Below are 62,120 nucleotides of genomic sequence, written 5' to 3' on the forward strand. Positions count from 1 at the left end.
TTCGCCCAAATATACAGTCAATTCACTTTACAGTGTGTTCTGTGAAGCGCTTTGGGACGTCCTCTTGACATGAAAAGCGCTATATCAAATGCAAGGATTATTATTATTAAGGACAGAATTTCAGGAAGGAGGAACAAAGTGGCTAAAAGCTAGCCCAACTAACGTGGGGCAGAGAGGGACATGTATCAGGCCAGAGTTAGCACGGCAGCAGCAATATCACAATTATTTTGTTTAGCGTTTCGCCTACAAAATAGTCACTCCACTTTACAGTACATCCTGTGAAGCGCTTGTAGACGACATTACAACATGCTAAGGTGCCTTACAAATGCAAGATGATTATTATTATCATCACAACGCTAGCGGCAATACAAGTTGGGCTTTGTCGGACGGAACAGAACAGGGATTCTAACGGATTCCTTGTGAACCAATCACCTCTGCATTCTCAGTCAGCAAGGGTCGTGTTGCTGAAAAGCTTCCCAAATGAGATTAATTAATGTTTAAATATTGAGGAGCCCCATTATGAAACAGCAAATTAGACCAAATCTTATTGGAGCTGTGCAGATGAAGATTTACTTTGCGTTGTGTCGACTGGAGCACTGGCCTGGGAATACTGGATGCCAAGAGTGAGAAGCTGTTTTGTTCTCCATCGCTAACGTCCCCTTGGCTCAATGAGTGTAGAAACTCGCCATAAACATGATTAAAAGTATTATCTTTCCTAATGGAAATCTGGATGAATAGTAGCTCTTGAGCTATGAGAGCGGTTCACCCAACCATTCGCACTGCTTCCTTCATACCTCCTCCACATTCCCTCCTCATGGCCTGTAGATAGTCAGGAAATGTATCCCAACTTTACTCTATAATAAATAATAGTCCTTGATTTGATATAATAATAATTTTGCATTTAATATAGTGCCTTATCGCTCCGTTGAGACGCCTCAAAGCACTTCACAGAATGCATTGTAAAGTGCAGTGACTGTGTATTTTGTGGGCGAAACACAGCAGAAAAGGGGCTGAATTGAAGAATTTTCCTTAATAGTGTGCCACCTTAAATTTCGAAACACAACAATCTCACGGGCTAAGACTGGAGAGAATTTCGTGGCTCTGTGGTTCCTTCCTCTCGTCTAGAACAAAGGCTTTTATTGAGCACTTCACCAACCCACCCCCGCTAACCGCCTCTCTCTTTCTCTCTCTCCTTTCCAGTTTAAATAATGACTTGTTATTGAAGGCAAGGTTTGCTGTAGCTGAACATTAGAACATTAGAATGACTGCCCAATCCCACCTCAGAGATAAGGAAAGTTCTCAATTTCAAAATCCATTTGGAATCACCTCCACTCTCTCACTTGGGGGAAATCATCTGAATGTACACAGATGCTTCCTAATCAGGTTTCAGGAAATTCTCTCGCAGTCCAATTTATTTTTAATTGAAAAGTGGGCTTGCTATCTGTCTATAATATATATATATATATAGGGTGTAATATACACACAGATTGAATCTGACACGCTGGCTCTACCGTTGTTTATCTGAATATGAAAAGTCAGGGAAAAGACACAAAGTGAATGGCTCGCACGACTGCTGATCACTTATCAACCGTGCAGGAACCTTCACAAATGATAATGATCAACTCAGTCTCACTGCAGCAAGCCAGGTTGACACAGAAAAGGAGCCTAGCTGCCCTACTGCTCTCTGAGATGTACAATTGCGTTCTGAAGGGCACTGAAAGTTAACAGCGTTTTTCTGACACACAGACCCCAACTCCTTCCACGTCACTGGCTCCCAATCCTGTGTGTGTGTGTGCTTTTTTATTTCATTACCTATCCCCCTTCTTTTCAGATGGGAATCTCACAGGTTATAGAGAGAGAGAGAGAGAAATGCACACAATTCCATCTCCAGCTTACTGCTTGTTGCTGACAGATTTATCTGGTATCTGTGAGTGTTTCAAGTGCTCCCCAGGTGAAGGGTGATATATATATGTTCTTGTGTGTTTGTAGGGGGAAAAAGAGGGAGTTTTTACACATTACCCCCAAAGTTTTCAATCCAATGTCAGAGGGTACTTCAATCATTAACTTGGTCACCATTCCCCTTAAAACTACTCATTAAATAGCGAGTTACAAATTATTGACGATGAAAAGCTCATTGTCTGCTCAGTGTTGGGTTTATTGTCAAAATTTATTGATAAACCCACAACACTGCAGGCAACTCAAATCGATTTGCTTTCCTCAAGAATCTTCGCAACTTGGCCCAGACTTCACGAAAATCCCCCACTGCTGGGGATAACCAGTAAATATTTAGAAAACATGCACCCACCTCAATCACGTCAGGTTCATCGCTCCACCACCAGCCCTCTGTGCCAAGGTGTCACCCCCCGCCCATGCTCTCGCTCAGTCTTAGCTCAAGTAGTAGCATGTGAAAAATCTCACGGCAACCATTTTCCGTGCTCTCAAGTGACAAGGGAAGTCTTGCTGAAATCTCCGCACCTGATCAGGATGTGTTTGGGGATACCGCAGTTTTGACCCCGTTCTGTAGCTCAGGCTAACGGCGTGGCACCTTCTCATTCAATGAGAACACCTGCAAGTGTTTATCTTACATTGAAAATAACAAGCAGGACAGATCATTGCTGGAGCCTGGAGAGAACAGGCCAATCAATGCAAGGACTGCCCTATCAGTCAGGCTGATCATTCGCAATGAGTGTGATCTTTTCCCTTTGGGTCAGCCAGGAGCCTGGGACAATGTAAAGCCCATCACTGTACTCAAGAGTTTCCAAACCAGACTGAGAATTCCACATATCTATGTCACATACACATGGAAATTTCCCTAAATGTGGAGTGGGATGTGCACTCTCTCCCTGGAGGGTCACCCCCTATTGCAGCTCATTAGGCAAAGTTTGCCAAGAGCCAAGGTTTGGGTGGCCTATATAATTTTTGGGGGGATACCTGCTGTAGTTGAGCCTAACAAAATATCTCTGGGATTTCCATATTTAGGTGGGATGCATGGAAATCTCATCTTGGTTTGGATACTGTTAAGCATGGTGATGGGTTTCTACATATCTGTCAAGACACCCGGTTGACCAAGATAAAAACAACCAATGAAACCACATTGTTCGGCATTGCAAGCCCTTTCTGGCAAGCTTCCCCCTGCTTGTTCAATGAGGATCATCCTACCCATTAGGGCTTTGACTTGCAGGGTTAACAGTTGCTGAGTGGGCCAAGTTCCTTTACCATGAATCTACCTCACTGCTTGGGTGTAATTGACAAAACTTCACTGAGAGCAAACACGAAGGCGAAGGAGATAAAGGGAGGTTGAAACTTTTAGAAACTCGCTTCATCCTGAAAATTAATATAAATTTCATAAAAGAACCCACTATGCATAATAAGGCTCTCTAATCCCAAACCTATCAGCAATAACTCAAGCAAATAATGGGGAAGATAAAAATGCCTTTTAAGGAGCTTTGAGTCTTCTCGTCTGAAGCTTCTTTTTATGACCTCTGAGCTGCAATAACGGTGTTCAGATAGCTCGCAGAGCATCAGCTTTCAGGAACAAACTCAATGAACAAAGTCCTAGTTAAGCTTCAAAGCACCAATCCTGAATCCAAGCGGCAGTCTGTTTTCCCAAGTATTTCTGTTTCAGTGGGTTAATAGAACATTCCTGCTCAGTTACTTCCAAAACAATGAAGCATCCCCAAGCCTTGGCTCTTACCAACCTTTGCCTGATCAGGTGAGCAGGATATTGACTCTTCAGGCAGAGAGTGTGGATTCCATTCCAGAGGTAGAGAAATGCAGAAGCCAATTGTGCACAGCAGTGTCTCACAAACAAACAAACAAACAAATTGAGTGATCAAAATTATTTTTTTGGGGGGGAAGGATTATTCCCCTGGAAAACGATGCGCTAACAACCGGGTTCCTACTTATTGCTGAATAAACAGAGGCGTGTGGAGTAAGGAAATTTGCCCAACAACAACAAGATTACATTTGTATATCGACTTTCATGTCGGGAGGACGTCCAAGGTTTCGCCCTGCCTGGGAATCCATCCCAGGTCCTCTCGCTTGATATGGCGTGGAAACAGGCTAACTGTACCTCCTCCAGTAGAAAGAGACCACGTTAAAAAAGCGGCTCCATCTCAAGGGAATAAAAGAATTGACTTGATCATCTACTATCGGCTGATCCCAAAGTAGCATTGATGGTTTCGGTGAGCATCTGGTACAGCACAACCCATCACGGCTCTTGGCTGTAAGAAGCTGCAAGATTTCCAGCGTTCTCGACAGGAGATAAAAACGATGAGAAAGCAGGAAGGAAAACATATCGGCTCTGTCATTAATTCAATGGGAATTCCTTCACCTCTGGCAAGGCTGGAAGTTTAGCTCATCTAATGAGACAGCCCCAGAGCCCATGATTGTACACTTCGCTTTACACTAGACATTACGTTGGCTGTGATTTTCTTTTCACACCGCAGGTTGCTCGCTCCTTATTTTTTTCCTCATCGAGTGTCCAGGCTGGAAAACCGGTACAGATACTGTAGCTTTATTGACCGTCCTTATCACTGGACCATTAATCAACTGAATATAATAGCAATGTTATCGATCGATCGCAGAAACAGTGGAAGCACCATTTATCTTTAAGATGAGCAGAAGCTGACACCTATAATTATCTTCTGTAAATCACAAGGCACGGCGGGGCCAGCCGGTGATGCGAGGCAGACTTCTGAGGCAGGAATCAGAGCCTAAAAGCAGGTGGAAGAACAGTGAGGCAGATAGCCTGCGCCTGACAGTTTCCCAGCACATAGTTTTCTGTCCCTGAGCAATTAATCTCTGCCAGGGAGGAGACAGAAATTAGAAGGGAAACAGTGCTATTTTCTCTATTTAATGAGATCCAGTTGAATTTTTCTTTCTGGCTTCTCTTTATAGAGGAGACGAATGAGGCTGCTGGACCATTGAAACAGGGTGAAATTTTCTATTAACCTCCTCTTAGGTCACGGACTACACTTGTGTGGTTCCATTTCATTGCCCCAGCAACGGAGGCTTGTGTCTGACTCCCTATTCCACAGCGAATTGATTCAGGATCCTTGTTCTTGTTCTAACTGTCAAAACACCTCCACGGCCTTGCCCCATTCCCTCTGTGATGTCTTGTGGTTCATCTCTCCCGCCTCCGCTCTGCCAACTCAGAGCTGTTCTACATGCCCCTCCACCCCATCATTGGCAGGCGAGCTTTCAGCCACTTTGCCTCCACCCTCTGGAACTCTCTCCCTAAACCCTCTGCCTCGCTTCCTCCTTCAGTGCTTTTAAACCCATATAAAAAAACCTGTGCTGTACCCATCTCATCCCCCTCCTCGCCCTTTAATAATAATAATGAAAATAATCCCACTCAGTCTCTGTGAAGCCCTTTGAGATGTCTTCCCACATGAAAGGCGTTCAGTGCAAGTTGTTCTTTTAGAACAGTACATTTCAATCCTCCTGTAGGGAGTACAAAACATCATGTTCTCAACAGACAGTGTAAATAGCAACTGCTGATGGTAACTAAAAGCCCATCACACCAACACATGGGAACTCCACATAGACACTATGTACATCCACAGCAGAGTTATAGGAACATAGGCACATTGGATCAAGAGTAGGCCATTCAGCCCCTTGAGCCCGTTCCTCTATTCTATTAGATCATGGAGTTCCTGCAGGTCAGCGGGACGTATTTCAGGTTAACCAGCAGGAGTTGCTGTTTGTGACTCAGTGCCCTGGAATTTCCTATGGTCTTAGCTTTAAGATCTCCGTGTTAGAATCTTGTACTGTAGCGCAATCTTAAACATTTCTTCAAACTTATCTTTTCAAGATTGGTAGCACTCCTGCCTCTGAATCACAAGATTGTGGGTTCAAGCCCCATGTCAGGCCTTTGAGCTCACAGTCCAGGCTAGGGTTATATTGTTAGTCAGATATAACATTCAACTGAGGTCCCATCTATTTGTTCAGGTGAACATTTTGCCCACAAAATATAGAGTCAATTCACTCTACAATATATTCTGTGAAACGTTTTGAGACGTCCAAAGACGTGATAAGGCTCTATATCAAATGCAAGGATTTATTATTATTAAAGACCTCATGACACTCTATTCTGCAAATTGAAGGGAATTTCTCTCGATGTCCTGCACCAACAATCTTTCAGATAAAATTGACCATTTGCTTCATGGCTGTGACTTCGGGGGGACATTGCTGTGTGAAAATTTTGCCACGCTGGCCTACAAAATGCAGTTACTACACGTTACTCTGAAATCCATTGAGAAGTTTTGATGAAGCGATAAATGCAAGGATTGATATTTTCGTGCCTGTGGTGGTGTGAGCTCACGTATTAGAGCTGTGAGGCAGAGCGGTGGGAGGTAGAAGACATCCATTGGAAAAATAAAAGGAACTTACACAATAGACAAGTACGAGACTTTAAGCATTCAAATTTAAATCATTGCATTTGATACAGCGCCTTATCACGTCTTCGAGACGTCTCAAAGTGCTTCACAGAATATACTGTAAAGTGAATTGACTGTATATTTGTGGGCGAAACGCAGCATGCCACAAACAGTCGTGGATTGAAGTGACCAATTTTTTTTTTTTTTTTGAGGGATTATTACCAGTCGTGTGGAGTAAGGAAACTTGCCCAAGTTTTCGGCCTGCCGGGCATCGAATCCCAGAGTCTCCCTTGTCAGGCAAGTGTTCTAATCACTGAGGTACAGGACTCCTACAGAAATGTTGACTGTTATCAAGATATATTTTGTCATAGAGTGACCCAGGAATTATTCCTTCATCTCACAGAACATCTCGGATATCTTCACCCCCAGCCAATTTGTTCTTATTGCTTCACCCGCGCTGTCTTAAATGCAATTCCTTCAACTAACCTGACAGCGTCTGTCAACTGGTGCATTGTGTCACTAAGTGTTTCAGCTGCTGACAGAATGTGTGAGATATTTTAAGACTCCACTCAGCTGACACAAGTTGCCTCAAGAACAATTTAGTGACGGGGCTGTTTTGTAGCGGTCCAATTAACGAGTCGATGTGGGTAGCCTGACGAGCAACTTGAGCAAGTAATTAGAAGCGACAAACCTTTACAGCTCACTGGTCAGAGAAACCTGCTGTTTAGGAGCACGTCAATCGCAGTCAACACTGATTAGGGCACAAAGAGAATCTTGCTCCTGTCCAGGGAATGCTCCTGTGGCTTCGCTGTTCCTGGATGATGACAGGAACATTATGAGGGGCTGTGCGGCATGATTAGCGGGAGCGATGAACCCAAACTGTCGGAATTTAAGTGCAGTTCGGTAACTGCCAACGTGGGGTGATTGTCAATTCACGTGTTGGGCTTCTCCAAAGGCTCAATTTTGGGTCAGTTCACACGTTGCTGTGGAACAACGATAATAATGGTTGCATTTGATGGGTCACCTAGACTTTCAAAACTTCTCAAAGTGCTTCATAGGCTATTGCTGTAAGGCAACACTGACTGTATTTGTTGACGAACACAAGCACCAAAAGCAAAGTCCTATAAAGTGCCATGAAATGAATGATCAATTTAACTGGCGAATTGTTGGCCAAGACACGAGGAGGTAATCCCTTCTCTTTTCCAATTGTGTCACAGGATCTTGATCTCTTCCCAAAAACAGTATCTGTAACAATGCATCATACCCCCCAGCACTGCACTGGAAAGTCAGTCTGGAATGTGTGCTGAAGTCCCAGCAATGCTATTAAAATGCATCTCACTCACAAAAGTTATCCTTTGGTTAAATTACCATTGACGGGGGTTAAGGTATCTTCGACGGAAAATAATGTAGTGACAAAGCGAGGCTCCTTATTAACATCAAATCACTGTATATCATTAAAGATTAAGCCGGTGAGGCAACAAACAAGGATTGAAGAGAGCATTACATTTCCATCAGGTTAATTAATTAATGTTTTGTGATCTTCATTTTCTGGATGAGGTCTCGGGTCTGTGTAGAGCTGGATGTGTGAAAGGCTAATGAAGGAATGTGCAGGGACATGACATGTCAAGCGACTACAAGGATGGTGGAAGCCAAACTAGATGGACCTCAGTCTTCTTTCGTCTAGCTAATTCTCATGTGCTTATTTTCAGAGGTAAGAGACACGGAAGTTAAGATAATGGACTTGAAGTGTTTCTGAAAGGAATGCCTTTCTGGGATTAGGGGAGATTGAGAGATGTGTTAGGAAGGATTGTGAAACCTCAGTATTTTTTATGTGTCACTGATGAGGAATGTGAGGGTTGGATAAAAGGATAAATTGGGAATGCTGGAAATCCACAGCAAGTGAATGAGTATTGAGAAAAAAGTAAGTCTGGGTTACAGTTTTGGGCCTGAATGTTTATCAGAACTGAATCAGTAGCATTTATTTTTTAGGCTACAACATGCAGGGTAAAATGTGAAGGTGGCTCTTGATATATGGGTGGAATGCACTTTAAATCGAGGATAGAAATCTGGCGGGCGGGTGGGTCGGTAACCAGAGGACACAGATTTAAGATAATTGGCAAAAGAACCAGAGGTGAGACCAGGAAAAAAAAGTTGTTATGGTCTGGAAAGCACAGCCTGAAAGGGTGGTGGAGGCAGATTCGATAATAGCTTTCAAAAGGGAATTGAATAGGTACTTAAAAAGAAAAAATGTGTAGGGCGATGGGGCAAGAGCAGGGGGAGTGGGACTAGTTTGGTAGCTCTTTCAAAGACCCAGTAAAGGCACAATGGGCCGAATGACCTCCTTCTGTGCTGTAAGATTCTCTGATTCTATGAGAGCGGTTATATTCTAAAACGGTAGCCATGTATATGGGGTAGAGGTGTGCCTGGTCTAATGGAGGGAGCTCACTAACAATCTGAACCCATAACCTTCTGGTATCGAGTCCAGTTATCTTCTAACTGAGCGACATGGGAATCTTGTAAATAAAACATCAGGATTTTAAATTTAAACGTACTCCATTAAAACTTTATGTATCCTCATGTCAGTCTCTCTCTGTCTCTGTGTGGCTGACCTATTTGCTTTAACTTTCTTTTACAGTTTCCTAACCTATTTCTGCCTTTAAAATCCTTCGTATCACTCTCTTGTCCTTCCCCTGAGCTCCTGAAGTTCACTTTACAAGGAGCAAAAATTCGCTCACAAAATGGGGGTGAGGAAACAAAGCTCGCAGGTATTTTTGCAGGCGCTATGTTAGGAAAAAGGGGGAAACTATATATTTGTATATCTTTATAATAATAACAATAATCCTTGCATTTGATATAGCGCCTTGACATGTCGTTGAGAGCCAATTGCGCACATCAGTGTCTCACAAACAGTCGTGGATTGAGAAGAGAAGTAAAATGAGAGAAAATGCTGTAAATGTATTGTGCCAGACATCAGATCCTATCAGTTATCAGAAATAAAGCTGTGCTAAATTGCACTGTCAGTAATTCAGACAGTCCGTCTCACAGCGTAATTATAACAAAGTACATTACTGAATGCTGACATGACAGAGACATTATCAATATTTAATACACTGACAAAGACCAAACAGCTGGCTTTAACTAATGACGAGAGGATTGACATTTGTCAAGCATTAACTCTCCCATAAACATCTTAGCAACAACAACTAGAACATCCTGTTCCAGAAATTTCTGCAGAACCAATTCTTATTGATGTCTCGAGTGGTTGGGCACCAGCTGACATCTATTAACAGACTCATTGATTCAGAAGGTAACATTCTCTTGCTCTCACTCTCTCTCAGACATTTTGAGACAAACAGTTGTTAATGCTAATGCTAACAATGTTAGAAACAGAGGAACAGAAGTAGGCCATTCAGCCCCTTAAGCCTGTTCTGCCATTCTACTAGATCATGGCTGGTCTGCACCTCAACTCTAATTAAGTTGATCTTTCAAATGTCAACTGTTCAAAACGCACAAATCCACCTGGTGAGATGGTGCCATCTCCATACTTATGAAGCCTCCCCTGTGTTGTATGTGTTGTTACAGCACAGACTTCACAGAGATATACACAATGCTAAATGGGATTGAGAAAGTCAACCCAGCCAATACTTTCAGATACACCAAGGCAGCAGGATACGAAGGCAGAGGTTCAGGCTAGTGAAAGCAATTTCAGGGCCAATTCATTGAATGGGTGGAATAGGTTACCAGGAAGGATGGTTGAGGCCAGGAAGCTGGATTCATTTAAGAAACAACTTGATGCTGCAATGGGAAGAAGGTAGGGTGTGTATTCAGAATGGAGAAGATGGAATGGGTTGCAAGGCCCACTTCATCCAGATCTCCATTGTGATCATGTGATCCCTTCACATACGTCATATTGGACTTCAAAGCAGACTGGATTTGCTAACATTTCTGGTCTCATTAACTCTACCCGTAAGCTCCAGCTCATGCAGAATGCCACAGTCAGAATCCTCTCTACCCCATGCTCCACAGGGCCATTGCCCCCTTCCTCTGCAAACTCCACTGGCTCTCAGATCCTTAGTTGATTCCATCATGACCTCAGCCCAACCCCTACTCCGACAATCTCCTCCAGTATTTTCACCTTGCCGTGCCCTCTGCTCTTCTGGCTGCTGCTCATTCCGACTGAATGCTCCTCTGATCCGCTCAGCATCTTACCTTATCTCTGCTATTTTCATTTGTAACAAAACCTTCAAATGGAACAACAGGAGAAACCAACAAGAAACAGTGGAGGCATCAACACAGATTGTTGCCTGATTAATAATGGAGCTCCATCAGTTCCAATGCCTATCCTATCTATCTTATCAAACCACAAGATATTTAATTTGTGCAGTTCAGCATTTACCAGTGACAGACAGAGGGAGAGGAGAGAGAGCAGGTGGTTTTGTGCCTATAATGCAGAGGCAGGGAGGCTTGACAGATTTGTTTGGTTATGTGCAGAAAAGTACTTATGCAAATGCATTCCTAACAGAGAGCGAGGCTCACCAGCACTGAAGACCAAATAAACACAAAGGCAATGAGCTCTTTTGTGCCACTGTTGGGATTCCTACTCGACTTAAACCCGTATCTCATTAAAAAAGAGTCAGCTTTCTGCCTCTGCTAGTCAACAATCTGATCAAACAAGGTGCAATAAACCTGCCTTTCTGCTCGCCTCCAATCGCCTCGAGTGACAGTCTGATGCCATCTTGTGAATAAATTGGGAAGTGTCGTAGGAAGCAAGCCATTGATATTGAGAGAGAACTATTAAAATAAAATATACCCCGCTCTTTATTCAACGTCCCTGAAAATGCTTTTACAGTAAACCGCAAGCGAGAGGAGCCGGGTGCGATTCCCGGGCAGAGCGAAACGTTGGGCGAGTTTCATTATTCCACACTTCTCTGTTTACGTAGCAGTAAGTAGGAACCCGGTTGTTAGTTGATTGGCGAATCGTTTTCCAGGGGTAATAATCGCTCAATCCACGATTGTTTGTGGGTCACTGCTGTGCGCAATTGGCTGCCATGTTTCGCCCGTAAAATATTACAGTCAATACACTTTAAAGTATATTCCGTGAAGCGCTTTGAGACGTCTCAAAGATGTGATAAGGCGCTATATCAAATGTAAGGATTATTATTATAGTATAAACACAAGCACAGACTAGTTGGACCAAATTACCTGGTTCCATGCCATATGTAATTTATGTAAATTCCTCTTTGTATTATCCTGAGTATAACATGCTCCTAGCTGTCTGTTGTCGTAAATTCAGATGTATGTCCTCTATCTAAAACTCCCGACTTATCTATTATTCCACACGTACAAGTATTAAGTACCGAGAATTCTATTTTTGCTTTTTTTTAGTGTTGTCACTTGACCAGGTAAACAGTGGAATAAGCTGCATTTCCTTCGTTAATTAATCTGACTAGTCTGTAGTTGGTACTTGAACCTTTGAGAGGGAGCCTGCGGATTTAGGATGGTACTTACTTGAAATCTCAACCAATTATTGTTTTAGCATCCAGAAACAAATTTATAATTTTAAGCAGCCAGGCAGGGAAGATGAGGTCAACAAATTCAGCTTTGAAAAGTGGGTGAATTGTAACCACAGACATGGCCAGAAAAAATATTCAATCACTTTTGGCCTTTTGTGTTGTGGAAGCTGTCCTTTGTCTTGCACTTAATAATGAACGGAGCAGTTATCGCAATTGACCTTTCCCACTGCATCTGCAGAATGGTCTGAGCCACACGCAGAATCATACAATCGTGGAATCTTACTGCACAGAAGGAGGCCATTCAGCCCACTGTGGTTAGCTCCCTCCGTTAGACCAGGCATACTTCTGCTCCATGTACATTGCTACCCTCTTATAATGCAACTTCTCATACAATCATAGAATCATGGAATCTCACAGCAGAGAAGGAAGCCATTTGGCCCCTCGTGCCTGTGCCAGCTCTTTGAAAGCGCTATCCAACTTGTCGCACTCCCCAGCTCTTAGCCCATGGCCCTGCAAAATGTTCCTTTTCAAGTACCTATCCAATTCCCTTTTGATTCCTACTATCGAATTCAAGATCCTCATCCTCACCTACAAGGCCATTCACGGCCTTGCTCCCTCCTACCTCTCTGACCTACTATCCCCCTACTTACCTGCCCGTACCCTCCGTTCCTCTGGCTCCGGTCTGCTCCACATCCCCCGCCCCAACCGCCCTACCATCGGTGGCCTTCAGCCTCTCAGCCCCGAGACTCTGGAACTCCATCCCCCAGTGCCTTCGCCGCTTCCTCCCTTTCCTCCTTCAAGGCCGGTCTCAAGACCTTTCTCTTTGACCGTGCCTTCAGCTCCCCTCTCGGCTCTCTACCCTCTCCTCGCTCCCTCCCTTCCCTCCCCCCACCCTGGCCATTTCCCCCCTCCTCGCTCCCTCCCTTCCCTCCCCTCACCCTGACCATTTCCCCCCACTGCTCGGGTCCTGACCCAACTGTACAGCGCCTTGGGACGTCCTCCCGACGTGAAAGGCGCTCTATAAAAGGAATCTTGTTGTTGTTGTTGTTGAATCTGCTTTCACCACTTTTTCAAGCTGTGAGTTCTAGTTTGTAACAGCATAGGAACAGAAGTCTTTCAGGAGAGAAAGCAGTATGCAATGCAACCTTCTCAAGACTTTATTGTCCCATAGAAAATGGTCTTTCAGTAGATCTCCTCTGCTGTTTTTAGTAAATGAAGAATGTATAACTGGTGGGGGTGGGGGTGTGGGGGAGGATTGAAGTGACAAGTTGTCAGGTTTACTTTCTACATAACTAACTCTAGCATAATGTAGATCCTTTATTCAACCTTGAGTCTTTCACATTGAATTATATGCAGTCATATTGGATTACTGTAGAATATCTGAAACACCAATTAAGCAAAGTGTTATGCAGCAAATCCGACACAAGGTAGACAATCTGCATATTGTACATTTTAGGAGTGTCCTGCAAGCTACATTTGGAGAAAAGTTCAATCGCTTGTGTTCCATTGTACTAGCCAGCAATGTAAACCTGCTGTGATTTGTACAACTGTAGCATTGTAAAATCCACTACATTCCAATCTTTGATGCAATATCATTAACCATGTTTTTTTTTAAACAGCAACAATAATTGTGTTGGAATGATTATGCAGTATAATTAAGTGGAATACCAATAAATTCAACCTAAATCGAAATTTTACACTTTTTCTCTTTTATTTTATGAAACCAATCTGCTTATGGTCCCCACATTACATTGAAGGTAACTTTAGGTGATAGTCTCAGATCTTAATATTTGGATATTTTCTCTGCATTTATGAGTTTTTTTATACTAATTCAATAACATGTATGTGAATGGCTTGATATTATAATTATAATCCTTGCATTTGATATAGCGTCTGTCATTGAGACGTCTCAAAGCGTATACTGAAAAGTGAATAGACTGTATATTTTTGTAGTAGAATAGTTTGGTAAGTAAGCATTGTTTATGTGTCATTACTTTTATACTAACTTCTGTTTTTGAACTTGTTTAATTATTTATGCAAACTGACACGTGAAGGGGTTCTGCAAGTCAAAGCTATCCTTGGGCATATTGTAGTTCTTGTTTGTGGATTGTAAATTTAGCTTCATTGGTTTTAATGCTGTTATACTTCAGATTATTGATCACTGTAGGCTGAATGATATCCAACTGGATCCAACTTGTCATTGTGTCATGGAAGATAAATGAAGAGTTTTGAGTGAACGTATTCTCCTCCTTCCAGGCGATATTTAAAATGAAGGAAGTGAGTTTAAGATTGATACTGCCATGTGCGTATCTATCCTAGGTTATTCTTCAATCTTCTTTGTTTGCTTGGTGGGAACTTGTCTCTTTGCTTTTCTCAACAATGAAAACATTGAATAGTAGTAATAATTCTTACACAAACAATTGTATCCCACAAACAGTTTTGGGATGAATCTAGCAATTTTCTTTGTTATACAAATGTAATCTTGTTGTTGTTTTGATTTTGAGTTGGTGCAGGATCAAGAAATGGCATTTTACTTAAAAGCTGTTGTTGTTGGAATTTACAATCCTAAGCAGTGAGTTAACGATAAGAGAAATCTGACTGCAATTTTCACCATTTCAGCCAGAAGTGTGATTTGTGGCTGTCTCAACCGCATTATTAAAGATTGTATGTGTGTGGAGATTTCCATGTTTCAAAATTAACAAGCGTTACAAAAGTGCGTGAGACAGGGCTGTTAATAAAAGGGTCATGAATTCCACATTGCCTTTTGTATTGCGACAAGCTACACAAAACATAATCACTTAAAAATAAAGGATAATTCAAGCAGAAAGATCTTCTTTCTGGCTTCTTAGATAATTAATTGAGTTGAAGGATATTCGCTCTTGATTCTCTGGGAATCTTTATGATTCTGTGTCACATTCAGAGCCATTCGGTGTTTTATCATTGCGTTGATGTACTGGAAATCATTTCAAAATATTGTATTTAGGAGATCTTTGTTAACACCGTAAAATTTAACTGAGGGAAATATTAAGAGAAACCAGGAACTAGATGAGTGTGTGTATTAATGAAGCCAAGAGTTTCTTGGTGAAAGGTTACAGCTGCAGTCTCAATCCCTTTTGAGTTTCATTATCCTTTGGCTTGCATGCAACACATTTGTATTGCAATTGCCTTGAAGTGGTGCTTGCCGGTTAGTGTTTAGAAAAGTCAAAGTAGTTACAATTTAGAAATTAATTTCTGCGAGATTAGACAAGAGTTGGTCAGGTCCCTGAAGCTTTATTTTCATCTGAAGGTAAAAAAAAACCGAGCGAGTGTCAGATAACTGCAATTAATAAACCCGATAGGTTCGAAACATTTCAAAATGCTTCACAGGTAATTGCTGTCAAGTGCAGGTAAATGGAGCAGCCAATGTATGTAAAACAAGGCAGGATACACAAAAACTCACGAAACGAATGGTCAAAATATCTCCGGAATTATTGGCCTTGGCCAGAGGATGCAGAGACAAGCTCCTTCCTCTTTTGAAGATTTACAGGATCTTTGACAGCCATATGAACAGGCACACGGGACTCCCAATTTGTTTCATCCCAAGGGCGCTTCATACTCCTGACTATCCAGCGTTCAAACCCACCCCCCCCCCCAAAACCGCTCCCCCCACCCAGTACCCCCAGCACTGCACTGGAGTGCCAGGGCTGGACTGTGAGCTTGAGTGCTGATGTGTGACCCACACCTATAAAAAATATCCATCCTGGAGACACAACTGGTAAGCCAAGATACCATCTCAATGCCAACTCCACCCCCACCACCTCACCCTTTTTCCTCCCCCCTTTTTCCTCACCCCCACCACCTCCCCCCTTTTTCCTCCCTCCCCCACCACCTCCCCCCCTTTTTCCCCTCCCCCCAGAGACGACAACGACAACAACAAGATTGCATTTACGGAGCGCCTTTCGCGTCGGGGGGACGTCCCGAGGCGCTGGACAGTCGGGTCGGGGCCCGAGCAGTGGTGGTGGGTGGAGGGGGGGGGGGGACGGTCAGGGTGAGGGGAGGCGAGGGAGCGAGGAGGGGGGGAGACGGTCAGGGTGAGGGGGGAGACGGTCAGGGTGAGTGGAGGCGAGGGCGCGAGGAGGGGGGAGATGGTCAGGGTGAGGGGAGGCGAGGGAGCGAGGAGGGGGGAGATGGTCAGGGTGAGGGGGGGAGACGGTCAGGGTGAGGGGAGGCGAGGGAGCGAGGAGGGGGGGAGACGGTCAGGGTGAGGGGGGAGATGGTCAGGGTGAGGGGAGGGAGGGGGCGAGGAGGGGGGAGATGGTCAGGGTGAGTGGAGGCGAGGGAGCGAGGAGGGGGGAGATGGTCAGGGTGAGGGGAGGCGAGAGAGTGAGGAGGGGGGAGACGGTCAGGGTGAGGGGAGGCGAGGGAGCGAGGAGGGGGGAGATGGTCAGGGTGAGGGGAGGGAGGGGGCGAGGAGGGGGGAGACGGTCAGGGTGAGGGGGGAGATGGTCAGGGTGAGGGGAGGGGAGGGAGCGAGGAGGGGGGAGACGGTCAGGGTGAGGGGAGGGGAGGGAGGAGGGAGGAGGGGGGGGGGTGGGGGGGGGCTGAAGGCACAACCTGACCCACCAAACAGCTGAGGGACACCACCTGTTGCCAAGTCTGGGCCACCAAGGCGCTGCGCGCGCACCCTGCCCGCCGGAGCTCGCGCCTGCGCACACTCGGCTTCCCCTCCCCCCCCACAGCAGCAGCGCGGCGGCGGGCTGGCGCATGCGCGGAGGCCGCCCTCGCCGAGGAGAAGGCTGCTCGCTCGCCCGTTGGTCGCCATCTTGTGCTGCTGCCTTCCTATTCGCCGCCGGGCCATTGTGTTGAATACCGGAGCCAATCAAGAGGGGCAAAAGCGCGGGGTAAGTCCGGCAAATTACCGCCAGCCGGAGAGCGGGGAGCCGGTCAGCGGCCGGGGGGAGTGAGCGGGAGAGGGGAGCGGGGCCCGGGGATAGCGAGGCGTTTGTGAGGGGAGAGGGGCTTGAGGGGGGGAGAGCGGCCGTGCGGCGGCTCCTCTTGAGGGGAAGTAATAAAAAGGTCGACGCTCACCATTGACAGCCCTGGGCCGTCCGTCTCGTCGCCTTCTTCCCTTCCTCGCCTCGCCTCACCCGCCACACCGCGCGCACACGCCCTCGCCCTCCCGAGGGTCCCCCCCCCCTCCTGCTCTGGGTCTACGCGGTCCGCGCATGGCGGCGCGAAGGCGCGAGCGGGCGACCCGGATCCCCTGGGCGGGAAATGGCGCCCGGCGGCCGGTTTGGCGCTGAGGCGATATATGTGTGTGTGTGTGAGTGTAGTGAGGTGGGTGTGTGGGTGTAGGGCGGGTAATCTGAACTGAAACAACCAGAGGAGTTTTTTTTAAAAAAATATATATAAATCTATAGTAATAAAATCTATATGATGATAAAATGGCTCAGGAATGCATCCCTCCTCCTCCTCACTCACTCACTCACTCACTCCAGTGTAAAGTGGGGGGTTGGAGCCAGGTTTGGGTGTGTGTGGCGGGGATCGAGGTGTACAGGGAACTAACCGCGTGATTAAAAGTGTGTGATATATATATATATGTGTGTGTGTGTGTGTGTATATATAATAAATGGCACAGAAAGGTTCCCCTCCTCACTCCCTCGCTCCCTCACTCCGGTGTAAAGTGGGGTTTGAGCCCGGTTTTGGCGGGGCGTCTCTGGCAAAGTGTTTGCCGAAATGGCGGGGAGCGGAGTGTGCAGAGAGACATGTGATTTTTTAAAAAAAAACAAAAACCCTATGTAGACATTATATACACACGTGTGTGTGTGTGTGTATATATATAAAATAAATTGCAATGGAATTTCCCCCCTTCTCCTCAACTTAAAGAGTACAAGTGGTGTTGGTGCCAGGTTTGTGTGTGTGTATTGTATTGTGTGTGTGTGTGTGTGTGGAAATGGCGGGGGGCGAGCAGGGAAGGAGGGAATGGTGTGACAGGAGCTCGGACGGTCATCGTTGTGATGGTTCCCAGCGTTGAAATGGGAAGGGGAGACTCGAGACTCCCAGCGTGTGTGTGTGTGTGTGGGGGGGGGGGGGGGGGCTGGGAATTCTGATATTAAAAGGATCTGTAACTCCTACCACCCCCCAGTCACACACACACACAGATAGACAGACAGACACTCCTCTCTCTCTCACACACACACACACACACACACTAAATATACTGTTTCCAAGAGGCAGCGATCACTCCCGACCTCCCCTCAGCGCTCAAGTTTCTCCCCCCTCTCTTTTTTCAAACTGACGTTGAGGTGAGAGGGAAGGGGGAAGGGGGGGGGGGGGAGGATTCAGCACCTTTTCAGCAAATCGATCCGATCAATTTTCAACGCGGGGATCATCCCTCTGTTGCGATGAATCGCGTGGGATTTTTGTTTTTTTTTATTTAAAAAAAGAAGAGACCGGGAGTGAAAACTTATTGGTGGGTCCGTCTTTGAAACGAGGGCGGGATTCCGGGTTGTGAGGGTGTGGGGGTTGGGGGAGGGGTTCCCTCTGCCATTGGTGTTTGTAAGCCAAGGGACGTAACTTTCTTGTAATGTGCTTCTGGGTAAGGTATTAATTCTCCCGATAATACGGCAGCATTTGTAATTTACAGTCTCAGGTTTTCTCTTTAACTCCCGACTGTGGAGTCCTGTGGCTCAGTGGTTGGAGCACTCGCTTTGCAAAGCGAGAGACCTGAGTTCAATCCCCGGCAGGTGAGGGCCAAACCTTGGGCAGGTTTCCTTACTCCACACAGAGCCTAATAATATTCCCTCCAAAACCCCAAAACAATAATAAATTGGTCATTTTCAATCCACGACTGTTTGTGGGACATCGCTGTGCGCAATTGGCTGCCGCGTTCGCCCACAAATATACAGTCAATTCACTTTACTGTGAAGCGCTTTGGGACGTCCTCTCGACGTGAAAAGCGCTATATCAAATGCAAGGATTATTATTATAACTCACCTTATCCCCACACACACGGTAACGGTGACTTTGTGTGGTGCTGCTGTAAACATCTTCGTTAGAAGGGCTTCTGTTCAATTAAAAGAAAACGCATTATTATTACTACAGTTGGCCATTAAAAAAAAAGCACGGGTGTCGACATTTTTGAAACAAAAAAAACCACTGCTTTTGGGGTTTATTTTAATTCCCGTCATATAAACCGAACCGATCGCGTGGATTACAATTTACTGCACGGGTTGGTTCTTCTGTCTGTGTTGTGATAAAAATGTTCTTTCCGAGGGCGAGATCTCAGTTTGATTGATCTCCGCTGGTGTTTGCAATTTTTAAAATCAAACCAGTATCAAACCAGTTCATCTTGCTCAGGCATTTTATACCAATCGTAAGATCGAAATAACGTGTTGTGATAATGAGGTGCTGTCATTGTGATACGAGTGGCGTTTACACATAATTGTAATTATTTCCCCTTCAAAAAAGATATATTTAGTTAGCTGCGGAATCGTTATGTAGGTGGCGGTCGTACCCCAAAATTACCTTAGGTGGGGGGTTAAGAGTGTTCTGAGGTTTCGAACAGAGTAGTGTCAATTATTTTCTGTGGGTGAGTTAGTGGATGTGATTTGTGAGGTGGCTTTATCGATTCAGAAATCTCAAGCTTTATAGGTCTAAAGCTGACAATTTGAATCGATACGTTTAAAGTTATCAAGTAAGTCTACATGAAAGATGAAAATTTAGTCCATCTGTTCTGCCCTGGTTTAGTTTTTCGATTCCTGTTTATTGATTTGTGTTCAATGGATATGCAGATGGAGGAAAAAGATGCTGAGCAAAATTCTGTGTTTAACTGCTCAATTTCTGATGTTTTGACATCTCATTAAGTATTAAGTTAACCGTGCTCAGCTACTGTTGGTTTGGCATATTGTTTGTATTTACACTGCATATGCAACTCATCACCTGTCCACATGCTTGTTTTATCTATATGCTAATTATTGCCTTTGGACTGACTGGAACTGCCTTGATATGTTTATATGGAAGCCTCAGAACATGGTGTAAAGCGTGTGATTTACAGACTAAATTAGGATTTCACATCCATCTCTGACTGTGCTTTGTATTTATTAGGTTTTCCCCATCCTCCCTTTGAACAGCCATCTGCAAATTCGCATTAATAATGGAACAATACACAGCAAATAACACAAATTCAACTGAACAGATAGTGGTTCAGGGACAGATTCAACAACAGGTATGGATCAAATGGGCTTATAAACTTGCATTAAAACGTTTATCGTGAAAGCATTTCTAAAGCGCTTTAATATGTTAATACATTTCAAAAAGTGTTTTGCACAATGAGTTACCTTGAAGCGAAGAGGCTTTTTTTGTTTAGGCATGTGCAACAGCTGATCAATGCTTGTGAGGCCCCAAAACAGGAATGAAATGCACAACCAAATAAAATTTCCATTTGGTGAATTTGTACGAGGGAGTACGTTGGGTTGTACGTTGGGTTTGGCGGAGGAAGCTAGCTGTAATGAAAGAAAATTATCATTTGCATTATGTATTTAATGTAAATTGTGCAATCATTTATCTATTATAAATGAAATCCTATCACCCTGTGTTTTGCGTCCCTATAAAAACAGTCATTGATTCAAAACTTGTAATATAGTGAAAGTAGCAGCCACTTTTGTTACTGATCATAAGTTTCCAAAAAAAAACGGTACTTAATCTTCTCATTTTGAACTCCTTCAAAAATGATTTGAAAGATAAATGTTTGTTTTAATGGTTGTGGAAATAATTTCTAAATGTAGTTACTTAAAATAATTAATGATCCCTGAGGAAAATCTGCATGTTTTAGGTGAGCCTGAAATAATACTGCATCTAATTGTGGCAGACACAGTTTGCTCAAAATAGTGTTTCCACAGATTATGATAGAAGTCTATGTTCTTGCAGTATCCAAGATGGTTTTGATACATATATTTGATTAGGGTTCATGAGATGAAGAGAAGTAAATTTGTACATGTTAGGTTTCATAATGATCTATATCTGTTCTGGACAAGTACTTCCTTCTCCGGTTGTAGTAGCTGTAGTTGTCTTGGACAAGCAAATTGCTGGGGCTTCTGTGGATGAATGTGAAACATTCCTCATTAATAATTTACCATATATTAAGCAAGTGCTTATGCATTCCGCAATGTTGAGCTGATCATGACAAAAATAAATGCACATCATATTTAAAACCTGATTACATTGGATCCGGGAAAATAAATAGTGATGTGACATTGTAGTGGAATTTATTTGTCCACAGGTTAAGTAATGTAAAGCTCTCCATAAGCAGTTTCCTTTTCATTACTAGTGCCTCTGTATTCTGTTTCTCCATATATTATTCAACAATCTGGATTCAGAATCTTAAACCTTTGTTTGATAAGTATGCGTTTTATATAAGACAGTAACATTCTGTCCCCAATATACTGTGTATGCTTTGATTCCAGTCTTAATACAAAATTCAATGCTTAAAGTTGAATCACGAACAGTCTAGTTAAAGCTACTTGAAGCTTGTTTGGGAAGGGATCAACAACATTATTCACTAGAGATAATTGATTTTATTCTGTTGATTGTACATCTAAAATGATTTTCAGATTGTACTGCATTTCCAAATCTCACACAAAGATCTGCATTCATTTGTGCTTTCTTTCCTAATCGTGAATTGATTCAGGGCCAGCCTTTAATGGTGCAAGTAAGTGGCGGTCAGCTTATCACCTCCACTGGTCAACCAATCATGGTTCAAGCAGTGCCTACAGGTCAAGGGCAGACCATTATGCAGGTCCCTGTCTCTGGAGGGCAGGGCATACAACAGGTCAGCTAATTATGCTTATAGTTTTATACATCATAAAATAAAAAAACCTACATCAATTATTTTGATTGGGTACATGTTTTCTGCAGTGATTATTTAGAAAAAAGATCTGTAACAACTTGTTTCCCATAAATGTGTATATTTTTATGTTCTTGCTAAATTTTACAGTCATTTGAAGACATTTGCTATTTACAAAAAAGCTTTGCTATTTTGTGGTTATTGGTTGTTTCTTCTCTTGTCAGTACGATGGGTATATAATGTATTCTATTAATAAATGAAGCAGTATCTTCAGTACATTACAAATTGTGTGCAGTCTGTTGCATCTTAATATAATCTTCTGTTATGTTTGGTCATTTTAATGCGTTTTAGATCCAGCTGGTTCAGCCTGGCCAGATCCAGCTTCAAACAGGACAGGCTGTTCAAGTCCAAAATCCACAGGGTCAGGCACAGCAGATTATTATACAGCAACCTCAGGCAGCTGTAACTGCTGGGCAGACACAGGTAAATTACACCAACACTATAATCTCAATCCGATCGGCGCATTTGCTTTGTGCCGTTTGTTTGTTGGGCCAGGATGTTAGACACAGCACTTAACAGAATCAGGGAATGTTGTCTCTTGAACTGCACACATTTCTCTTGAATGCTTCATTTCCTGTAGCTTAGTGGTTAGAGCACTTGCCTCGCAAGCGAGAGGGCCTGGGTTCGATTCCCAGGCAGGGACAAACGTTGGACAAGTTTCCGGGGATAATCTATATTTTTTTAAAAATGGGTTAGGGTCACTCAATCCAAGACTGTGGGACACTGCTGCGCGCAATTGGCGTTTCGCTCACAAAATATACTGTCAATTCACTTTACAGTGTATTCTGTGAAGTGCTTTGAGATGTTTCAGAGACATGATAAGGCGCTACATCAAATGCAAGAATTATTAAGGATTATTATTATTTCCCAGGCCACATTGGATACTGTCATACGCTCAATGCTTAGCAGTTGTGCTGCTGTTGACTTGTAAATATGAATGTTTAATTTTCTCAATCCTAACAGGGTCAACAGCAAATCGTACAAGGTCAGCAGGTAGCACAGACTGCGGAGGGGCAGACAATTGTGTACCAGCCAGTCAATGCGGATGGCACCATACTCCAACAAGGTAACCACTAAGGCAATACTGCCACTTTGTATTGTTAAAAATGGTAAAATACCTGTTAAGACTTATTGATTTGGGATTTTACTGTTAAAAGATTTACTTTTTATATTAAAAAAAAGCAAAACAGTACACTGCCCCAAAATTGCCTTTAACAATGGTTAGAACGTTGAATACTCGGGCTGCCTTATTTGTTTTTCGCACGTAAACTGAAATTTGCTGTGTGTTTAAAATAAGCTTTATAGTCTGAAATCCAAAACATGGCAAAGTCACCTGTCTAAATGAAGGCACTGTGTGCTACCAAGGTTTTAAGTCACTGGTTGGGACATCTTCCAACTTCAAATGCAAAATCAGAATTTTGCAGTTTGTCAAAAACATGTCACAAGGTGGCTTGTTCTCTGATCTCTTCCAATGTTGATTTTGAGCCAGGCAATTAGGGAAGCATCCTCGAAGCCTCAGTTAACAAGTTTTCCCATTTGTTTCCATGAACCATGTGGGTAAACAGATAGTCCCTGTTTTCTGCTGAGTTTGTATGTGTGAATGATTACATTAATTATTATATTTAAATAAAAATATTAATTGCCAAAATGATTGCAAGATTCATATTTATCATGTATGCCCCATATTTTCTATTAGCACACACCACATACACAACAACAACTTGTATTTATAGTGCGTAACCACTGAAATGTGAGCAAAATTTCTAAGTGTTTAGAAGTTGGAATTATTTTAATTTGAAATTGATTTTATTCAATTATTTGAATGATCTAAAATAAGCCCTACTTCTAAAGCTATCAAGCAATGTGACTTTTTTTGTTCAAAAAAACGCTGTTTAACATTTCTCAAAGTGAGGGATTAATTTTGTTCCTTTCATTTTTCTTTGTTTTCTTCTCACTGTACATCTTTCTTGCTGTGCTCTCTCTCTCTCGCTCATTTCCTCATCGTCTTGTCTCGCCTCTCTGTGTTATGTGCTAAAGTTGCAGTCCCTGTTTCAGGCATGATCACCATTCCCGCTGCCAGCCTTGCTGGAGCCCAGATTGTCCAGACAGGAGCCAGCACAAGCACCACAAATAGCAGCCAGGGCACTGTTACAGTAACGCTACCTGTCACGGGAAGCATGGTCAATGCAGGTGGCATGGTAATGGTAAGCTGAATTTAGAAAACCAATATGATGAATATGTTCAACTAAACCACGTTTATTACTCAAATCAAATATGATGACTTGGCCCAATTGATATCACACCTTACCTTAAGATCGGAAGGTTGTGGATTAAACTCCCCATTGACAAGACTTTCAACTTGCAATCTAGGCTGATGCTACAGTGCAACGATGGGGGAGCACTTAGTTGTTGGAGGTGTCCTCTTTTGGGAGAGACTTTAATACATCACTCCATTAGCCTATTCAGGTTCCCTGACACTATTCGAAAAGAGAAAGTTTTTCCCAATGTCCTGGTCGGCAGTCGTCGCAATAAATTGGTCATTGAATTCCTTGCTGTTTATGAACATTTGCCTACAAATGCATGGTCGCTGCACTTGACAGCAATTTACGGCCTTTTGAGACCTTTCAACGTTCTATCAAATGCAAGAAGTATTGTAAATAATTGTTTTAAATTTAAAAGGGTTATTTTTTAAATGAAAGGGATAATCTTATGGAATGATAAATGATAAACCATCATCAATTCTTGTAACATAGTACAACACTGACTTGTCCCAAAGATGATGCAGATATGCTATGAACTTGAAGGGGATTCACTAGTCAAGGCTCTGGGGAGGAATTTGCACCATAGAGGTATATAGAGTAGAGCAAGCTCTCATTACACCCTTGACTGTATTCATTCTAAACCTTATCCTTCTCTTTATAAATATGATCTGTGTAGATGGTACCCGGTACTAGTACTGTTCCAGCGATGCAAAGAATCCCTTTGCCAGGTGCAGAGCTGCTAGAGGAGGAACCCTTATATGTAAATGCCAAACAGTATCATCGAATACTAAAGAGGAGACAGGCACGAGCCAAACTAGAAGCAGAGGGTAGAATTCCAAAAGAGAGGAGGGTAAGTGGGGTAATGACTAAATCTTTCATTACATATAAAGATGCTAATTTAAGACATTGTGTACTTTAGCCTTACTTGAATTGTGTGTTAGAAAGACCTTGCATTGTCAGTCATCTAATTTCTCTGGTAGTAATTAACAGAATGATATGCCTCTTTGCATTTGATATAGCATCAAGCTTCCTGTCAAAGCATCATTTGTTCTCCCGGCGCTTGTCAACAACTTTTTTTTCTTTTTGCAGAAATACCTCCATGAATCGCGTCATCGTCACGCGATGCAGCGAAAGCGTGGAGAAGGTGGTCGTTTCTTTTCTCCTAAGGAGGGTGACGAGAATATTGTGAGTTCTGTTTTCCTGCCTACAAATAGTTTAAAGCAGAGCCTCAAGATTGAGTTTACAAACTGAGTTAACTTCTCCCAAGTTTCTTTTCTCCTATTGTAAAGTCAACATGGATTATGCTATTTTCTTTTGTTAAAGGAAACTTTTATTTCTTTATTTTGAAAGCAAAACGTAGTAAAGTCCTCCAAGCCTTGACCTCTTTAAAAAATAGAATGTTAAAAAATAGAACAGGGAACAAGGTTTTCAAATATTTACATTTTTTTTATTAAAAGGGCCAATGTTGTTACTTCCTCCATTTCATGTTCTCTCTAAATAGTTAAAATGAGTAAAAGATCAGCACAACATCAAACTGTAGGAGGTTCCTTGCTCCTGTAGTCTCACACGATTCTAACTTCTATAACACAGACTATTTTATCAGACAGCGAACTGATGTGTGTGAAATAAGTGACGTTAAAGTATGTAAATATCATGCATTTATGCAAGGGCCAGCCATAGTTGTCATTTTGTCCCACAAGATGAGAGGTATTATGTGTGTGTGTGTGTGTCTGTCATCTCCCGCGCTCAAATATATACAGTTAAGAAAAAGATGAAAATTGAGCCCTTTTTTAAAGATTTATGATTGTGCAAGGAGCACCCTAGGCTGAGTTTCATTCTCGTGAAGTGAGTTAAGAAAGCCCTGAAATGTATGTTTGAAAACCAGCCTTGAGGATTATCAGCTATGATTTCTGTTTGTATTTATTTGTATATTTGTATTCAACAGCCTGAATAAGATTTCTGGGTAGGCGAGAGAAAAATAAAAAAGGTACAGTATTATTCTGTTACATTTTCAGAGCAATGGCCACCAAGTACATCACCCTGCCTCAAAGTATTCTAAAATGTTCACCTCCCTACTTTTCAGCCAAGATAACATTTGCAACAGGGCAGCCATCTTAAATTTTTCACCTTTGTGCGTTTACTTGAGTTGATTTTATCTGTTAATGAATGGGGCTACTGTTTATCATCGTATCAAATGAAGCTGGTTAGTTGCAGATATTTATTCAATGACAAAAACAGAAGTCGCTGGGTCCTTCCCAACGTGCCCCAGTTCTGACGATGGGTCGTGGACCCGAAATGTTGACTCACTTTCCTTTCTCCATAGATGCTGCCTGACCTGCTGAGTGTTCCCAGCGACTTCTGTTTTTGTTTTCAGATTTCCAGCATCTGCAGTACATTGCGTTCTGTTTATTCAGTGAGATGTCGATCCACCGCCTTGGGATGTCCTCCCAACGTGAAAGGCGCTATATGAATGTAATTTGTTGTTGTTGTTAAATTCAATGCTTTGCAAAAAACGAAACTGGAACATTATCAGCAGGTTTCCTCTTACAGTTCATAGGTTACACAACCCCAAGGAGAAAGTTGCTGTAATTTCCACAATACAGGAATTGTACAAAACTCTAGGTTCACACCATGATTGTAGGTTCTTCACGTTGGAACATTTTTTTTACCCCTGTCAGTAGACTGTACTGTGAGCTAGGTATTCAATATAAGATGGCAAATCTATGTAGAATTTGAGATTTTGATCTGCCCATGTTTTCACCAATTTAATATCGACACTGTTAGCAATAATAATAATCCTTACATTTGATGTAGCGTCTTATCACGTTTTCGAGACGTCTCAAAGTGCTTCACAGAATATACGGTTAAGTGAATTGACTGTATTTTGCAGGCAAAATGCATTATCCAGCAGGAATTAGATTGGGTGAAGGTTAAAACGATTCCACCACAAGTAATCATCACCCTTTTCCTCTTTGACAGAAGCACCAGCAACAGAATGAAGAAATAGTGGGTCAGGTGATCAGGGTGGCCTAAACCTTTGCCTTACACATGCCTTTTGAAGTAAGCATCAAGCAAGATTGACGGTCTCTCCCCCGATCCAGTGTTGCACCATTGGCATCCCGGCCTCCACTCGCGAAACAGGATGGAAGATTCCAAGGAAACCTTATCTTCTTCAGAAATCTTCCTTCTGCTTCAAATCTCAAGAATTCAGCCTGAAAGTACCAGAGTATCAAATAGGGGGAGGGGGGAGGGGGGGTGCATTGTCTCTTGAAAGAAGGACCTTGTTTATAGTCTGAAAAATGTTCAAATTAAAGACGGATTCTCAGTGGTGCTGATGGTGATAATAGGACATAGTCTGCAGTATTTTGGGAAAAAAATTCTGCATAATTCATCCACTTACAGAAAGATGTTGGATGTCAGAAAGAGTTAGTGTCCTGTAGGTATATTTAATTTATCAAAGACTTTGTGGTGGGGGGGGGGGATTAATAGGACTATAATGGCAAGAGAAGAGCTTTTCTGAGACCTACAGTATGTTATTATGAAACTTCACGATTTACATATTTTTCCATAAGGTTTGTTAACAAAAATGATGTGTAAGTGCTGTTAATGGGGGTTTTTTTTGAGAGGGGGGGGCTGTGTTTAGTCTGTACCCGTGATGCAAAAATTAAGCTAAAATATAGCAGGCATCCGAGGGATGACTGAACCATTTTGGCTGATATCCTGAGTTTTTTTTCAAAAAAAACATCTGCTAAATTGGTTGCAGTTCAGTGAATTAAATTTGCTCAGAAATATCGCAAGCAAATTCAAACCTTTTTTTTGCTTTTCTTGTGCAAAGTAATTAGTTTTTTTCCCCCCAAGATACAATATATCAATTGTTTCACTGGGGGGGAAGGGGAAGAGAAATGATTTTCTTATCTGAAAAGTGATTGCCTGTGCTATATTCAATTGAAGGCAATTACTGTTTTTATAGTGGCCATTTGCACGTTGGAGACTTCTGACATTAAAAGGGCCTTTTTCATGTGAATTGTACCTTCACCAATACAGACAGTTGGATTTTTTTTATTTTGACAGTATCTCAATCTCAATATCTCTGAAGTAAAACAACAAAAGGGGATACTGTCTCATTTAAAAAGCAATATTTGGCTTCCTTTTTGTTTAATTTTTGATGTAATCCATTTTAAGTTAAAACCCTTTTTCATCTGAAGGGCCTGGACAAGAGGGACGTGGAAGTTTGATTTTACTCAGATCAAGCTTTTGTCTTTTTTGGCCTTTCACCTCTAGGACGTGTGTTCAGGTCTAGCCCATGCATTGATTTGAAAGTCCCTACTCTTTGGTGGAACTGAAGTGATCCAAGCATGTTAGTAATATCCTTTATTGTAGACTGAGACAAGAAAGGAAAACTCGGCTCCACTTTGAGCTGGTTGTCCCAACAGATAACTGCATCCATCCACCTTTGTTTGTATAAGACCTGAAAGTGCAGTATTAGAAGATTCTTCTCGTACAGCTGGTATCTGGTTTCATATTCAGCCCAGCCAGAAAGGGGAAATTGTTTGCTCATTACAGTAAAGCTTGTTGGTCTGGTATCAGAGACACCATTTTTCACTCGTGTCTAGATTTCAAATCCAGCTCCTACTGATGACATGAAAGTCTTGCATTGTGATTACCGGGGCTCTAAGTAAAAGATCTAGCTTCTAGTTCAGTTATCCATTGCACATAGGACTGGTATTGGAATGTTCTTATGAATTTGTTCGTAAGGGTCATTGTGAGGGGCAGAGTGGAGGGAGCTTTACCTTAGTCTTATACGTGCAAATGCCCTGGTGCTTCTGCTGGATGCAGAGGGGGAAAACACTTTATTTTTCATCAGTCAATTGCCCAAACAAAAGCGCAAGTGTGTTTGGATTCCCAATCCAATTCTGCCAAACATGCACCGAAAAAAAAGGTAGCCAGATATTGCCTTTTATAGCAATTGTTAAGTTAACATTATACAGTGACTGAGAAATACTGAAACTCAGTTTTAAGGGCTTTGCATATCAGGTAAAACATTTTAATTGTTGCAGACATCAGATGGTCATGCAGATTAAATATTGAAATGAGTGCAACTTGTTTTTGTATATAGGTTACAAATTTATAATTTTTTATATACACCATTGGTTTGTAAGCATGAATCTGTATGAATTTAGCTGTAGAAGAAAAGTACAGTGGATGTGGTCCAGCTAATAAAACCTTTTCATTTTAGTATTTTGAATACTATTTATAATTCTGGTTGTCTGTACTGGGGTACGTTACCCGAGTTTCACATGAGATGGGTTTTGCATTTACAGTAGCTGTTACTGCTCAACACTAGGTGAGAAGGTTTGAGTTCAAGCCCTATGTTGGAAGCTCAGTCTAGGACAATAATAGTCAACCTACGACATGGAGGCCGGAAGTTGCCCCTGCCGAACATTTGCACGTCGAGGTAAATGCGTGGTCAATCAGTAGTGTTTCCAGTTTTTTTTCTTGATTGATTGATGGCATAAATCGAGAAATAATCAACATTGTTTGTTAGCCGACCATAAAGGTTGGCCACCACTGGTCTAGGCTGACACCAGGCAAGTGTTAATGATCCCGTAGAACAGTGTTTCTTCCCAGTGTTTGACTTTCCATAAACCAAGAGCTTGCACTTCATTCCTCTCGCAACAAATGGATAGCAATAAGTGTCCCACATTCCCACAGCCAGTATTAAACAGTCTTGTCAGCCAAGAACTCTCCCCTCACCTCCAACCCGCCTTGGAGATTTTAAATGGGAACATTTTGTACTTAACTCACCAAAGGTTTTGAAAATATTAAGAATTAGTCATTTAATGTAGTTTATTTACAGAATAAGCTGGGATCACAGCTGCCTTGTAAATATTCCATACCACTACCTGTTCTACAATGTGTGTTGAGGTTGAGTAGATTCTACATTACTAGGAATCTGCCAGGTACAATTTGCTGTACAACATTTTTCCACAAGAAGGTTGTGTGATGCCATAGGCAGATATGAGAGGAATTAAATAACAAGCAGGTGCACACAGGGGCAATGTGCTTTCATTTATTTAATACTCTTCAATGCAAGCCTGTTAAAGATACTGACACTCAAATGAATTACTGAGTATTATGTAGTGTTTCTTCAGTATAAACAGGCAATTAGGCAAAGCGTTTTTGTTAATGCTCCAGCTGATGACAGGCCATTTGCAAGTCTCACTGGCTTTAAGGGAGGTCTATTTGGCATCCATTATGGCCTATTTCGTCATCCATTCTTAACTGAAGTGAACGTTCAGAAGCCTGAAGTGGATGATTAGGGCGTCACATTGCCAGCCTCAGAATAAGTTTCAACTCAAAATTGTGGACCTTGGGTTAAAGCGCAATATATGGTGTAGCTACAACCTCAACACTTCAGCTTAATATCCCAAAGCGCGTCATTGTTATTATCCTATTAAAGCTGTTTGCATACACCGGGTTGAGGTGGTGCTTTGGTGATGTAACGCAGCGGCTGTTTACATGTTGGAGACAGTGCAGTTCAGTAATCGGTTCACAGCATAAAGTATGACAATTCAACATCACATCTTTACAATTGAGAGAGGAAGCTACTTTGCCCATGAGATGTCAGACCCACGTTACCTTCAGCTAGTAAGGCATAGTAGAGCCTCATTCCTGTAAAAAAAGTATGGAGGGAAAAGGCCGATTGAGTAAGTTTTTGTCCTCCACTGGAAGGAATGGTGAACCATTAAAAAGACAGTGAAGAATGTCAGCTATACATCTGCTAAAGGTGTAATTAACAGTTCACATTCATCCATTTAATTAGAAGGCTGGGTTTAAAACGATGCCAGGTACCAGAGGATTTAGTACAATATCAGGCAGTCTGAACTCGCTCTCTTTTCACTCGAACGGCAGTACGTGTGCCTGCTGTGGCCACAAGTTTCACGTTTCTATGGGCAAGGCTCATTTTGCTCTCGGAGGCTACAGAAGGTGTTCAAACAAGTTCTCCAGAAAGAGGGGGGGGGGGGGGGGGGGAAATCAGATCTTATGCTTTGTGTGGCTATAAACAGCTTTGAACTGAAAAATAATATTGCTAACACTATAAACCCACTACCACAATGCAGCAAAAGTGTAGCCAACTGAAGTTCCCCTTTAGGCTGGAAATAACAGGTGGCTTTATCTTGCAGTTAAGCAGCAAAAATATGTCAAGAGTACAGAAAGCTATCCACATCCAAAAATGTACAGAACAGCAACTCTGTCCTCCCGTAAGGTCCTCTCCATCAGGAACTGAAATGCTTATTAGACTCGAGCACCACCTTGAACGTGCCAGCTAAACTTTCATTTCAAAACGGAAACTAAATGGATGAATAGACAAAAGTTCCCAAGCTTTACCAACTATTTTTGACCCACACGCTGGTGAGGTTCTGGTTTCAAATTAAATTCACTTACTCTGGCTGGCTTGGCTGAGTTGATTATTTATTTTTAGGAACAGGACCTCACTCACTGCGGTCTCACTCATAACTATCTGAGCAGATGACATATCCAGCTGTTTCTCTCAATCACTGACCCACCGGGCATATTCGGCTGGGTTTCTGCAAGAATGCAAAGTGCACACAACGTCAACTGCTAATAAAGCCAAGCCTTGGCTTTTGTAATGCATCAAAAATGTGGTTGGAACATTTCTTAAAAAAGGAAGCTATAATCCCACAGATGTAGCCTAAGATTAGCAGGAAATCACTGCAATATGAACTCATACAGTTTCCCCCCCCACGTATGTAAAAGCCAATGTTTTAAGAGATTCAATAACTGACTAATATTAGAGAGCTATGAGAAGTTAGTCCTCAATCCAGAATACAAGGGACCTGGCAATACTTAACAACAGGAATAGCTTCAATAAAACTACCACCATGACCCACTGGTAATGCTAAACTAACAGCCGATCCATTTAATGGCAAGTAGCCTCCTCCAACAATACAAAGACACTCTCAGCACGGACTCAATACACCGTGCCTGGAGTTGTCACCATTCCAACCATCTTCACTCCCAGAAGCGCATCAAGGAAAAAGTGCACAGGAAACTAAAGTGACACTGGTGCATTAACGGTGCGTATTCCAAGACCCAGTTGAGCAGTCGAGGAACAACCAAGGAATGGAAACTCTTAAATAGGAGGAAAATGTACATCGCAAGTATGGCCTGCCTCAATCGGTCTGGAACAAATTGAGGGGTGGGGGACCGGACAAAGAGAAGTAGGATTTATACATCAATATGTGCCTCCGTGGTTACTTTCAATCGGAAGCATCCTATGCATGCAGGATGATTTCAGGCACCTCAATCTTTCTCAAGAACAATTGCCAGCATACTGTGCCCTCCATCTGGGCCGTGTAGATCATTTGTACCCCGGGCTTTCAGCAACGGTAATTTGAGAAGACAAGATTATGCCTTCACCCTTTTTGAGCAATGCTGCCCAAGCCTTTTCAAGACCCAATCCTACTTTACCTGAGCATCCGAAAAACTTGTCTGCAGTTTAATCCAGTCCCCACAAGAGCAACCAACACTGTTGTTCTTTGGTGTCTGCAGAAGTTTCTTTTTTTTTTAAACATTTATCTGTATTTAAATAAATAAGAATTTTCAATCCAAATAGCACAAGATCCTCGGTTTCACCCCAAATCATCACAAGCATCGGGATTGTATTCGGATGGTCTGTCCACTATGTGGATTTGCGTCAACGGTCTCGTTGAGTCTATACTCCGTCGATGCAATCTCTCGTTTGCCGCGTTGACACTGGGCTTTGTGATAGTTCAGTCTTAAGAGGAGGGGGGACAGCACCCGGCATTGCTCAGCGGTTGTGGCTCTTCATCATCAATGATCTGGATCCCACGTCGGGCATTCCCGACCCGGCTGGGATCAGTCCCGCGTGCTGCTTCCTCCGCCTGGGAAACGGCCAGCATCTCTGGAAGAGAAAGAGGATTTAAGAATGGTTTTGTATCAGAATTCTAAATACCTGTAATTCTTATAGCACCTTCTCACATTGAAATATCTCACGGGGCTTTACTCTTAATTGCTGCCACTAAATGTAGGAACTTTTTGAGGCTACAACCCGGCAGCCATTATGCACACATTGAGGCCAGACAAATGGCCATGAAGTGAATGACCAATTTTATCTGTAGGATTGTTGGTCAGTTCACTGGGAGAAATATCCCTCAGTCATGCCATGATCAGGTTAATAGGAGCTCAGTTTCATCTCACAAGGATGGCACCTCCGACAATGCAACACTACCCCACCACCGCAGTATAATGGCATCCTAGACTGAGCTCAAATCCCAACATGGAGCTTGAACCTACAAACCTTCTGAACCAGCGGTGAGAACGCTAACAACCGAGCCAGACAGATAACATGGGATACAGCCAGATTGGAGTCTCGGTCACTTACTTTTACAGAGGTCAAGGAATAGTTCCTCAATGCCTTGGTTTAGCTTGGCTGAGGTGTGGAAGTGCTTTGCTCCAACAGACTCAGCGTACCTGGAGGGAAACAATATCAAGTCAGACACCCAGTGAGAACATTCAGTGAGCATTCGCTGCCACCAATCTTCACACGTCAAGTTCCCATCTCAACATTGCTAACTGAAATGACAGCAACAATGGAGAATTGGGCGGTTGGGGGGGGGGACAATAGCCTGTCCTCTAAGTTGGAGACTATGTGGGACACATATAATGTAGAAAGTCTGGCAGATATTTTTCTGATCAAATATTCCACTCGGGATACATACACTTCGGCTTCTTCAACGGACACAGTCCGGTTCTTCTCCAGGTCAGTTTTGTTTCCTGAAATGTCGACACAAACAAACAAACAATCAAAGAGGTGGCGTCCACGTCCCGGGCATTACTAGAAAACCCACAACAGTTTATAACTTGCATAAATGGAGACAACGCATAGCATTGTACAAAACAGAGCACAGAACTTAACCTGGCAAATTTCCCCTGCAACATTGATAGGGGAAAAAGAGGTGAACATTATTGGACACACTCATGCTATCGGATAGGTACGATACAATTTTAAACGCGACAACCTTCCCCCACCCCCTAAACATGGGAAGAAACCAGAATAAGCCAATACCAAGACACGTACCTACAATACATAGACAGATCTCACTCCCCAACATCTTCCTTAACTCCTTTACCCAGTTCTTCACCTGCAAGATTTGAAGAAGTTGGGATATTCACAATCTGATCGGAAACCAGGCGTACATAGAACTGTCTTGTTTCAAGACTCTCAGGCATGGTGATGGATTTGTGTGTATGTGACAGACATTTGGCTAACTAAAAACAGAAATACTACCAACACAAGATATACTCCTAGCAGCCATGAAGTGATGACAGATTTATCTGGAGGATTGCTGGCCTGGACAGCGGAGAAGATTTTCCCCTCATTAGATCTCACCTTCTGGAAGGAGTCCTCATCAGTGATGTCATAGACTAATATGGCCCCATTGGAGTCCCTGTAGTAAATGGGCCCCAAGGCGTGGAAGCGTTCCTGACCAGCGGTGTCCTATATAAGAGAATAAGAAAGGTATTCAATTCCGGGGAAATAAGCAAAGACAACTGCAAATTCCTATCAGGAAACGGAGTTCGTACTTCTTGGGAAAAGTAGAGGAAGACTACCAATTAGGCTCTCTCTACCTTGACCCTCCCTCCCTTCAAATCCTGCCTAAAGACCTTCCTTTATGGTGGTGCTTATGGTCACCTCCCCCCACACTCTCCCCCGGCTCGTTGTCAGACTGTCATTGTCAAGCACTCCGGGACGTTACCCCACGTGAAAAGCGCTGAACGCTGAATGCAAGTTGGTATTAGGTACTTACCCATATTGCAAGATTGACTCGCTTTCCACTGATATTCAGTCTTTTGGTCAAGAAAGACGCCTGAAAATTGAGGGCGGGGGGGGAAGAAAAGATTTGCGGTTAAATAATGCAGAAGAGGTGCTGGGCTGCCAACTTCCCTAAATGCTGGGGCCAGAATTCAGTTTGCAAAGCACTCAGTTCCGCCTTTGGTTTATAATAGATTTGAACAGCGTGCACCAAAATAGTGGAGGGGAAATAAAAAGACATCGCCAGCAAGCAACTCCATTCTCTTCAGCCACACGACACACATTAAACCCAAGTGGATGTTAAAGATCCTACGGTGGCACCGTTGAAAAAGAGAGGCGTTTCTCTCTCTCCCCCCTCTCCCCACCCGCCCACCACTGGTGTCCTGGCTGACAATCCCTCTGATAATAATGGGAATCATTTGCTTCATGACTGTTCGCAGGGTGTTGCTCTGTGCAAATTCCATTTCGCAGCACTCACGCTGATCCGGCAGAAAGTTCAATCCCAAACTACAGACCACCCACAAACAAAGCGAAAACAAAGCCTGAAATCCTTCACTGAAACGGGATCAAGCCCACAACTAATTGAAACCAAAGTGCGCCAGATTCGTGATTTAAGAGATTTCCTCTCGTGCTCGGTGTGAGTTCCACCTTGGCTTCACTCTCCCATTGTTTGTCCTGTACATAAAGTCAGACATTGGAAACAGCGAGTCCCAAAGAGAGCCAGCGCCCTGCGGGCAGACGGTAAATCTAATAGCAACCAGTAAGGCGTCCAGTACATTCCTGTGGCTCCCTGCATTATTCATTTGGTGGGGAATTTACATTTCATATGGGGCAAAAGTCTCAAAAACACGCTGAACAACATATCCAATTCTCAAAAATTTTGTGGGTGAAAGGCGGTAACCAATTGCTCGCAGCCCGTGTCACACAAACAGTCGGGGATTGAGTGACCAAATGATTATATAATTTTTTTGAAGGGATTATGGGGAAAGCGATCCGCCAATTGGCTGACAAACGGATTCCTACTTACTGCTAGGTAAACAGAAGCGTGTGGAGTAAGGAAACTTGCCCAATGTTTTACCCTGGCCGGGAATCAAACCCAGGTCCTCTCGTTTGCGAGATGAGCGCTATACTCACTAAACTTCAAGACTCCATTTGATCAGCTGTTAAATTTCGGATGAACCCTTCCATGAAATTGCAGACTCCCCCCCCCCCCCCACCCCAGTGTCTAGTTGTAGATTGAACAGCCTTAACAGCTACTCATGTGTTTCTGCAGTTCCCTTCTCTCCCTTCCCCCCCTCTCCAAAGCAAAGGAAAATAGGAAACAATCCGATAGCAGATCTGAAACTGTAAACTCACCCAATTAATTAGGTTTTGGATACTCTTTAAGTATGGTGATGGGTTTCCGGCTGACCAAAAAAAAACACTAATTCCTGGGCTACACAGCGCCAAGTCTAATTAAGAAACATTTAAAACAACTCTGACATAAGCATCACTAAATTACATTACTCCGATGCCAGGCAGGTCATGCGCTCCAATCAGTCTTATAATAATTAAAATAACAATCGTTGCATTGGGATGTAGCGCCTTATCGCGTCTCCGAAACGTCTCAAAGCGCTTCAATCCTCAACCTTCAGAGAGGAAGGACAATGATTTTCTGGAAAATTATGTTTAATCTTCTTAAAGACGATGACGTTTCCTGTGCTGAAAAGCGGGCAGGTTATCACAAGGTAATCGATTGGTTATTGATCAGTTATTGACTCCTCAAGGCAGAACTGCACCATTGTGACCTGACTGCGAAATAGATGTGGGAACAGAGTCAGTTTGTCCTGTGTTCTGCCTCCAAATTAATCCCTCCCCAACATCATCATCATCTCTCTTACCCCTTCCCTTCATCCTCCCCCTCCTTCTCTCCTTCCATCCCTCCCTCTCACCCCCTCCCTCCCTCCCTCCCTCTGCCCCTCCACACTCACCTGTAAAGTAGTGATGTGCTTCTCGTTATATTTATTCTCGCAGTACCTGAGCAGGAGGGAGGTTTTACCCACACAGCCTTCTCCCAGGAGCACTACCTTGTAGCAGTAAGTCCTGCCAGGAACAGCCATGCTAACAAGAGGCAAACAGAGGGAAATCTCATCAGAGAGAGAGGAGAGAAAGTGCTGCAATATCTCCCACACTCTGCAACAACTACAGAGGAGGTGGGAGGAGGCAACACACCAGACAGCTCAGGACATGCTTTAAAGGGCTCTTTTCCAACCCCCAAAGCAGGTAGGAATCAGCTGTGGTCAACCCAACTGCAGGAAAGGGGCTAATAAATAAGTAATAAGTCTATCAGCAGCTCACACACACCCCCCACACACACACATACCCAACCATCCACCCACCCACCCTCCAGATCCTGACAAAACTGCATCATCACACAAGCTTAGGAGGAGCCAAGGCTCATGACAGCCTTGGGCTGCTGTTGCAGATCATTGCCCAAGTCCAACTCCAGGGGGCGCCTCTCCACCCTCCCTGGGACCAACCATCACCCCTCGGGCTATTGGTTGCTGCAATTGCTTCCCCCCCCCACCCCCCCCACCCCCAACTTAATTACATAATTAAAAAGAAGTGGATACTCAATCCACGACCGTCAGTGGGAGGGACGGACGCTGCTGCGCACAAATGACGGGGTCCGTTCACTTTGCGGCGTATTCCGTGAAGCGCTTTGAGGCGTCTCAACCGTGCGATAAAGGCGCGGTGAGGATTATCATTGCTGTAAGTGCTATAGATGAACTCCATGCTGAGTTACTCGTTATTGATTAACGATGTGTTATTCTATGGCCGGAGGTGCTGTGCCGTCTTTCCAAGGTGGTAAACTGAGCCCTCCCACCACACGCACGCACGGAATTCACAAAGTGTGCCATGAGACACGACTTATCGCAGACACTTGACCTGTGCCTCAATGATCACACCGTGACCGCAGTTCCAGAGAAAATTCGAAGTGATTTAAATGAAGAACGCAAGTAGATTTTGGTAGCAGTTTATTGTAAAATAAAACACTTGAGGCTTTTGCATTGAAGAGTGTGCCTGGAGGGAGTGTATGGAGCTTTTACAGCAGAGTTAACACTACCCTCGAACACGTGGATCGGAAGGACACTCATTAATCGGTCAATCATCTATATTATTTCATACAGAAAATTCTACTTACAATAAAAAGATATTTGCATTTCGGTAGCAGCTTATTCATTGAACTGTGTCATAGCGTGATTATTATTACAAGAGTCATCACTATTTCTTCTGAAGAGGGGAAAAACCCGGCATCTATTCTGGACGCAGCAAGTCCCCGAACAAACGAGAGTGAGCTCAAAGATTAATTTACAGCAGCAATGACAAGAACAATAAATGACATTTGTGTAGCGCACGTCGCGTAGGGAGGACGTCCCAAGGCCCCGGACAGTCAGGGAGCTTTAAAATTCTATTTCTATATTCTATTCTCTTTTTTAAACTTTCAGGATCTTTATAAGGGGAAAGCGGTCTGTATTCTGCCAGTTCAGCTAACCGACTTGTAAACCACCCCAACACCCCCCCCCCCCCACCACCCCCTTCCCCACATCCATTACTCCCTTCCACTCGTGAATTAAAGGCAGGCAACGAACGGGCTGCCCAAAAAAGAGGGGGGGGGCGGATTATGATCGAATGTTACAGCACAGAAACGGGGCCGTTCAGCATATTGACCGGTCGGCTGTTGACCGGGTTCCCACACTGAGGGCCACGCTGTGTGGTTGCTCTGTGATGTCACAAGGATACTGCTCCCTCCCTCCCGTCAGTCAGAGAGACCCAGAGAGCGCGGCCGGAGAGACTTGTGTCTGTAACATGCCCTCGGGCTGCGCTGGCCTGATTTCCGGCCGCTTTCGAAGCGAGAGATAATATACTGTGTATTATTGTACTGTTGCACGTGTTCTTGTCACGTGAGTCAACGCCCTGCGTTTGGGTAACACTTCGCCCCGCATCAACAGGTTATCAGACAGAGACCTCGCACCCCATCATCCTTCAGACCGAGTTACTGCAGGAAAATGGTAAGAAAATACAAAGTGGAGAATAGGATCGATACTGGTCGCGCTCTGCAAATTCACTGGCGGCACGTGGTCTCCGCACAGACGGCCGAAGGGTTTTCCTGTCTTTGTCTCTCTCCCGACGGCTTTCTCTGCCTTGAGGGTAAATGTCACCAGGGTTGACTCTAGATTGACTCTATTTATGTGACGCTTAAAAGCAGGTCCAGCATTTAGCAAACGGTTGAATTCAGTCTTAACTTTGAAGCCCCCGTTTCTGTGTGTGTGTGTGTGTGTGCGTATGTAAAAGAAACTCACAAATGGAAAAAAAAATTAAGCGACTTCAAAATCATAATACAGCTTAACATTTGGTACAAAGCCTTCCACGTCAGGAGGGACGTCTCAAAGCGCTTCACGGGATATACTGTAAAGTGGAGCGACTGAGTGATTTTGTAGGCAAATTAAGGTTGGGCTTAAAGAATTGGCCAATTTCTGGGCACTCCGAATTGCGACACAACCAGAGGAAATGTAACCCCACGTGTAATTTCTACCGCTCTACTGTACATCTTACCACATGATCAGCCACAGTGTAGAGTAATACAATTACATCCTTTTACTCGTCACGATCTGGCCATTGTTAATACCATCGGCCACTTTGGATTCCCGAACACTCTCTTCAACGCAATGCTGTTTTAACCTCATTTCAGGAGAGCCAAACAAGTGGCCGGAAATTTCTCACGGTCGTTAGCCTTTAGACTAAAGCTGATTGTCTTCAAACTTAAACTCGTGCCAGGATTTTGGGGCGAAAGTTCCTCTAAATTTAGCCTTACAGTACAATACAAAATTACATTTGTATAGCGCCTTTCGTGTCGGGAGGACGTCCCAAGGCGTTGTACAGTCAGGAATTTGGAAGCAGTTTAATTTGTTAATTTGTGGAGCTCATTTGAAAATAGAAAGAGGTTTTCTTTCCTTACACCAGTAATGTGATTAGGAGGTTCATGTACAAAGGCCATCGCAACACACCTGTACCCCAAATGGCTCACAACAGTGGGGGCAAAATTTGCTACTTCTTTTTTTTACACAGAGCTAATATAAAAACCTAGCGGTCAGCGGGGGGAGAATGCACACGTTTACATTAAATATACAGACATTAAATATACAGATAGTTTGCAGCATTTCATAACGTGAATGAATTATCCCGAGCGACGCACTCTGAAACACTCCACACTTTACGCCCCTCATCCTTGCGAAACAACCTCTGCCTGTTTCATTGCTCCTGGTTGTCTCCAGCTCCCTCACTATCTGTAAAGAAACAAAGAAAAAAAGGGGGTTAAATGCTTTTCAGGGTTTACTTTACCTACGCTTTGTGTTTATTGTTATTGTGTTTAGTGTTTATTTAGTGGAGTCCTGTAGCTCAGTGGTTAGAGCACTCGCCACGCAATGGAGAGACCTGGGTTCGATTCCCAGCAGGGCGAAATGTTGGCCTATTTTCCTTACTCCACCCTCCTCTGTTTACCTAGCAGCAGTAATAATAATAATCCTTGCGAAACGCAGCAGCTAATTGTGCATGGCAGTAAGTAGGAACTCGGTTGTTAGTCGATTGGCGGATCGGTTTTCCGGGGGTAATAATTCTTTCGAAAAAAAATAAAACATGATAATAATTTGGTCACTTCAATCCACGACTGTGGGACGCTGCTGTGTGCAATTGGCTGCCATGTTTCGCCCACAAAATACACAGTCAATCCACTTTACATATATTCTGTGAAGACGTCTGAAAGATGTGATTAGGCGCTATATCAAATGCAAGGATTATTATTATTATCTTTATATGACGTGCATGACTTTGTGTTGCTGACTCTGCTGCTGAGCTGTTCTGGTTTGCCCTTTTGTTCTTTGTCTGGCTCATTACCTGGCAGCAAACCAGAACTGATAACAGATAAAAGCCGGGCTTCATTTCCCTCCTGACACTCAGCCAAGGCTGAGTGGCCCTGTAGTTTACTGGTTAGGACGCTGGCCTCACAAGCGAGAGGAATCTGGATCGAATCCCGGGCGGGGCGAAACCTTAGGCCGGTTTCCTTACTCCACACGCCTCGGTTTGCCGAGCAATAAGTAGGAACCCAGTTGTTTGTCAATTGGCGGATTGCTTTCCCGGGGTAATAATCCCTTAAAAAAACACGTGGTCACTCAATCCATGACTGTTTGTGGGACACTGCTGTGAGCAATTGGCTGCCGTGGTTTCGTCCACCAAATACACAGTCAATCCACTTTAAAATATATTTTATGAAGCACGTTGAGTTGTCTGAACGACTTGATAAGGCGCTATGTCAAATGCAAGGATTATTATTATGATCATCATTATTATTAAGGCAATTATGCTTTTAATTATACTTTTTTAAAAAAATGTATAAAGAAAGATTGAATCATTTCACGCATTCTCACCCCCTGTGGAGATCTCTGTAGACATAGTCTCCTTCCTCAGGGCACGCTTGGATTAATTCTTGTTTAGATAGACTCAGCAGCTCTGACCCAGAGAGGACTCCAAAAGACTTAACAGTGCTGCGGGGAGGGAAGAAGATACAGTAAACCTCACATAAGGTATCAATTGGGACTGCACATTTAATATGAACTTATGCAAAGTATGAGTATGTCAAACTTGCACAGGCTCTAAACTTTTGAACGGGACTTGTGCAGATGTATGACTTAACGCGATTAGATGATTCATACGGTTCAGAATGATGCGAGTTTTACTGTCGATGTGCTGAGCATAACTCAAAAGGTGGAAGGAATGGGGATGGGTGAAGAGCACGGCTCAGGAGGAACAAAGAACCTGGGAAGAACGTTCCTCGCGAGGGGACTGCGGAGATTGCCGCACACAACACGAGGCGCTCGACCCAACGGAGAATGAAGAATGAAAAGAATCAAAGCTGAGCAAGGAAGAGCAGTGAAGAGCGAGGAGCACATTGGACAAGAGCGGGGGAGAGAGAGGTGGAACAAACGGGGAGGATTCATAATGACAACAGCCATATTAGTGACCATAGATTAGTCCCCAGCATGGTGGGCATGACGGAGAGAGGCAGGAGTTAGAGGTGAGAGACAGACAAGATGAGGAAGGTCTGGCTTTTCAGTTCACAGACGGAGATGGATGTACAAGTGGCTAAAAGTGATGTGGCTTGCGAGGGCAGAAGATCCCAGCTGTACTTACAGTGGTCGATAGCCTTTGGATTGGAGCCAAGCCCTCACCTCGTTGGACCTGGAATGTATTGTCACTCCAGCAGCATGGCTATCTCCGAATCTCCGGGATTCATGGTGCTGGTAAAAACAGAGGCAAAACCAAATCATACAGAGCCAATTCATGTGGAACAATCTGGATACCAGGTCTAGACAGACGGTTCTTTTAGAGAGCTAGCACAGACACAACAGACCAAATGGCCTCACTCTGGGCGGTCAATTTCTATGGTTTTATGCTTTGTACCGACATTGGAGAGAGGCATATTGTTTGCAGCCAGCTACGGTAATCATAATCCTTGCATTTGGTATAGCGCCTTATCATGTAGGAAGACGGTCTCAAACCTCTTCACAGGGATTCACTGTGAAATGGAGTGACTGTGTATTTTGTGGGCAAACACGGCAGCCCAATTGTGCACAGCAACATCCCACAAACAGCCATGGAGCGAGTGACCAAGTTTATTTGAAGGATTGTTGGCCAGGACACCGGAAGAGAGAGAGAGAGAAACTTCCCTCTCTTTTCGAACAGTGCCATGTGGGAGCTTTAACGTCCACCTGAACGGTACAGACTGAACCTCGGTTTAACAACCCATCCTTTGAGTTCCCGTCTGCCTTTTCAGGTGGACATTAATGATTACAAGGTAACAGTTTACGTAAAGTAGCCGGGAGTAAGACCCACAAACGGGTAAAAGGGTAGTTGCTTACCGGTGAGTACTGTGCTCCATGATTGACTGGCTCCATGATATTGCATGGTACGTAACCAATCTCCCCTCTCAAGCTTCTGACCTTCCACCATTGTTTTGTAGCCTCTAACACCTGGAACATGACAAGCAGCGTGACTGAGAGTGGTGGGGGGGTTGGGGGGTGGGGGTGGTCAATGGATGAGCAACGCCGCATGGGGGTGGGTGATGGACGATGGGGCAGAAACAGCATTGGGTGGATCGGAGGGGATAACATTCTTAAGGCTCAGACATTCTTTGGCCATTGGTTTGCACCATTATCCATCACGTACCTCTAGAACATCTCCCTTCGACACGTTGATCTCCCGCGAGTTTCTCCCTGTGAAGTCATACATGGCCACGGCTTGCTTTGGCATGTTCTGGGACCTGTCATGACAAATGGTCAATCGTTCACAGTCGGTCACTTTCACACAACGCCCCTCGCTTTCTACCTTACACTGTACATCTCCTCAAAGGTATTAACAAGGACTGTGTTAACGCTATCAACTTACTCTTTGGGGACCCCATTGTTAGTGGGATGTCCTGAGGAAACACTTGCCAAACATAGAATCTTAGAACACAGAAGGTGGCCATTCGGCCCACCGTGCTTTTGAAAGAGCTATCCAATTAGTCCCACTGCCCCGCTCTTTCCCCATAGCCTTGCAATTTGTTCCTTTTAGGCCTTGTAATTAACAGTCAAACTCCGTGTCAGGTGGATACTCACATTTCCAAGGGAGGGTACTGGGGGGATTCCATCTGATGAGAGAGAGAAACACAGCGTTGAAAGTTTAATGTAGACCCTGAATCTTTCAGTGTGATGGGAGCTGCTTTTCTCTTGATTACTTGAATAGAATAGCCCCAGAGTTAGACGGCTGCAAGTCCCTCCCTCCCTCAATCAACCCTCTCTCTCAAACTTCTTCCTCACCCTTCTCTCGTCGGTTGAGAAGCGGCTGGGGGTTGGGGATCTCCCGGACTGATTCAAAGGGGGTTGCCAGCCATCGGAGAAGCTGGGAATGTATCCTGGGAAGGAGTCACCATTTTGCCAGTCTGACCTGCATTTTTTTAAAACAAATAGTATTATTAATATTAAGAGCAACGATAATAACTCTCTCACACCTGATACAGCGCCACGATCAACAAAAACACCTCAAAGCCCTTCTCAGGGAATTGTGAAGCGTAGTGACTGTAGTTGTACCCAAAGATGACAGTCAGTATGCACACGCCCAGATCTCACATACAATCATGAATATATAACCAATTTACACAGAGAGGACACCGGGAGAAATTCCCTTCTCCTCCTTTCCAATGGTATCGTGGGATCTTTGGTGGGTGCCTGAAACAGGCAGTGGGTTTAATGTTTAACGTTAACTCTGCGGTTTACCTCGGGGTATTCCAGGCCGGTCCCAGTGAAATCCAGAATTGCTGCTCATCTGTGTTTAGGCTTCTTTGAAGGAAATTTATGGCTGTCGTCTTCAGGAAAGGGGTGATCACATTCTGCTCCAGATTAACTACCGGACAATGTTTCAGGACCTGTGAACAGATTTACACTTGAGGGATGTATAACTTCTTAATAATAATAATAATAATAATCCTTGCATTTGATATAGCGCCTCATCACGTCATTGAGACGTCTCTAAGCGCTTCACAGAATATATTGTAAAGTGGATTGACTGTGTATTTTGTGGGCGAAACGCGGCAGCCAATTGCGCACAGCGACGTCCCCACAAACCATGTCGCTCTTTACACAATGGGGGACACCAGGTCATAAGAGAGGGTCAGGTAAAGAAAACATTTCGGCCCATTTGATCTCTACCTTCCAGAGTCTCCGTCCTTCTTCAATCTTCCCATTTACAAGCTATCTCCTTAAACAAGTCCTGGCCTCTCCCCTCTTTCCTTGTAGTCCCTCTGTAACTGTTAATAGCTTTCTGGGGAAATAAGTACTGCTTTGTTTCTTTCTAAGGGATGAGGATGGGATATGGCGATATGGTGTATAGAGCATGGAATGGAGAGTGAATCTGTACTTACATAATTAAGTGTTTGGAACAAACCGCGACACAGGTCGGTTGCACTGGGATTATTTAGGTACGCATCAAGCTTGCCCTAAAGAGAGAAAAAGCATATTCAGTGCCGCTCGCAGCTCCAGCATTAACACCGAGATCCTCTTTTCATTGCTATCATTGTCGTTAGCAACACTGCTTTGTGTTTTATCACAATAATAATCCTTAAATTTGATATAGAGTGTGTTCACATCCACCCTGGGACACTCACCAGTAAATTAAGGACGTATTTGCTCTTCTGAAGAAAATCCACAAACTCAGCCTCTGGGGGTAGATGGGAACTCCCTGAAAGAGAGAAAGATTCTGTGAGATCTGGATGTTGAATCCATTCAAATTTTCGAGACCGAGATCGGGTGATAGATTCTTTATTAGGTCAGGGTATCAATGGATATGGAGCAAAGGCAGATAAATGCAGTTGAGGTTCAGATCAGCCACGATCTAATGGAATGGCAGAACAGGCTCGAGGGGCTGAATGACCTCCTCCTGTTCCTGTGTGCCTATGAGCCTCGCTGTCCTTTGAATGCTGACTATTTATCAGCTCGGAGCCGAAGGTTGGCCCCAACATCAGGTGTGGGGCAGGAAAGTCATCCGCAGCTTTCCCATGTGAGAGACTGGGGGGAGGGCGGGTGGGGGTGGGAGACGGGTTCTTGTGTGGTTTGAACCTGATCAGGAACCAGTTTGAGTGAGTCCCGATTGGGGCTGTTCATCGGGACGTCACCTTTACCTTTTTTCGGTTTCTTCTTTTTCTTCTTCTCTTCTTTTTGCTTGTTGGAGCCCACGATCTGCTGGATTTTGTTGACAAACAGCTCAATGTCATCCAGAGCGTGATTCAGGATTTCCTGGGAGGGGGGAGAGGTGGGGAGGGGAGGCGAGAGGTCAGAGCTCATCAAATTAAAGCGTCAACTCGATGTCCTTTCGCCCACAAAATATACAGTCAATGCAGTCTATTCTGTGAAGCGCTTTGAGACGTGTTAAGGCGCTATATCAAATTCAAAGATTATTATTATTCACTTTCAACAACAAAGTGTGTGTGTGGAGAGATAAATTTAATGCTTAGGGGTGATTAATGGTGAAACCCACTTATAATTGGATTTAGTTTGTTGGCTTGAAACAGCTTGGATTGTGGAAAAGAAGTGAGTTAGATATTGGCGGATGAATGCAATGCAATATACAGGACAAAGGACGAGATTAGGAATGTGGTTATCAAGCTCTGACGCAGTTAAGATTATACGGAAAAGAGATAACAGGAGGGCAATGCTATTCATGTGATCAGGTTTGCTTTTTTTTCTTAAAGCGGTGTCTTAATAATAATAATAATAATAGTCACCCTTGTATTTGATACAGCGCCTTATCACGTCATCGAGACGTCTCAAAGTGCTTCACAGGATATACTGTAAACTGGAGTGACTGTGTATTCTGTGGGCGAAACACGGCAGCCAATTGCGCACAGCAGCGTCCCCACAGACAGTCGTGGATTGAGTGACCAAAGTTTGCTCACCATATCCCGTCGTAGGTTAAAACTCGATGTGCTGACATTCGTCTTGTCAGAGCCTATTGGGGGAAGAGAAAGGGTCAGGTTAAGAGCTCTCGGGGACAAGGGAGTAAGAAGCAGTGGTGCTAGTTGGTGGGGCAGAGGTTACGTACCATGCTCTGATGGGGCCCTGGAGTTGGGGCCAGCCCAGCTGCTGTATTCGGACATGGCTGGGGTGGTGTAGCCCGAGGATGACCATCTATCCTGCGGGGGGGGCATTCCCGACTTCATGTGATGCGAGGGAACGGGCTGAGTGAGCATGTTGTCCAGGTTACTTCTGTAATCATCCCAGAGAGAAGACATGGTGTTCAATAGCATTTAATGGGTGGGGGAGGAAATTGAATGGAGGAAATGCCTCTCTTTACAGAGCATAATAATAATAATAATCCTTGCATTTGATATAACGTCGTTGAGACGTCTGAAAGCGCTTCACAGGATATATTGTAAAGTGTAGCGACTGTGTATTTTGTGGACGAAGTGCGGCAGCCAATTGCGCACAGCAGTGTCCCCACAAACAGTTGGTGGTTGAGTGACCAAATTTTTTTTTGGGGGGGACTGGGGGGGTGGATTATTAGCTCCAGAAAGCGATCCATCAATTGACTAGCAACCAGGTTCCTACTTACTCCTAGGTAAACAGAGGGTGTGCGTGGAGTAAGGAAAGTTGTCTAAGGTTACGTCCCGCCCGGGAATCTCTGCCACATACCTGAACGTGCCCTGATCTCCCCGGTCCTGTTTCGTTCCCTTCGTGATTTTCTTGATGGCCATGTCAATCAAATCGGCCTGTTGTATAAAAGGAAATGATGTTTGTAAAACATGGCCAATGTTTGAACGGTTGGCTTTGACGGGGATGGGGCTCAAGGGGTTGAACGCTCTAAAATAACACAGACATTTTGTCTCTAATTCCTTTCATGATTATCTGTAGATTGTGCTCTCCTGCTATCCCCACGCTGACCAGTGGAAATAATCTATTGTTAGTTACCGCAGCCATAACACCTTACCAACCTGTCCACTCCCTCCCCTCAGCAGCCATCGGCCTCCTCGATGTCCCCCGTCCTGCCCGACCCACCATCGGCAGTCGGGTCATCAGTCTTTCTGCCCCCACCCGCTGGATCTCCATCCTGGAATCCTCCCCCTTGGCCCCTTCCCTTGTCTCCTTCAATGCCGACTCAAGATCTTCCTCTTTGACCGTGTCTTCGGTTACCCTCCCACCCCCTTGCTCTGCACCCCTCTTGATTCCAAACCCCACCTTGGGTGCAAACCCTGGACTGTCCAGCACCTTGGGGTGAAAGGCGCTGTACAAATGTAATTGGTTGTTGTCGTTGTTAACCCTTTGCGATTTTGAAGACCTCGGGTCAACCCTTAACCTACTCAGCTCTAATGCTGAAAGCCACAGCTTCTCCAGTCTCTCTTTAAACATGAAACACCGGTATACTCACAGAGACTTCTTCACATTGGAATAGGTAAACGAGGGATTTCCTCGAGTCCCTGATGGTTAGAGCCAGCACGGAGTTGTAGATACAGCTGTTTAATATCGCCCGGCTGTCGTACACTGCATCAATGCTGAATGTTTCCAGCTCATCCTAGAGAAACAACAAGAAAGTCAATCCCTCCTGAGCAATGTAGGGACACAGGAACTTTCACCCCAGTTCCTTAGATCCTAGTGGATTCATTTCAGAAACAGTTTGATGCTACATTGGGAAGATGATTAGGGTGGATATCAAAGAAGTTTGGGATCAAATGGGATGGTGAGGCATCTTCATTCCAATCCTCTGCTGTGATTTTTATTGACCTCATAGTGGCTGATGAGGTTCCTGGACCTTGGGAAGTCCTCCTGATGTGAAAGGCTCTATACAGATTTAATTTATTGCTGTTGTTGTTATGGATGATGATGATGATGAGATCCAATAGCATTTGAACCCTTAAATCCCAACCCTGATGCTCCAGCAACGGAGCAGATCCCAGCCTTGGACCCCTTCACCCCCACCTGGTCTCAGCGATTAGTGACATTACCACAGAAGAGAAGTTCTCCCCCGGGCTCCTTACCCTTGTCTCTATATCGGACAGTTTGAGGAAGCTGTCACTCATCTGCATCATCATGTCCTGCCCCCAGACCCTGCCCTTGGCATCCAGCATCTTAAGCTTGGAGATACAGCTGTCCAATGTCCTTGTATCCTTGAAATCCAGGTCACAGGTGATCAGGTGCTGGGATAGAAATGGCTTCAGGTTAATAGTGATCAAACATGGGCAGTAACCTTGAATTTGATATATTTGACCTAATCGAAGTGTGAATCTGAGTTACCAGGGCTAGATCTAATCCTTGCATTTGATATTTGATACATCATTTCTTTGAGACGTCTCAAAGCACTTCACGGAATATACTGTAAAGTGAATTGACTTTATACTTTGTGGGCGAATCGTGGCAGCCAATTGCATACAGCAGCGTCTCACAAACAGTGATGGATTGAGTGACCAAATTATTATCATTATTTTTATTTATTTTTGAAGGGATTATTGCTCCCGGAAAAGCGATCGGCCAATCGACCAACAACCACTTACTGCTACATAAACAGTTGTGCGTGGAGTAAGGAAACTTACCTGTCGTTTCATCCTGCCTGGGAATCAAACCCAGGCCCCCTCGCTTGTGAGGCAAGTGCTCTAACCACAAAGCTACAGAGCTCCACATTCTCTTTATAATGGAGTGGTGATATGGCACTCTGCCTGTAGAGCACTCTGACATTGCACTTTGACAGTCATGACTATAATATTGCCTGTAACACTGCACCATTGCACTCAGGTCATGTCACCGAGAATATGTGGACTTCACTTCAGATGATAGAATGGATTTAAAAAAGACTTTGGCCACAAACCTCGACTCGATATTGAGAGAGATCCTGCATCGAATTGAGGCTTTGTGCATATTCCTTCCGTTGCCCTGCAATGTAGAGAGAGAGAGAGAGAGAGAGAAAGATTAGAACACTTAGGGTACCAACAGGTGCAGGTCGGAGGGTGGGGGTTCGCTGGAAGCAGGTCAGGTCCCTTTCAAGAACAAATTAGATAAATTTCTCTTTGGAAACAATATCTCGGGATGCGGTGTATAGTTTGGGTCATGACATGTCAAGTGGCTGCCAGGTTGGTGGAAGGTGAACTGGATGGACCTTAGTCTTCTATCGCTTAGCAAATTCTTATGTTCTTACGCTCTTATGAGGGTGGATTAAGAGGACATAGGTTTAGAGTTCCAAAGGTCAATTTTAGGACAGTCTTGGAGTCGTGTTCCGCCATTGTCAAGCGCTCTGGGACGCTATCCTGTGTGAAGGGGCGCTATATAAATGCAAGCTGTTGCTTTTGTTGTTGTTGTTGTTGAGTAAGAGTCAGTGTGAAATGATGAGATGATGGAAATTTCCACCCAGTCATTTCTTCTGCCCACATTACAGTACAGACCAGGCAACTCTTCCGTGTTGATTGACCCTGAGTTCTTAAACAGAGAGCCATGTCCCGAGGCCCGAGTACTTACGGTAGATGGATTTGGCACTGGGTCTGCCCACACTGTTTGTCCTCTGGAATTGAGGTTTTTGAGGAGGAAGCTCACTGGGGAGAGCGAGAGAGAAGGAGAGAGTGTAAAAAAAATGTTTCAAGTTATGTGGACAAAGGTTGGGTCCGTTGTTATCTACATCTCGGCCTTTATTCAGCGCGAATTAAAGCACGGTGGGGGTAAGGAGGACCAATAGCAAAGCTCAAAAAACACTACATTAAAACAGGTTTCGAGAGAGCAGGAAGTGATACAGTACAATACAAAATTACATTTGTATAGCGCCTTTCATGTCGGGAGGACGTCCCAAGGCACTGGATGGCAGTATTGGCAGTGACATGATGATCTGGAAATTGCCTGTTTTTAGCGCAGGATTGGCCTGTGTGGCGCTCGAGAGTGTAAATGGTATCCAATCACCATTCCTCTGTAAGCCAACCCGTGTTTACAACAAACCGTGTTATAACTGCTTATACTATAGCACAGTGTCACACGGTGTATAAAAGGCAAATGTCTCCAGTTTAGTCTCAGAGATGTGAGGTTAGGGATGGACGTACTTAGCCTGACTCTGGTTTTGCCCATAATCTAGAAGGTGTCTGGTATCATAATCTCCGTACATTGTCCCCGCTGATTGTGAACCTGAAAAATAAATGAACCGAACATACATTATTTTGTTGTCTCTCTGACAATGTTTTGCCCAATGTCACCTCTCTCATTCACACTCACACACCCACCCACCCACTCACTCACTCCCACTCCAGTATACTATTATAATAATAACGATAATAATAATAATCCTTGAATTTGATATAGTGCCTTATTGCGTCATTCAGGCGTCTCAAAGCGCTTCACGAGATATACTGTGAAATGGAGTGATAGTATAATTTGTGGGTGAAGCCCGGCAGCCAGTTGCGCACAGCAGTGTCCCACAAACAGCCGTGGGAGTTGAGTGATCAATTTTGGTATTATTATTCTAATATATAGAAGCAGAGCTGGGACAATACCTTCCTGTTATGCCCTCAGCTGGTACGAGTACAGTCTGTTATAGACATTAAGAGAATGGGATACACTTTGTCCTTCCGCACACACAGTCAGTGTAAACACACACACAGTCAATGTAGACTCACACACACACACAGTCAGTACAGATACACACACACACACCCTGGATCTTTGTTGTACTAATGCACAGTTTTTACCGTAGCTTTGTATGTTCCACACGGCAGACTCACTGTAAACACTGCAACGTTATTGAGCAGCTAAGCATGAAGGTTAGGAGAGTGTAAAAATAACACTCTTCTCATTAATAAACTACCTGGCCGGCAGGATGCGCAGGGAGGAGAGAGGAAACTTCAAAGTTACGGTAAAAGAAGAGAAAACAGAGAGAAAGAAAGCAATTAATCAGTGAAGCCCCAGTCACAAGAGACACAGGATGTTCTATAGCTCCCTTTTTAAAAAAAATATTAATAACAAGAAAAATTTGGTCAATCAATCCACGACTGTTCGTGGGACAAATTGACAGTCAATTAATTTTACAGTATATTCTGTGAAGCGCTTTGAGACGTTTCGAAGACGCTCTATTAAACACAAGGATTATTATTATTCAGTGCAGTGCAGGGCTCTGCCAATAAAGAGAACAGTGGTGGTGATGGATCCACTGCCCTGATAGGAAGGTAGTTTATCTCTCAAACCGGCTCCCAATGCCAGGTGTACGGGAGCGAGCCTATTGTCCAGTCTGACACTGGGTGACTGACCTTATCTCCAAGGGACCATCGCTTGGGGAGAGACAATCTCTCAATCTTCAACTTGCTGACGCTTCATGATGAGAATTGTTTTTGTCTCAGGCTCATAGGAACTGGAGCTCGAGACGTTCGCTCACTCATGGGTGCGGGAGAAGACCCGGACCAGTTAATGATTGATGAGGAGTCATTAACAAGTCAATGTTCACTTCGGTGGGGCGCAATAAATGACTTGGTGCTAATTCCGTAATGTTACAGCATTTTATAGCACTCTGACATGGCTCGGCGACGTGATGATAAGGCGCTACATATCAAGTGCAAGGATTATTTATATTTATGTTTCCAGCCTTGGGGTCCTTCAATGGACCACCCTAAGGGGGAGGTTTAGTCTGTTTCATTTGCCTGGACAGTCACAGTGCACACCAGGCCTGAAATTCCACCTGGTCTTAGCCCGAAAGACCGTTTTGTCTTAAAAGTGTCAGAATTGTGGAAAATTCCTAAATTCGTCCTTACAATATATTCTGTGAAGCGTTTTGAGACGTCTCAACAATGTGAAAAGGCGCTATATCAAATGCAAGGGTTATTATTATTAATTTGGAAGCCGGTTTCTTTGTAAGAAAAAACAGCTTCCAAATTAAGGCTTCGATATTAACAACAACAACAACAACAAGATTCCATTTATAGAGCGCCTTTCACGTCGGGAGGACGTCCCAAGGCGCTGGAAGGTGTGAAAGACCTTGATAAAGACTTCCTCCTTATGTGAGAGGTGTTGCAGTAACCGTAACATGTACTGATTCGCTCATCTCACTGCTATTTATTGCTTCCATAGATTAGCTGATGTGTTATTCATACCTCAAGCCAGAGATTGCCCTTCGACCACCATTGGCGGCCGTGCCTTCAGCCGCTACGCCCCGAAACTCTGAAACTCTCTCCCTCAATCCCTCCGCCTCGCCCCCTCCCTCCCCACTTTCAAATCCCGCCTAAAAACCTTCCTTTTTGATCGTGTTTGCGGTCACCTCCCCCCTCCCTCTCCCCCCTGGCTCGGGGTCAGACTCCGCCACTGTCAAGCGCTCTGGGACCCTACCCCGTGTGAAGGGCGCTATATAAATGCAAGTTGTTGTTGTTATTGATTGCCCATGGAGCCCCTCACAGCAGAGCCTGAACCTGCCCTTCCCCCCACACACCCCCTCCCGTTACCAGCTATATCCTTGTACAGGTCTCAGAAGCCCCCAATTCCACGCAGTTTTAGCGTGCGAGACAACAAAAACAACTTGGATTTACCATTTGTCTTCAAATTTGCAGTGGTCAGGATTGTGGAAAACTCTTAATTTGGAAGCATTTGCTTGACCTGTCGCTTTAACGTAAAGCGTTGTTGTTGGTTTAACATCTTCAATCCCAGTTACAATCTTACATCCCTCTATAAGGTCCCCTTCTGAAATGTCTCTTTTCCCTCCCCCGCCCCAACTTGGCATGAGCCTCGGTCACTGTTAATCGCTCCGAGTCGAAGGGCACTATATAAATACAAGTTGTTATAATAATAATAATCCTTGCATTTGATGCAGCGCCTTATCACGTCTTCAAGATGTCTCAAAGCGCTTCACAGATTATACTGTAATGTGAATTGACTGTGTATTTTGTGGGCAAGCGACCAATTTCTTTTTAAGGAATTATTACCCCCGGAAAAAACATCCACCAGTCAACTAACAACTGGGTTCCTACTTCCGGGTAAACAGAGGCGTGTGTGTGGAGTAAGGAAACTTGCCCAAAGTTTCACCCCGCCGGGAATTGAACCCAGGTCATCTCACTGCTTGCGAGACAAGTGCTCTAACCACTGAGCTACAGGTCTGTTGTTGCTGTTGTTGTTATTGTTGTTGTCAAGGCTGTTCTGTCTTAACTTTTCTAATCAATGCTCGTAATTCATCCCTCTAACGTCAGCTCACAGGGGATCTCTTTGAGTTTTGTACAGGTGACAAATCAGCAATGAAATCATGGGGCACACCCAGCAAACATAGGATGGGATACAGCCATCTGCACCTTACCCAGTAAAAAAGGGACATCATTTCAAATCGCGAGGTGAAGTCATCAATCATAGAATCATAGAACAGAATCATAGAATCATGCATCACAGAAGGAGGCCGTTTTGTTAATAATAATACTAAATAATAATAATCCTTGCATTTGATATGGCGCGTTAGCACGTCACTGAGACGTCTCAAAGCGCTTCGCAGAATGTACTGTAAACTGGATTGACTTTGTACGTTGTGGGCGAAACGCGGCAGCCCATTGCGCACAGCGGCGTCCCACAAACAGCCATGGATTGATTGACCCATTTTGCCTTTGAAAGAGCTATCGAATTAGTCCCACTCCCTCGCTCTTTCCCTATAGCCTGGCAAATTTGTTTCTTTTCAAGGATATCTATCCCAACCCCTTTTGAAAGTTATGATTGAATCTGCTTCCACCATAACCTTTCAGGCAGTGAATTCCAAGTTGTAACAACTCACTGCGTAAAAAAAAAAAAAATTCTCCTCATCTTTCCCTCTGGTTCTTTTGCCAATTATCTTGAATCTATGTCCTCTGGTTACCGACCCACCCGCCAGTGGAAACAGCATTTGCTGTGTGGGTCATGAGTGGAAAGCCAACACCCAAGGTGTTGAAGAGCTCTCAGGCGCTACCCTGTGTGAGTGGCGCTATATAATTGCAAGTTATTGTTGTTGTTGTTGGATGAGAGACTCTTCTGTTGGCTGAGTCATGAGTGAAATGGAATAGAGCTTCACCCTATCAATCTCCCCAGTCCCTGCTTTTAATTTGAATATATTTGTAATCAATAGGTTAAACGAAAGAGACAGTATTTTAGTACCAGGGGCTAAGTCAGGTGATATGATTCCCCTAATCATTGAGCACCTTAACATCACACCAGGAAACTCGTTCCAGTTCCCATCCAGGTGTTTATCAGTAACAAATAATACATTTTTTGGTAACTAATTGATTACAAAGGTCACCACCACTCCAGCCTTTCACAGTAATTCAGGGGAAATGAAAAATGTAAAAAAAAACTCTTACTAAATTGCTGCATTAATTCTTAGCTCTGCTTAACTGGAGGAATTTGAAAGGTGGCAACGGGAGAGTGGGTTAGGTAGAGGGCACAAGGGGAGGAAAATACCAGAGTGGATTTGATGGACTGAATATTTTGGTCTGTAACGTTCTATGACTCTACGCACTCAATTTTATTGAGTTCCCAAATGGGGTGACAGATTGCCAGTGGGAATGAAAAGAGGAAGTGGGTATAATAACGATAATATTTATAACAATTCTTGCATTTTGTACAGGGCCTCATCACGTCAGAAGGACGTCTCGAAGAGCTTCCCGGGTTTTACTATGAAATGGAGGTACTGGGTATCTGTGGGGTAATGCGGCAGCACAATTGCGCACAGGAACGACCAACAAACAGCCATGAAACGAGTGACCAATTTTATTTGGGGGATTGTTGGCCAGGACACCATGGGAGAAAGAAACTCCCTTCTCTTTTCGAATAGGGCCACGGGATCTTTAACATCCTTCTGAACAGGCAGTTAAATGTCTCATCTAAAGGTCTACGTCTCTGGCCCTGATTCCATTGCTCTCTCTCTCCCTCTCTCTATCACTTGCTCACTCTCAGTGCCAAGCCCCTGTCACAGCAAAACCGCAAATAGTCACAGCGACCTCGCAAACACACAGAAAAAGTCAGCCGGTTATTGTGAAAACAACAGCTCACTTGACTTCACTGCTCTAAAAAATAACCAGATACCTTTCAAGGTGGAAGGAGGGAGGTGTCTGTCAGCACTGTTGATCTTGTATCCAATTCCTCAGGAAAGTGAGAAGCAGTAGCGGTCGCTGAGTGAGGTCCAGAGGTGAAGAAGACGGTTCCTGGAGTTCAAGGCAGTGACACAGATGAGTGAAGCACTAACTACTGCGCCCAATGCCTTGTGTAGGAGGATTTGACTTGGACGCGGAGTGCTGGGAATGTGCAAAGGTCCACGAGAAAGATTTCAACACTCCGATATTTTTACAGTCTGACGGTTCTGCCTATCTCAGAGTTTCCACAGCCACGCCTGTACACAACAGATAAACACAGCGACCAAGTAAATCCGTTGATGCCAAAGTCAGATGATGGGCAGGAACCGCTCCCTGTGACACCGATTGATTCTGTGACACATAACGTTGGCGTCACAGAAATCCATTGCAGCCACAGAATGGATCAATTATTCACAAACTGGGGGTGAGTTGTAGGGCAGGGGTTAGGAAGTGATGGGGTGGGGGTGAGGGCGGGCGAGGTGGCAATCTCATGGTTAGACTCTGGGGCCAAATTACGTGCCTGGTTTACATTGGGCATCAATGTTGATTAATATGGTAAACAATATTTATTTACATTAGGTCACACCTGAAGACGTCTCAATGACGTAATAAGGCTCTATATCAAATGCAAGGATTATCATTATTATTATTAGCCTTAAGTCCTTCCTGTTTGACTGCACCTTCGTCCACCTTTTATTTTGTCTACAGCCCCCACCACTCCCCACCCACCACTCCCCCCAGCCCACCCGGCCCCGGCCGAGCACAGAAACCACTCGGTTTCGAGGGCGTGGAGTATTCATTCATCTCTGTTGGTTCCCATCTTTGCAGCTGTCAAGCCCAGGCTGACGCTAGGCGGTGCAGTGTTGGGGGGGAGCCAACCCATGGTTGAACTTGTGTCGTCCTTTGGATGAAAAGTTGGGACAGGAAGTGCAGTGATGGGATATCATCGGGTTGGGAAATGTACCCTGATGTACCAGCAGGGGACAGTGGTGGCCAACACGTCGTGATGCAGACAGCAAGAGCCTCATCAGGGTTTTTGTTTGAAGGTTTGCGTCTCTTCAGAGGTCAGTTACCTCTCATGGCTATGGCCTTAAGGTGACTGCCTGGAGTCCTGTAGCTCAGTGGTTAGAGCACTCGCTTTGCAAGTGAGAGACCTGAGTTCAATTCCAGGCAGAGGGCGAAACCTTGGGCAAGTTTCCTTACTCCACACAGAGCCTAATAATAATCCCTCCAAAACCCAAAACAATAATAAATTGGTCACTTCAATCTACGACTGTTTGTGGGACATTGCTGTGCGCAATTGGCTGCCGCGTTCGCCCACAAATATACAGTCAATTCACTTTACAGTATGTTCTGTGAAGCGCTTTGGGACGTCCTCCCAACGTGAAAAGCGCTATATCAAATGCAAGGATTATTATTATTATTATTAACGTTTAAGGTGCTGTACTATTTTTGAACCTGCTCCAACACGTGTCAAGAGCGTTCAGAGGACAAGGTGCCAAGAAGCTCAGTTGGGAAACCAACTCACTTTGACTTCTAGTCAAATGCCCTCCAGACGCATTTGACTGAAAGTCAAACTAGGTTATTTTTGCCCAGTGTTACAGTAACCCCGTGAGTATTGTCACAGCCTATCGCGTCCTCTCTGACACGCAAAGCACAGATGTACAGCACAGTCTGTGCCAAATTCCTTTATGCCTCGTTCTGACCGGCAGCCGATGGTTCACCATCGCTCTTCGCGAACCGCACACATAAGGAAGGGAAAAAAAAAGATGCAATTTTATAGCTGAAACGCCTCAAGAGAGTTTTGCGGTATTCCCGTCGAAAGGGGAGTGGAGAGTGAAGCCTCCGAGACGTTATTCTGCGTGAAGGGCGCTATGTAAATGTAGCATGTTGTGTGGCTGTGATTTGGTTGGGAAAGGCTTGCAGCTATTTTGCTGGGTCACACAAGCAGCCAGGGACTCCCTTCGCTTGTCAGATCGTGTCACCGGATCTTTATCGTACCCTCGAACAGACGGGGACCTCGGTCTAACGCGTAATCTCAAGGACGCCACCTCTGATAATGCCGCGCTCTCTCCACCTCCCCAGGTTCGATACCCAGGCAGGGGCGAAAGCTTAGGCCGGTTTCCCTGCTCCACACGCCAGACGACCGACGACCCCTTTTCCAGGAGTAATAATTCCCTTCACAAATAAACAATGATACTCCGTTCGACTCAATCCACGACTGCGCTGCGGGGGACGCCGCTGTGCGCAGTCGGCTGCCGCGTTCGGCCCCCGGCAAAAATCCCCAGTCGGTTCGCTCGACGGTATAATCCCGCGAAGCGCTGAGAGACGTCTCGAAGGTGCGGATAAGGCTCTGTACCAAACGCAAGGATTATTATTATGATGATGGTGATCATTGCTGCTGTTGCAGCCCTGTGGTTTACCAGCAGGCGTCAGGTCTCCCCCAGTCATCTCTGCCATTTAAAAGTCCTTGGACACCCTCACCCCCCCTTTTCCTACCCCTCACAAACCGGAAGAGGCTTTGCTGTGTGTGTGTGTGATCATTGCTATTAGCTGTTGGAATGGAAAGAGCAGAGAAATCCTATGCAAAAAGCTGATCGCTTCATCCCACCCTGGAGGGAGGACAAGGGGAGGGGGAGAGAAGAGGAGAGGAGAGAGGGGGCAGGTGATGGTGGTGGGGGGGAGAGAGGGAAGGAAAAAAAGTGGGGGTGGTGGAAAAAGAGACATTTTTTTTATTTATTTGCATCTTAAACTCCAGGTGAGTACAGTCTAAAAAGGGGGGACGGGATTCTGTAGCTTTTATGCGTAAATGGTTACGAGACGTTTGAGTATTTTTTTTTAAAAAAAGAAGACTTTGTGTTGATGGCTCTGCAGAGGGTGTGTTGGGGTTAGAGGGAGAATTGCAGATGGTGTGAGTGTGAGTGTGTGGGAGGGCTTTTATTTTCTGGCTATGTGATTTTTTTTTGTATTTCTCTCTCCTCTCCTCTCCTCTCCAGTCTCTCTCCCTCCCTGTCTCTCCCTCCCTCCATCCCTCACTCCCTGTCTCTCCCTCCCTCCATCCCTCACTCCCTGTCTCTCCCTCCCTCCCTCCTTCCCTCTCTCCCTCCCTGTCTCTCCCTCCCTCCATCCCTGTCTCTCCCTCCATCCCTCTCTCCCTCCCTCCATCCCTGTCTCTCCCTCCCTCCATCCCTCACTCCTCTCCCCCATCCATGTCTCTCCCTCCCTCCCTCCCTGTCTCTCCCTCCCTCCCTCCTTCCCTCTCTCCATCCCTGTCTCTCCCTCCCTCCATCCCTGTCTCTCCCTCCATCCCTGTCTCTCCCTCCCTCCATCCCTGTCCCTCCCTCCCCCTCTCCTCTCCCTCTCCCCCCCTTATGGACGGGATTGAGAGAGATGCTGAAGGTTGGAACCTGAATCCCAGACTCGGGACAGTGTGTGTGACTGTGTGTTTGGTGTCTCTCTGTTTCAGGTGGAAAGTACATTGTTTCGTTGCAGAGACTGTGATACTGGAACCAAGTGATGGATAGAGAAAAAGGGAGAGGGCATTCAGAAATAAGCCAGAGATCTGGGGCTATTTAATCCCCCCCCCCCCCCCCCCCCACACACATAGACACACACTCTCTGTGTGTCTCTGTGTCTCAGGGTTGTGGGGGAATGATTCTCAATGTATGTGGGCGAGTTGGGTGTGAGACGCTTGAGAGGGAGTGGATCAAAGCCACCCCTGTTACAAGCTGCTTTGTCAATTTAATGTCCATTTCAGACACTACAGAGACTTAGCGGAATATAGGAGAGGTGGGGGTGAGTGTGGGGGTGGGGGGAATATGGAAGGAGGGGAGGGGGAGAAAGCCAAATTAGATGTTGTGTCATTGTGAGTTGAGATTAAAGGACCTGTTATTGCCTTTCGCCTCTGGATTGGATGTTGAGTGATGTGTACCGGTGCGGAGAGAGAGAGAAGGATAACTGGTGCGAGAGAGAGAGAGACGAGAGAGAGAGAGAGACATGGTGCTCGAAAGATTCATGCTTCGTTCGCACAGAGGGAAGGTGGGGGGGGGGGGAGATCCCTTTAATTATAATAATAATCCTTACATTTGATATGGCGCCTTATCATGTCATCGATATCTCAAAGCGCTTCACAGAAATATACTGTAAAGTGGATTGACTGTATATAGTCTGCAATCTTCTCCCCCCCCCCCCCCCACTCCCCGATAGGTGATGACTGACCTGTCTGATCTCAAATAGCACCACAGTTTATTTAAACCCCTGAAAAAGGAGAGGTGGGGAGGTGCGGAGGAATCGGGTAGGGTGTTTCACCTGCCAGATACTCAGTATCTCTGTTGGGAAACGCACGTGTGTGTGGGCACGATTGGCCTGGTTATGATTCCGCTCATTTCCCCCCCCACCCCCTCCCCAAACTAACTAACCTGCTGACACTCACTCGCTATCTCTGGGATCACTCATGAATCCTATTACATCCTGGAGGGTAAGTGATATGTTGGAGCCCATTACTGCAATCGCAAGGCAATGCCTTCAGTGGAGGACAAAGGATTTTTTTTTCTGAAGCTAACCACTGCATGCCCTCACACTGTGAAAGCACAGCGCTTTTTGTTTGAGTTCCCCCCCCCCCTCCGCTTTTCTCCTCCTATTTCTCCCACCCACCCCCTTCTCCACACAGCAAAAATCGTTGCCTTCTTGCTGAGTTCCTCAGGGCCCCCACCCTGCACACGCACCCTCCCACCCCATCCTAAAGACGCCCATTCTCTCCCCCACCACCCCGTCACATGAGGGTTTGAGAGTGCAAGTAGCCAGCAAGATATTTAACTGTTGACATCTCTCTCTACATCCGAGACTGATGCGGTGTCTCACTCGATGTCCTTTTACACTCTGACACACTTGCACACGATCATCGATACACAGGCACACACACATACACACACAAATAATATTTATTATATTAATACTTGCGTTTGGTACAGCGCCTGTTATGCCAAGTGTCTCAAAGCGCGTCCGTAAAGCAAGTTTCCGTAAAGTGTAGTAACTGCGTGTTTTGTGGGCGGCAGCCAATTTGTGCACAGTGACGTCCCACAAACAGCCTTGATGCGAGTGACTGATTTTATCTGGGAGCGGGGAGGATGATAATAATAATAATAATCCTTGCATCTGATATAGTGCCTTATCACGTAGTTGAGACGTCTCAAAGTGCTTCACAGGATATAGAATCGTAGAATTACACAGCACAGAAGGAGGCCATTCGGCCTGTGCCGGCCCTTTGAAAAGAGCTTCCAGATCAATCCCATTCCCCCGCGCTCTCCCCATAGTCCTGCAAACTTCTCCTCCCCCAAAAATTGTGTACTTCTCTCTTAAAGAATATACTGTAAGGTGGATTGACTGTATATTTTGTGGGCCAAACACGGCAGCCAATTGTGCAGAGCAGCGTCCCCACAAACAGCCTTGGGTTGAGTGACCAATTTTTGTTTATTGGGGGTGGGCGGGGGTTGTTGGCCAGGATACCGGGGGGGAGGGGGGGAGAGAGAAACACCCTTCTCTTTTCGGTGAGGGCCATGGGATCTTTAACATCCACCCGAAGAGGCAGAAGGGGAGCTCGGTTTTAACGTCACATCTGAGGACGGCACATCTGCTGCCTCGGCTGAGAATAGTCAACTCGGCACAGATCAGACGTTGAACCGTGACCTTCAACTCCCCCTGGGGTTAACCCCGCATGGGCGGGGTGGGGGGGGGAGTTAGGGCCTTGACCCACTCGGCTGTCAGGTCAGATCCCTGTCTGTTGAATTTCATGCGCTCGGTTGTCAGCAGAGAACCTACACAAGGAATGTGGGCCAGCGAGATTGAGTCTGACACTTGAGGTGGTGATTTGTGAAGGTCGTGCAAGTTGTAGTACACCCAGACTGAATAGCCAGAGAGCTTTCCGCCTCTGTGGGTCAGGCTCAGCCTCTGCTTCGCTCACGGATTACTCTATGGGATGGAGCGAGTGATGGAGGTTGAGCAGCTGGTTTGTTCCAAGGAAACTTACCGAGTCTGAGGGGGCGAGTTTGCACCGAGACGATTCGCTCAACCCTTGCGAGTGCGGTCGCTCACACTGACTGGGGGTCCCCCTCCCCCTGCCCGGTGCCCGTCCCACCATTGAGGGTCGGGCCTTCGACCTCTCTGCCTCCGCCCTTTGGAACTCCATCCCACGGTCCCTTCGCCTCGCCACCTCCCCCTCCAACACCTCCCCTGCCTCGCCTCTTCAAGGCAAAGTCTCAAGACCCTCCTCTTCGACCAACCGCACCTTGGGTCACCCACCCACCTACCCCTCCCACCCTCCCTGATCCCAACCCCCAACTCGGGTCCAGATTCCTGACTATTCAGTGTTTGGGGACGTCTTCCCGACGTGAAATGCACTGTACAAATGTAATTTGTTGTTGTTGTTGTCTGGGTCTGGAAGCGGGAACTTGGGGACAACGATCAGCCTTCCCGAGACCCGTGTCTGTCCGGTTTATCCGACTCCGAGCCGGAATGCCGCCGATTCGGAGCGAGCAGCCCCGGTGACTATCAGCCTGCCGGTATCTTGCGGCAACGGA

General features: G+C 44.8%; 3 protein-coding genes across 5 annotated transcripts; 1 reads left to right on the plus strand and 2 right to left on the minus strand.

The window, feature by feature from the left end:
* Nucleotides 1-16,654: 16,654 nt before the first annotated feature.
* Nucleotides 16,655-26,016, plus strand: LOC103182441 (nuclear transcription factor Y subunit alpha). Its single transcript, XM_007899461.2, has 9 exons — nucleotides 16,655-16,773; nucleotides 19,979-20,099; nucleotides 21,561-21,701; nucleotides 22,068-22,199; nucleotides 22,740-22,842; nucleotides 23,832-23,980; nucleotides 24,714-24,887; nucleotides 25,127-25,222; nucleotides 25,983-26,016. The coding sequence occupies exons 2-9, from the start codon at nucleotides 20,028-20,030 to the stop codon at nucleotides 25,989-25,991; spliced, it is 876 nt and encodes a 291-aa protein (XP_007897652.1). The 5' UTR covers nucleotides 16,655-16,773; nucleotides 19,979-20,027; the 3' UTR covers nucleotides 25,992-26,016.
* A 5,044-nt stretch (nucleotides 26,017-31,060) lies between these two features.
* LOC103182442 (ras-related protein Rab-21) lies at nucleotides 31,061-37,321 on the minus strand. 2 transcript variants are annotated; one of them, XM_007899464.2, is made up of 8 exons: nucleotides 37,278-37,321; nucleotides 36,866-36,995; nucleotides 34,891-34,950; nucleotides 34,473-34,580; nucleotides 34,161-34,224; nucleotides 33,802-33,856; nucleotides 33,465-33,553; nucleotides 31,061-32,984 (listed from the first exon to the last, which is right to left on the minus strand). In XM_007899464.2, the coding sequence occupies exons 2-8, from the start codon at nucleotides 36,992-36,994 to the stop codon at nucleotides 32,839-32,841; spliced, it is 651 nt and encodes a 216-aa protein (XP_007897655.1). In that variant the 5' UTR covers nucleotide 36,995; nucleotides 37,278-37,321; the 3' UTR covers nucleotides 31,061-32,838. The 2 variants fall into 2 exon arrangements, with proteins under 2 accessions (XP_007897655.1, XP_007897654.1); XM_007899463.2 differs by lacking the exon at nucleotides 37,278-37,321 and adding an exon at nucleotides 37,258-37,276.
* A 2,506-nt stretch (nucleotides 37,322-39,827) lies between these two features.
* Nucleotides 39,828-55,801, minus strand: LOC103182538 (epidermal growth factor receptor kinase substrate 8). 2 transcript variants are annotated; one of them, XM_042342192.1, is made up of 20 exons: nucleotides 55,499-55,801; nucleotides 50,533-50,614; nucleotides 49,964-50,037; nucleotides 49,320-49,384; nucleotides 48,496-48,654; nucleotides 47,889-48,032; nucleotides 47,156-47,232; nucleotides 46,566-46,729; nucleotides 46,420-46,472; nucleotides 45,646-45,760; nucleotides 45,133-45,206; nucleotides 44,890-44,964; nucleotides 44,246-44,394; nucleotides 43,790-43,916; nucleotides 43,589-43,620; nucleotides 43,158-43,251; nucleotides 42,851-42,961; nucleotides 42,123-42,229; nucleotides 41,360-41,476; nucleotides 39,828-40,222 (listed from the first exon to the last, which is right to left on the minus strand). In XM_042342192.1, exons 2-20 carry the CDS (start codon nucleotides 50,592-50,594, stop codon nucleotides 40,219-40,221), a joined length of 1,803 nt encoding a protein of 600 aa, XP_042198126.1. In that variant the 5' UTR covers nucleotides 50,595-50,614; nucleotides 55,499-55,801; the 3' UTR covers nucleotides 39,828-40,218. The 2 variants fall into 2 exon arrangements, with proteins under 2 accessions (XP_042198126.1, XP_042198127.1); XM_042342193.1 differs by lacking the exon at nucleotides 55,499-55,801 and adding an exon at nucleotides 51,730-51,837.
* Between the last annotated feature and the right edge of the window lie 6,319 nt (nucleotides 55,802-62,120).

Source organism: Callorhinchus milii, unplaced genomic scaffold, assembly GCF_018977255.1.
Source record: "Callorhinchus milii isolate IMCB2004 unplaced genomic scaffold, IMCB_Cmil_1.0 Scaffold19, whole genome shotgun sequence".
Classification (NCBI taxonomy): Eukaryota; Metazoa; Chordata; class Chondrichthyes; order Chimaeriformes; family Callorhinchidae; genus Callorhinchus; species Callorhinchus milii.

What these genes read in the sequence shown, in the direction of transcription:
- LOC103182441 (XM_007899461.2), top strand. Translation starts at nt 20,028, where the DNA reads ATGGAACAATACACAGCAAATAACACAAATTCAACTGAACAGATAGTG. An exon ending in AGGGACAGATTCAACAACAG is followed by an intron (nt 20,100 to 21,560) that starts GTATGGATCAAA and finishes GAATTGATTCAG; the next exon opens with GGCCAGCCTTTAATGGTGCA. An exon ending in TAACTGCTGGGCAGACACAG is followed by an intron (nt 22,200 to 22,739) that starts GTAAATTACACC and finishes CAATCCTAACAG; the next exon opens with GGTCAACAGCAAATCGTACA.
- LOC103182538 (XM_042342192.1), bottom strand. Translation starts at nt 50,594, where the DNA reads ATGTACGGAGATTATGATACCAGACACCTTCTAGATTATGGGCAAAAC. An exon ending in TCCAATGTGAAGAAGTCTCT is followed by an intron (nt 47,233 to 47,888) that starts GTGAGTATACCG and finishes TTTATACAACAG; the next exon opens with GCCGATTTGATTGACATGGC. An exon ending in AAAGAAGAAACCGAAAAAAG is followed by an intron (nt 45,207 to 45,645) that starts GTAAAGGTGACG and finishes TCTCTCTTTCAG; the next exon opens with GGAGTTCCCATCTACCCCCA.
- LOC103182442 (XM_007899463.2), bottom strand. An exon ending in AGCACATCACTACTTTACAG is followed by an intron (nt 34,951 to 36,865) that starts GTGAGTGTGGAG and finishes CTCAATTTTCAG; the next exon opens with GCGTCTTTCTTGACCAAAAG. An exon ending in GAGTCAATCTTGCAATATGG is followed by an intron (nt 34,581 to 34,890) that starts GTAAGTACCTAA and finishes TCTCTTATATAG; the next exon opens with GACACCGCTGGTCAGGAACG.